The 69,548-nt window shown below is 45.8% G+C and overlaps 7 protein-coding genes across 9 annotated transcripts in view; 5 read left to right on the plus strand and 2 right to left on the minus strand.

Moving 5' to 3' along the window:
- Positions 1 to 2,119: 2,119 nt before the first annotated feature.
- On the plus strand, positions 2,120 to 3,052 carry LOC311322240 (uracil nucleotide/cysteinyl leukotriene receptor; the record flags this gene model as incomplete). Its single annotated transcript, XM_084454297.1, has 1 exon — positions 2,120 to 3,052. The coding sequence occupies one exon, from the start codon at positions 2,120 to 2,122 to the stop codon at positions 3,050 to 3,052; it is 933 nt and encodes a 310-aa protein (XP_084310423.1).
- A 1,597-nt stretch (positions 3,053 to 4,649) lies between these two features.
- On the plus strand, positions 4,650 to 25,990 carry nphp3 (nephronophthisis 3). 2 transcript variants are annotated; one of them, XM_084450266.1, is made up of 29 exons: positions 4,650 to 4,690; positions 5,276 to 5,685; positions 6,083 to 6,208; positions 6,303 to 6,453; positions 6,632 to 6,784; positions 7,278 to 7,411; positions 7,586 to 7,746; positions 8,078 to 8,234; positions 9,727 to 9,801; positions 9,920 to 10,087; positions 10,627 to 10,730; positions 10,926 to 11,040; positions 12,488 to 12,631; positions 13,089 to 13,186; positions 13,500 to 13,602; positions 14,844 to 14,926; positions 15,417 to 15,555; positions 16,321 to 16,485; positions 19,448 to 19,542; positions 19,745 to 19,867; positions 19,964 to 20,153; positions 20,818 to 21,059; positions 21,474 to 21,549; positions 21,675 to 21,802; positions 22,773 to 23,013; positions 23,788 to 23,913; positions 24,013 to 24,128; positions 24,294 to 24,458; positions 24,577 to 25,990. In XM_084450266.1, the coding sequence occupies exons 2-29, from the start codon at positions 5,362 to 5,364 to the stop codon at positions 24,719 to 24,721; spliced, it is 4,047 nt and encodes a 1,348-aa protein (XP_084306392.1). In that variant the 5' UTR covers positions 4,650 to 4,690; positions 5,276 to 5,361; the 3' UTR covers positions 24,722 to 25,990. The 2 variants fall into 2 exon arrangements, with proteins under 2 accessions (XP_084306392.1, XP_084306393.1); XM_084450267.1 differs by having other exon boundaries at positions 24,294 to 24,695.
- A 1,159-nt stretch (positions 25,991 to 27,149) lies between these two features.
- Positions 27,150 to 35,473, plus strand: LOC311324696 (uncharacterized protein). Its single transcript, XM_084457252.1, has 2 exons — positions 27,150 to 27,394; positions 32,840 to 35,473. Exons 1-2 carry the CDS (start codon positions 27,196 to 27,198, stop codon positions 34,048 to 34,050), a joined length of 1,410 nt encoding a protein of 469 aa, XP_084313378.1. The 5' UTR covers positions 27,150 to 27,195; the 3' UTR covers positions 34,051 to 35,473.
- Positions 35,474 to 36,282: 809 nt separating this feature from the next.
- Positions 36,283 to 42,206, minus strand: LOC311322248 (ubiquitin-like modifier-activating enzyme 5; the record flags this gene model as incomplete). Its single annotated transcript, XM_084454309.1, has 8 exons — positions 36,283 to 36,389; positions 36,586 to 36,692; positions 36,829 to 36,904; positions 38,175 to 38,310; positions 38,516 to 38,643; positions 41,670 to 41,774; positions 41,891 to 41,975; positions 42,097 to 42,206. The coding sequence occupies 8 exons, from the start codon at positions 42,204 to 42,206 to the stop codon at positions 36,312 to 36,314; spliced, it is 825 nt and encodes a 274-aa protein (XP_084310435.1). The 3' UTR covers positions 36,283 to 36,311.
- On the plus strand, positions 42,205 to 47,628 carry LOC311322257 (uncharacterized protein; the record flags this gene model as incomplete). The annotated part of the gene is made up of 7 exons (XM_084454321.1): positions 42,205 to 42,213; positions 43,672 to 43,863; positions 44,528 to 44,655; positions 45,636 to 45,876; positions 46,659 to 46,784; positions 46,890 to 47,005; positions 47,227 to 47,628. 7 exons carry the CDS (start codon positions 42,205 to 42,207, stop codon positions 47,393 to 47,395), a joined length of 981 nt encoding a protein of 326 aa, XP_084310447.1. The 3' UTR covers positions 47,396 to 47,628.
- Positions 47,629 to 54,226: 6,598 nt separating this feature from the next.
- On the minus strand, positions 54,227 to 62,371 carry uba5 (ubiquitin-like modifier activating enzyme 5). 2 transcript variants are annotated; one of them, XM_084461260.1, is made up of 12 exons: positions 62,087 to 62,371; positions 61,861 to 61,906; positions 61,672 to 61,761; positions 61,423 to 61,532; positions 60,347 to 60,433; positions 60,141 to 60,225; positions 59,920 to 60,024; positions 57,175 to 57,302; positions 56,774 to 56,909; positions 55,429 to 55,504; positions 55,144 to 55,250; positions 54,227 to 54,947 (listed from the first exon to the last, which is right to left on the minus strand). In XM_084461260.1, the coding sequence occupies exons 1-12, from the start codon at positions 62,245 to 62,247 to the stop codon at positions 54,870 to 54,872; spliced, it is 1,209 nt and encodes a 402-aa protein (XP_084317386.1). In that variant the 5' UTR covers positions 62,248 to 62,371; the 3' UTR covers positions 54,227 to 54,869. The 2 variants fall into 2 exon arrangements, with proteins under 2 accessions (XP_084317386.1, XP_084317387.1); XM_084461261.1 differs by lacking the exons at positions 61,861 to 61,906; positions 62,087 to 62,371 and having other exon boundaries at positions 61,677 to 61,699.
- Positions 62,372 to 62,749: 378 nt separating this feature from the next.
- The window catches only part of acad11 (acyl-CoA dehydrogenase family, member 11), a 23,757-nt gene continuing 16,958 nt past the window's right edge, over positions 62,750 to 69,548 (plus strand). The window contains exons 1-13 of the mRNA XM_084450859.1: positions 62,750 to 62,979; positions 63,069 to 63,168; positions 63,426 to 63,551; positions 63,742 to 63,903; positions 64,315 to 64,479; positions 64,682 to 64,823; positions 64,973 to 65,136; positions 65,445 to 65,551; positions 66,032 to 66,149; positions 66,872 to 66,949; positions 67,694 to 67,832; positions 68,298 to 68,405; positions 69,225 to 69,323. Coding sequence (XP_084306985.1) covers positions 62,843 to 62,979; positions 63,069 to 63,168; positions 63,426 to 63,551; positions 63,742 to 63,903; positions 64,315 to 64,479; positions 64,682 to 64,823; positions 64,973 to 65,136; positions 65,445 to 65,551; positions 66,032 to 66,149; positions 66,872 to 66,949; positions 67,694 to 67,832; positions 68,298 to 68,405; positions 69,225 to 69,323 — 1,645 coding nt within the window. The 5' untranslated portion in view covers positions 62,750 to 62,842. The remainder of the gene's footprint in view (positions 62,980 to 63,068; positions 63,169 to 63,425; positions 63,552 to 63,741; positions 63,904 to 64,314; positions 64,480 to 64,681; positions 64,824 to 64,972; positions 65,137 to 65,444; positions 65,552 to 66,031; positions 66,150 to 66,871; positions 66,950 to 67,693; positions 67,833 to 68,297; positions 68,406 to 69,224; positions 69,324 to 69,548) is intronic.

Genomic DNA, 69,548 nt, shown 5'->3' on the forward strand with positions numbered 1-69,548 from the left:
TTAAACAAAAAGCAGGACAAATAGAATACAGGAATAAAAGTTACAGTGCAGTATACTGATAAACATAGCTCCTCTTAGAAAGCAGTGGCAAAAAGAAAAGTCTTCAGGCTTGTTTTAAAAGAACCAAGAGTTGCAGCAGACCTGCAGTTTTCTGGAAGTTTGTTCCAGATATGTGGAGCATAAAAACTGAATGCTGCTTCTCCATGTTTTGTTTTAGCTCTGGGGACAGAAAGTAGACCTGTGCCAGACGACCTGAGGGGTCTGGATGGTTCATAGCAGTAGCCACATGGCCGGGCCCTTCTTATAAACGGACTCCCGGAAGGCCGAAATAAATGCATTTTTATTTGCATAATACAACTAGGTTCACTTCTTAATGTGGCCATCAGAAGCTGTTATGCCAACGTCATAGTGAAGCTAGCATGCTAGGCTATACAATACAAAAATAAATGATTGAATGTAAAATGCACAATGCCAGCCAATTTACTGACCCCTGTGGAATGGATTCATAGAAACACGATGCCCTTCTGGTACGAACATGGAACACAGTCCTGAGACTATTCTGGTTCACACCAGCTGACCATGCAAATCACACTCAACTACTTAACAGTAAACATCCCTTCTGGGTCCACACTTCCTGTGTGAAGCAGCAGTGAAAGCAGCAGGAGAAGAAGAAACAGGGGCGGGGGACCTCCATTTAAGTTTGCATTAAACGTTGCCAGTGGCTGCACTGGTTGGCCCTCCACACCCCTCAGCAGATGGGCTGGCTGTAGTGGACCGGCACCCCTCGCTCGCTCCTCTTAATCTCCTTCATTAGGGCGGCGGCGCACGCCGACGCCGTGACCTGCGGGAGGGGAGGGGGAGGGGGAGGGGGAGGGGGAGGGGGAGGGGGAGGAGGGGGGGCAAGGTCGGGGGGTTAAGCAGAGTGGGAGGGGACCAGGAGGTGCGGGAACTTTGACCCTGAACACTTTCAGGACTAGGAGGAGACAGAGAGAGGGTTAAGTAATGGAGATTCTCTGGAGTGCAGGTCATGGTGTAAAGGTCATGGTGTGAAGGTCATGGTGTGAAGGTCATGGTGTGAAGGTCATGGTGGTGCAGGAGAGTGTGAGTAGTTGCTCAGCCTACTACAGTCTGAAACCCTCACCCAAGCCCTCACCCTAACCCTATAACCCTAACCCTATAACCCTAACCCTAACCCTAACCCTAACCCTAACCCTATAACCCTAACCCTAGCCTACTACAGTCTGAAACCGTCACCCAAGCCCTAACCCTATAACCCTAACCCTAACCCTATAACCCTATAACCCTATAACCCTATAACCCTATAACCCTATAACCCTATAACCCTAACCCTAACCCTCACCCTAGCCTACTACAGTCTGAAACCCTCACCCAAGCCAAGGACAGAATGAAAACATTATCCAGTCACTAAACAGTGAAGGTCTGACAGGCCGCGTTTTGCTCTGTGCTCTGTGTCTGCGAGGGCCAGGCTGGCCGGCCCATTATACCAATACTAACACGAGAAATTGATAAATAACAACTTTATCAGAGATAGTCTTTTTTTTTTTCTTCCTCCCAAAGCAGGTCATACGGCCGGCCGCCCCCCCCCCCAAAAAATATTTTTTTTTATTTTTTTTCCCCCAGCCGGTTCGGCCTGGATGGGTCGGCCGTTCGGGAGTCGTCCCCAACCTCCCGATGGCCACCCCGCCCCTGAGGTAAAGTGTAACCCAAAGTGGAAAAATATGTAGGCTATTTGTAGTGAGGCAACTTTTGCACAAAGTAGTATTTTGCATAGGGATTTTATTTCATCCATAAGATGTCTGTCGTCATTCGTGACTGATGAAGTCAGTTCGGTATTTTAGTTCTTACTAACCATCACCATACGATGGAAATGTCTAGACTTATTTTGTCGTATTCATCCGTGCTGATCATAACACCAGCTGGAGGTTATAAAGAAACCACCTTGTTTAATGTTTATTGTACCTAGTGTATAATTGGTGTGGAAAGATTGAAGACACTTTACAGTATATTATGCACCTAAAGTGTGACAGTCTTCCACTGTTCTCTATCAAGAATGCATTTGTGTCTTCACTACAACCCAGGCTGATTCCACCAAAGGGCCATGAACTACACTGAAGAAGAGAGACAAGCCCTGTACGCCAGAGGCCCCCACCAGGAGAACATCCTCTTTGCTAGTTTCTACTTCCTGGTGTTCATCATGGCCGTACCCGGTAACGCATTGGCCCTGTGGGCCTTCTGTCGCCAAGGAAGTACATCCCCTTCCAACGTTTTCCTGAGCAACCTAACCATAGCTGATGTCTCCTATGTTCTGGTCCTCCCCGTGCGTATAGCCTACCACCTCTCCGACTGCCACTGGCCCTTTGGCCAGACCCTCTGTCGCCTGGTTGGGTTTCTCTTCTACCTCAACATGTACTGCAGCCTCTACTTCATGACCTGCATCAGCCTCGACCGCCTCCTCGCCCTGGTCTTCCCACTTAGGTCACGGTCGGTCAGGACAGCCCCATACGCCAAAGTGTTCGCTGCAATCCTATGGGTGGCGGTGATAGTGTCCATGTGCCCCCTGCTACTGGCCAATAAACCTGTGACTGTTGAGGTGGACAACTCGACCACGTGCAACCAGATCTACCTGGAAAATCCTTCTCCCAAAGCGTTTGTTTCAACTATAGTTGCTTTTGTTATACCTCTGGTCATCATAGTGGTCTGCTACATCTTGATTCTAATTAAACTGAGGAGCCTCACGCAACAAGAGGAGAGACCAGTGAGAGACAAGGCAATCAGGATGATCATTCTGATCATGGCCAACTTCCTGGTGGCCTTTATGCCCTACTGGGTGAGCCGGATCATCTACATTGAAAGACAAATTCACGGCCATGTGACAGAATCATCCATTGAGACCCTGGCAAAAGCCAATCGAATCACTTCTGCCATGACCTGTGTGAGTGGAGTACTCGATCCAGTTATGTACTTTTTTCTTGCTAGGGTTTATCAGAATATTCTGCTTAACCTCTTTTGCAAAGGCAGGGGAGATAAATAACAAACCACAACCTGAAGCAGTGTCTCTATGTTTCTACAAGCTTAAGCATCTACAAACTTTTACCATTATCATTTACAAACTACTGTAGAAATGGTGCTCAGAGAGCACAGACCTCCGCCCCTGAATACAGCTCTGTGCATGCCAAAATTGGATGGCTTCTAAATTGGCCCATGCTACACCCCTCCACCAAGTTTCATGAAAGGCAGTCTGGTAGTTTTTGTGTAATCCTAGTCCAAAAAATGAATGGAGGTGAATGGCCGTCGGGGCCGTGTTTGGGCGGCTCGTGATTCACTGGGGCGGAGGTAAAAATGACTGGAGGTGAATGGGTGGCTGTAGTTGGTCGGCTCTGTGGCGCCCCCCTGGGGACACAGCCAGCGGGGGGCAATGCAGTGCACTCCGGGCTCTCCCCCCTCACATCCCAGTCCAAACCCCGTGTCTCTAGCATCCCCACACTGAGCTGGAGCTGGCTTCGTTCTAAATTTTGTTTTCATTTGTGGATCCGGCCCGTGATTTGGATCTACTCCAAAATGGAAGGGGTTCTAAGGTGGCCCATGATGCACCCCTTCACCGAGTTTCATAAAAATCAGTTTGGTCGTTTTATGCGTAATCATAGTCCAAAAGATGAATGGAAATGAATGGCCAGTATAGCTGTGTTTGGGCGGCCCATGGACCAGACCCGTGATTCGGATCCGCTCCCAAATGTAATGGCTTCTAAGTTGGATCGTGCTACACCCTTCCACCAAGTTTCGTGAAAATTGGTTCAGTAGTTTTTGCATAATCCTACTAATAGATGCGCACACACACGCACGCCACTGAAAACATTACCTCTCGGCCTGCGCTGTTGCCGGGGTGGAGGTAATGAGAGAATAGAATAGGAAGGGCTGACTATCATCATCTACACTTTCCAGAAGAATAGGCTACTGTAGGTGTAGATGTTTTAAAAAGTTTTGAAAAATAAAGGTGTGAAAATTACGAGATCAACATGTGATCATGAAATTGTTTAGCCTAGAAGATTTGAGCATTAGATCATTTTTGGGCTTTCTTTCTTGGAATGCTTGAACTTTGCATTGACCTTTTTGCATTGACAAATAAATATGTTAAGAGGGTGTATAAAAATTCAAGATATATATTTTCTCAATGGAATAAAATATTTTTAAAAGATAGGAATTTTACCAACTTTGCAAGTACTGTAGGTCTCAAGTCGGTTTGCAAGTAGTAACTTACTCACTTGTAGAGAATACTGCCGCACTTATATTGTTTGTGTAAGTGCTCTACAACAGAAAATACATACTGTAGTGTTCATAACCCGAATAATGCTATACTGCCTGTCTGCATCTAAAGAAAATAAAGCTTAAGAGTTGCATATAATAAATCGGTTTAAAAAATCCATCTTAATTAATGATGTATCAATTCAAGAAGACAATCAACTGATCAATAGGAAACTCATATGAAGTCGTTCTATCAGAGCTGAGTTTCTGATTGAGTATTTTGGTATAGGCTATTGTGCATTTACAGTGTGACGGATTGACAAGAAGAGCATCCTTTTCGTTTTCGTGAGTCAACTACAGTACTTTGACTGCGGTGGGTATCCGTAGGGAGGAACCTTGTTACCAAGGCAGCAAGGAAGAAGCCGAGGAGGTAGGTGCTCAAAACGTTTTGCTTGTTTAGCTGAAGAAATACTTAATATGAAGTGTTACCAGTTCACAGGGAAACTATGAGCGACATGACTCTTAAGAAAATAACGGGTTTCCGTAGTGTTTTGTGTCTGCCATTAATGCAACCGTTCAATTGTATTTCTGCTGTAGCCAGATAGCAAGCTGGGAGGCTAACGGTAGCTAGCTAGCTAACGTTAGCTACAATGCTAGTTAGCCAACGTTAGCTAGCTACAAGTAATATTTAAAGTAACATTAGTGCCTGTTAACCATGCTAGCTAGATAGAACTGTAGTTAGGTGTAAACGAGACTGATACCGATATGTGCCAACCTTAGTCACCGATGCAGTTGAGCTGCTGACTGTAAAATCAAGGTGTGTCAAAAAAGCAGTCAAAGTCAACTATCTTTGAGTAACTGTAGCTAGCTAAGTTAGCTAGTGTTTTGAGTCTTTGAGAGTGTAGCTATTAACGTAAAATTCAAATTAGCTAAACGTTAACATTGCTCCACTATCTCGGGTGAGCGCAAAGATGAGTCTCAGATGGTAGAAAAACGATAGGCTCCTCCTCCTCAGGATACCAGGAGCAGCCATGGGCAGCCAAAGAGCTGAGTGAGGTCTCGTGCCCAAGGCCACTGAGGTGGCCGTCCACAACCACCGCCATGGGTACAGCCTCCTCTCTGGTCAGCCCAGGGGAGGTGATTGAGGACGCGTACGGAGGCGAGGGCGGGGAGGCCTGCGAGATCCCCGTGGAGGTCAAACCGAAAGCCCGCCTCCTGCGCAGCTCCTTCCGCCGGGGGCCCCGGGCGATCGGCGCCAGCTTCAAGTCCACGGGTTCCGTGGACCTGGAGTACACGGCAGAGTACGAGAGGCTCCGCAAGGAGTACGAGATCTTCCGGGTCAGCAAGAACAACGAGGTGGCCTCCATGCAGAAGAAAGAGGCCAAACTGGACGAGGAGAACAAGAGGCTGAGGACTGAGCTGCAGGTGAGCTCACCTGGGTCATCGTTAGATTCCCTCCGTAGCCTCGATGCCAGGATTCTATTTTAATTAGCTCTGATATAGTCAGAAGGATCGGAAGGAATGTTTCTGCTTGTCAATACATTGATTTGTTTCTCAAAATAATGTAAAGCGGTGTGCGCCACCAGTGGCTCATGGGGTTGGGGTGTGTGTCGTGTAAAGGCGAGTTCTTAGTTCCCCTTCTCTCTCCTGCCTCTCCTGTCTGTCTGTACACTGTACACCTATCCAAATAAAATAGACATCTTGATAAATATCTTTAAAAAATACATAGAAAAAAATATATTAGTGCGTCTACTTGGTGGAAGAAAGAGATGCCATCATCTCATAAGAATGACTGAAGACTGAAGCATGTTTTTTTCGACAGGCTCTGCAGAAGACTTACCAGAAGATCCTGAGGGAGAAGGAGAGCGCCCTGGAGGCAAAGTATCAAGCCATGGAGAGGGCTGCCACTTTTGAGCACGACAGAGACAAAGTCAAACGGCAGTTCAAGGTAAGGATCACAATAGGGCCTATATGTCCAGTTTCAAGTCAAGTACACTTCAACCACACTAGATCCTCCCCCCAACTGTCCATTTACATGGTAGATCTTCCGAGAGACCAAAGAGAAGGAGATCCAGGATCTGTTGAGAGCCAAGAGGGATCTGGAGGCCAAGCTTCAGCAGCTGCAGGCTCAGGGGATTTTAGTGTACGACCTGGATGACTCGGACTCTGATGAGAACCGGACCACTGTTACAGGTAGATCCGAATATGAATCCAAAGACCGGACAACTACACACCTATCATCCCACTCCTACGGAACAATGCGCACACACACACTCACATGCTCAACACGCGATCTCTGTACGATGTGATGTGTATAATGGGTTGGGCAGAAGGATGTGACACTGTTTTGTGTGATTGTGTTGTCTTGAAGCTGCGGGGACCCAGTGTGAGTACTGGGGTGGAGGAGTGCTGGGAAGTGAGCCCTCTATGGGCAGCATGATGCAACTGCAGCAGACGTTCAGGGGACCAGAGTTCGCCCACAGTTTGATTGACGTGGAGGGCCCGTTTGCCAATGTGAGCCGAGGTAAGATGAATACTCTTTGTGCCATTCCAATGTTTTGTTTTCTTGTCTTGTCAATTGCATTGGCAGGGTTTTTCCTGCATAGAGGTTTTTTTGGCACCCCCCAAAGAGATTTTAGCCAGAGCCAAAGGAAAATCACCAGTGCCAAAATGATAAAAATATAGAATAGAAATTGCAATTCAGATCCTCTCCCAATGTGTTCGATAGCTTATTTCAAGTGCAGCCCATCCCTCTTTCTTGCATTGTCCATGGTTTGGACCACTAGTAATATAGACAATTAATAGACAGGTTATCAGTATCTTAAACATTTTGTCTTCATATCCATTTTGTGTCATGTCGGGAGATTTCCCGCGATTGTGAAAAGCGAGCTCAGTCAGAACGACAGCGAAGAATATAGGCCTATATATGCTGGTAGTCTACTCGGCATAAAACTGAGGTTTCCCCCCAAAATAGTACCTACAGTCCAGTATAATAGTATATTCCTGTGTGTTCCCAGATGACTGGGATGCTGCCGTGGCCAGTCTGCTGCAGGTCTCCCCTCTCGTGTCCCAGGCCTTATGGAGCAACACGGTTCGCTGTTACCTTATCTGCACCCAGGAGACCGAGGCTGAGCTGGACATCTTCACCCAGGTGCTCCTGCGCCCCAACCCAGCCGGCCTCAACCCCGCCGGCCTCAACCCAGCCGGCCTCAACCCCCTGTGGATGCGCTTTCTCCATTCTGCCTGACTCTGTCTCTCTCCATGACTCTCTCTCTCTGCCTGACCCCCCGCCCCCCTCCGTATGTGTCTCCTCTCTCCTGCGCAGAAGTACACCCCCATGCTGCGGAGGCTGTGTGAGGGGCTGGGTCATTTCTACCTGGACGTCTGCTTCCCCGAGGAGAGCGCCGGCGCGTACGCCCTGGAGCGCAAGCAGGAGATCGAGCGGAGCTCCGTGTGCGTGCTCCTCCTCAAGTCTGCCATCACCAGGTCAGTCTCTCTCTCTCTTTCTCTCTCTCTCTCTCTCTCTTTCTCTCTCTTTCCCTCTCTCCCTCTCTCTCTCTTTCTCTCTCTCTCTCTCTCTCTCTCTGTCTCTCTCTATCTCTCTCTCTCTCTTTCTGTCTCTCTCTCTCCCTCTCTCTCTTTCCCTCTCTCTCTCTCTCTTTCCCTCTCTCTCACTCCCTCGCACCCAGAGAGACCCGGGTTGGAATCTCTCACGGCGATTCATATGTCGTTCCCCGCTCTCTCATTTGCCTTCTGATTCTTCTCATGTGATGTAACGCACACACAAAATAACAAGAGCGCTGGAACTCTCTTGCAGCTCAGCGGTGGAGGACGCGGAGGAGGCCTTCGTCAAGAACCCGGACGGTCGTCCCCTGGTGCTCTACCTCAGGACCCTGGAGGCCCACCCTCTCAGCGGGCCCACCCGACAGCTGCTGGAGAGGGTCAACGCCGTGGACAAGGCCGCCAAGGTCAAGGTAGGAACGGGGACAAGCAAAGGCTCGTCACAAACTCTTGGGCTCGTCGATGGGTAATGAGTATGAGTGGGTAATCCCGTGGTCGGGAGTGGCGTCGGGGTTGTACTAGTCTGGCTCAACGGATGTCGGTTTTTGACATAAGCCTCTAATCAGATCCAATACCCAAACACTATTCTGCAAGGGAACCGTTAACAAAAAGGAAAACAAGCTTGGCGCCGCCCAAGACGATTCTGAGATCGGTTTAACCCCCTGAGGTCGAAGGACGCGCTGGTACCACTATACCAGACTGTAAATTAGCCTGCACATAGCAGTAAAAAAAATGCAAGGCAATTCACAAGTCATTCACAAAAGTTTTGTCAAAACATTTCAACACTATTGTTTAGGGTGTGTTTTTACAGCATTTGTGAGGGCATAAAAATAGTCTTTATGACTTGTGTTTGTAGATGTATTTACAAGCTGAATATGGTACTGAAGAAACTATTGATGGCATATAAATGTAGCTGTGATTGTCCTTCAAATAAAAATATTAACCACTTTGGAGTAAGTTTGTGTTAAGTTGATGAAATTTAGTATCAGACAACTCCAAAATCACAAAGCGGAAATAAAATCAACACGGACCCCAGGGGTTTAAAGAAATCTCCCCATATCAGTGATGATCGGGCGCGGCCAGACCCCTCTCCAGCACTGGCCCCACGAGGGCCAGACCCCTCTCCAGCACTGGCCCCACGAGGGCCAGACCCCTCTCCAGCGCTGGCCCCACGAGGGCCAGACCCCTCTCCAGCACTGGCCCCGCGAGGGCCAGACCCCCTCCAGCACTGGCCCCGCGAGGGCTAGACCCCTCTCCAGCACTGGCCCCGCAAGGGCCAGACCCCTGACAGCACTGGCCCCACAAGGGCCAGACCCCTCTCCAGCAATGGCCCCGCAAGGGCTAGACCCCTCTCCAGCACTGGCCCCGCAAGGGCCAGACCCCTGACAGCACTGGCCCCGCAAGGGCCAGACCCCTCTCCAGCACTGGCCCCGCGAGGGCCAGACCCCTCTCCAGCACTGGCCCCGCGAGGGCCAGACCTCTCTCCAGCACTGGCCCCGCCAGTAACGAACAGGGTAGAAAGGTCTGGCCATGCGAGACTATGGTTATACCACTGTGTTATTGTCATGGGTAGTAGACCACAGAGTCTAGGGTTAAACCATTGTGTTATTGTCATGGGTAGTAGACCACAGAGTCTAGGGTTAAACCATTGTGTTATTGTCACAGGTAGTGGACCACAGAGTCTAGGGTTAAACCATTGTGTTATTGTCACAGGTAGTGGACCACAGAGTCTAGGGTTAAACCATTGTGTTATTGTCACAGGTAGTGGACCACAGAGTCTAGGGTTAAACCATTGTGTTATTGTCACAGGTAGTGGACCACAGAGTCTAGGGTTAAACCATTGTGTTATTGTCACAGGTAGTGGACCACAGAGTCTAGGGTTAAACCATTGTGTTATTGTCACAGGTAGTGGACCACAGTGGCTCTGCAGAGGAGGGAGCAGCGATGATTTATGCCCAACTTGAGAAGGTCATCAAACAGGTAGGGGCGCAGGACGTCCTCAATTTCACAGGGGATTGCTCTCCGATGGTCGATGAGATAATGTGTTTTTCTAGTATCTTTTCCATGGGGCTTCCCTCACCTTCTCTCTGTGTTTCAGGAGCTGCTGGGGCTGGAGGAGAGCGATGGGGACGGTAAGGACCCGGGGACGGAGGAGGGACGAGAGGAGGACTCCGGAGACGTCCTGTGGGACCTGCACGACGAGCAGGAGCAGACGGAGGCGTACCAGCGAGCCTGCAGCGCCGCCTCCCAGCTGGGCTTCCAGAAGGTACCGCCGCCCTCTACCTCTCCCCCTATCTCTCTCTTCTTCTCTACCTCTTCCTCTCTCTCTCTCTTCTCCTCTACCTCTCTCTCTCTCTCTCCCTTCTCCTCTACCTCTCCTTCTCTCTCCCTTCTCCTCTACCTCTCCCTCTCTCTCTCTCTTCTCCTCTACCTCTCCTTCTCTCTCTCCCTTCTCCTCTACCTCTCCCTCTCTCTCTCTTCTCCTCTACCTCTCCTCTCTCTCCCTTCTCCTCTACCTCTCCCTCTCTTTCTCTCTCTCTCTTCTCCTCTACCTCTCCTCTCTCTCCCTTCTCCTCTACCTCTCCTTCTCTCTCTCTCTTCTCCTCTAACTCTCCTTCTCTCTCTTCTCCTCTACCTCTCCTTCTCTCTCTCTCTCCCTTATCCTCTACCTTTCCTCACTGCAAACTCACATAACTTTTGGTGTTATCCTGCTATAACCTGTTATGTGGTGTGTGTGTGTGTGCGCGTGTGTGTGTCTGTGTCTGTGTGTGTGTGTGTGCGTGTGTGTGCGTGTGTGTTCGTCAGTACATAGAGCGTCTGAATGACATGGTGGCAGCCCCTCCTCCGACCCCGCCTCTGCTGGTGTCCGGGGGGCCGGGCTCCGGCAAATCTCTCCTCCTGTCCAAATGGTGAGAACACACAGCCTCTAGGCTTCATCTCTCCTTCTGTCCACATGGTGAGAACACACAGCCTCTAGGCTTCATCTCTCCTCCGTCACACACCGCACCTCATCACAGGGCGTAGATCAGTGACTTGGCGTCACAATGTTTGCGCGTCGCCACCTCCAGACCGCTCAGTGTGGCGCGGTCTTGTTTCCCGGTCAGGATCGAGCTGCAGCAGAGGCACTCCCCCAACACGCTGTTCCTCTACCACTTCGTGGGGCGACCTCTGTCTTCCAGCTCCGAGCCCGTCCTCATCATCAAACGCCTCACAGTCAAGGTAAGCTCCGCCCCGCCACTCTCCCCCACAGGCCGAAGCCCTGCCCCGCCCCTCTCCCCCCACAGGCCCAAGCCCAGACAGTTTTGTCGTGAGTTAGAAGTCGCGTTTCCATTACACCTAGAATTGCGCAAAACCTAAATATCGCAATAAAAAATTGGTAATGGAAACACCTACATTTCGATAAAACGTTTTTACGCTCTCATGAGGTGGTTTTTCAGAAGTTGATATAGAAGTATATCGCAAAAGCGTAATGGAAACACTTTTTTCAAATTTAAACAGGAGAAGAGGTAGGGGTCACGTGATTTGCTCGCTTCAAAAAATGACGCGATATGCCTCCGGAGCAAGTGGAAGACCCTAAAGCAACGATACGAGAAACGTGCGCTGTTTAAGAGCGGAGCCGAGGGGAAAGCTAAAATAAAGTTCAAATATTACAACGGTTTGTTTACTTAATACATCCATGGTTTACTTCCTGGTTGCGCTTTGCGTGAATTGTGTGGCGTCGTGAGACTAGACTACGAGAATTATGGCTCTTGCGCAAAACACCTTCCAATGGAAACACCTACAAGTCGCAATTGTACTTTGTCGAAACTTTAGAAATATCGCTTTTATTTTGCGAAAAAGTGTAATGAAGACGCAGCTAGAGATGTAACGATATGAAAATATAATCACAATTATAGCGATCAAAATTATCACGGTTATCGGTATTATCGTGATACTGTTAAAATGTCCTGAAAATGTTCCGAAACTACTGATACACACACTAAAACTGAAGTTTTATATTGAAAACCGCTAAGAAAATTAACCGCACTGCACTTTTTGTTTGTGCAAACATTAAAATAATGCGTCTGGGAGACTGTAGTTTTGGTTGATGCTGGAGAGTATCAAAGTTGATCAAAGCATGGTAATCAAACACGGTTTTAGTGATCATTTTATTTAGATAAATGTAATCACTAAACCGGTTATCGTTACATCCCTATCCTGAGTTTGTTTCTTTTATTTTTCAACTCAACTTAAACTTTATCTATAAAGCACGTTTAAAACGACTAAGGTCGACCAAAGTGCTGTACAGGTAGGTGAAAAATAAATTACAAAAATGACACTTCAAGACACAACCATACACGCACACACAACAATACCCACAAAGACAACAACACACACACTAGCCTGGGAGTCATGCTCAACTAGAATTGAAGGCCAGGGAGAAAAAGTGGGTCTTCAATAAAGATTTTAAAACATTGAGGGTCTGGGTGGGTCTGATGTGGAGGGGCGAGCTGTTCCAGAGCCTAGGGGCAGCCGGCGCAAAGGCTCGGTCACCTCTGGTCTTTAGCCTACTGTAGTCTTGGGCATGTCCAAGTGTGCTAGTCGTATTGGCTGCTGGATATTAGAGAGCCCGTTGAATGTCGGTACTGAGGCGTGTTTGGCGCGGGCCGCTGTGTTCTCCCGTCAGCTATTGCAGCACTTCTGGACCATCTCGGGTCTGTCCATGGACCCCAGCAAGATCCTGGAGGAGTTCCCTCGCTGGCTGGAGAGACTGTCCGCCCGCCACCAGGGCAACATCATCATCATCATCGACTCCATCGACCAGATACAGGTTCCAATCAGAGCGCACTCACATTCAATTATACAGGTTCCAATCAGCGCACACTCACATTCAATTTACTACGCCTGATGGTGTTATTGACCAGGGCTTTATCTCCGTGTTCCAGATCAAGACTTTTTGCAAAGCGTGTGTGTTTTAAATTCACAAAGGAGAGTTAGATAATGAGCTTGACCTTGCACTCGCCTTTGTGTTTGTGTGTGTGTGTGTGTGTGTGTGTGCGCGCGCGCGCGTGCGTGCGTGCGCATGCGTGTGTGTGTTTGTCTGGGTGTGTGCATGCATGCGCGTGTGTGTTTGTCTGTGTGCGTGTGTGTGTGTGTACGTGCGTGTGTGTGTGTGCGCATGCGTGTGTGTGTTTGTCTGGGTGTGTGCGTGCATGCGCGTGTGTGTGTTTGTGTGTGTGCGTGTGTGTGTGTACGTGCGTGTTTGTGTGTGTGTGTGTGCCCCTCAGCAAGCGGAGAGGCACATGAAGTGGCTGATCGACCCGCTGCCCGTCAACGTGAGGGTGGTGGTGTCTGTCAACGTGGAGACCTGTCCTCAGGCCTGGAGGTAGGGGAGGACTCCCATCACCACACACACACACACACACACACACACACACACACACACACACACAGGTAAACACCTCAGATCGGTCCGCCTGTGTACAGTCTGCATGGAATATCCACAGTGTTCTTTCCGTGTGTGTGTGTGTGTGTGTGTGTGTGTGTGTGTGTGTGTGTGTGTGTGTGTGTGTGTGTGTGTGTGTGTGTGTGTGTGTGTGTGTGTGTGTGTGTGTGTGTGTGTGTGTGTGTGTGTGTGTGTGTGTGTGTGTGTGCGTGCGTGCGTGCGTGCGTGCGTGCGTGCGTGCGTGTTTTCCCAGGCTGTGGCCCACCCTTCATCTGGACCCCCTGAACCCCAGAGAGGTGAAGAGTGTGATCGACACTGAGTGTCAGGCTATGGATGTGAAACTGACTAAAGACCAGGTGGGTTTGAGCCCTACTCCTGAACCCTGATATTTCATTTCATTTCAAACCTTTATTTCAACTCATTAGACACTGAGGTTTCCCTCATTTGCGGTGTCGACGAGCTAACACAATCATAAACAAACAATAATAATTGTTCATATATCATAATAATGATATAGTAGAAGTGTAACTGTATTATGGTGGAGAACAGTTCTCCTTGTGGATCAAGCTGAGATGAAGAAAGACTGGGCTTCTCAGAATCACAATTCAATTATTGCCATGTGTACTTACATACATAGGACTTTTTTCTGACCCGTGGTGCTTACAGCAATACAACAATGGACAAGTGCAAGGACAGGACAGGACAGGGCAGGACAGTGCAGGACAGTGCAGGACAGGACAGGACAGGACAGGACAGGACAGGACAGGACAGGACAGGACAGGACAGGACAGGACAGGACAGGACAGGACAGGACAGTGCATGACATGACTCATACAGTAAAGTGCAGCGATACAAACCTAGTGCAAAAAAAAAAACAGCAGTGCAATTCGGACTGCAAAAGAGTCAGTGCAGTGGTCAGTGGGTTTGGAGATTGCAAGGGGAGGGGCGGGGGAGAGAGTCAGAGTATCTGTGTGTTTCCCACAGAGGGGAGAGAGTCAGAGTATCTGTGTGTTTCCCACAGGGGGGTGAGGGGGAGAGAGTCAGAGTCTCTCTGTGTTTCCCACAGGGGGGTGAGGGGGGAGAGAGTCAGAGTCTCTCTGTGTTTCCCACAGGGGGGTGAGGGGGGAGAGAGGGAGAGAGTCAGAGTCTCTCTGTGTTTCCCACAGAGGGGAGAGAGTCAGAGTCTCTCTGTGTTTCCCACAGGGGGGTGAGGGGGGAGAGAGGGAGAGAGTCAGAGTCTCTCTGTGTTTCCCACAGGGGGGTGAGGGGGGAGAGAGGGAGAGAGTCAGAGTCTCTCTGTGTTTCCCACAGGGGGGTGAGGGGGGAGAGGGGGAGAGAGTCAGAGTCTCTCTGTGTTTCCCACAGGGGGGTGAGGGGGGAGAGAGGGAGAGAGTCAGAGTCTCTCTGTGTTTCCCACAGGGAGGAGAGGGGGGAGAGGGGGAGAGAGTCAGTCTCTCTGTGTTTCCCACAGGGGGGTGAGGGGGGAGAGAGGGGAGAGAGGGAGAGAGTCAGAGTCTCTCTGTGTTTCCCACAGGGGGGAGAGGGGGGAGAGAGGGGAGAGAGGGAGAGAGTCAGAGTCTCTCTGTGTTTCCCATAGGAGAAGAAGCTGGAGAGACACTGTCGGTCAGCGTCCACCTGCAACGCTCTGTACGTCACCCTCCTCGCCAGGATGACCACCAGGTGAGTGAGGGCCACGCCACTCATCCGCCATCATCGCCGATCTCAGCCAACGGAATAATCACGTTGAAAACCTTTTATCGTCACATTGTGTAATTCATCGAAAAGGAAATGACTTCAGAGCGGTCAACGGAAAACCAAAATCATTCACCCATTGAGGGCTGGATGTGGGGATTAAGTGTTCTCTTAATTTTTTGGGAGCTGTGTGTGTGTGTGTGTGTGTATAGTGTATAGTGTATAATATATATATATATATATATATATATATATATATATATATAAATATATATATATATGTATATTGCATTATTAAGATTAGATATACAAGTTATTTATTTTATTGAAAGTTCTCGGATGTGGGAGAAGAGGACCACTAGTTGGATTTCGTTTGTCGCCAAATTTGAGTTGATTTCATTGTTTGCAGCTATTAAATTCAACTTCAAAACATGCTGTATATGGATCTATATTCATAAAAGCAACACGTGTCTCATAGCACTAGGTCACCCTGGTCACTGGAGAGCACTCTGGAGCAGTGTCTGCAATGTCAGGACACCATGTCCCTTTACAGCCTGGGCCTCAAGGTGGCGCTAGACTCCCTCAGCACGGAGCGGGAGAGACACATCATGAGAGAGGTGAACACTTGACTGACTGCCCCTCACTCCTTGGGTTACATGGGACGCCGTGGCCGTTACTTAATGTCAGGGTGTTTGTTGGAATAGTTTTACATGCCTTTTATTTTCAAGACGCACAGGTATATCAAGTGTCAGAGCTCATTTTCTGTTCAGGTTTTCTTGGTTTGTTGGTGTGTGTGTGTTAAAAATAACATTAAAATTAACATTTTAGTTAACTGAAATAAAAACAAAAACTAGGCTTTATAAAAAAACGATAACTAACTAAAACGGTGTTGTGTGTTTACAAAACTAACTAAAATAAACTACAATTATAGAGAAAATGTCTTTTAGAGAAATAGTCTTTTTCATTTCACACATACCTAGTATTTTGGGTGGATATGAAATCTATCCTCCATTTTTTCTTTAGCTGTGCCCCTGCGCAGGAGTAACCTGACGTGCGCCAGATGGTTTGTTTCACACAGACTGAAACAACCTGAACTCACAAGATCATGATGGTCTCACGAGGCTAGCGCAGGAAAAAAAACTAAAAAAAAACTAATAAGAACTAAACTAAAACTAAGCATTTAAAAAAAAAAAAAAAGAAAGAAACTAAACTAGAAAACCTGCTTTAAAAACTAATTAAAACAAAAAGTTAAAATGATATAAAAATAAAAAATAATGAAAAAAGCATTATTAGCAACTATTAGAACCTTGGTGTGCGCACAGGCTTATTTACCTCTGCCTGCCTGTGTGTGTGTGTGCGTGCGTGCGTGCGTTCCGCCCCAGATGCTGTGTTTGGTGTGTGCCAGCCATAACGGGCTGAGTGAGTCGGAGGTTCTGGAGGTGTTCCCGGACCTGCGTCTGCCCGTGCTCTCCTCCCTGCTCCACGGCCTCCAGAGGCTGTGTGTGGTGGCCTTCGGCTGTGGACTCATCAGGTTCCAGCACCTGCAGGTATGCATGCTCTCTGGGCCCAGGAATACCAGATATACCAATATCACAAGCCTGGATACCTGAGTAAGCCTGATGTCTGCAACAGGTAAAACCCCGAAAGCTTTTTTTTTTTTTTTTTTTTTTTACTTCAATCCATGTTCCAGATTTGAGTTTCCAGGTTTTACTCATTGCAAAAATCAGGCTGACTCAGTTAGCCAGCTTTGTGAAACACCCCACAGGAGTAGGTGCTTGATGACATATCAGCAGATTCAGGAAATATAGACTTTTTTGGGGGTTGTGCATTTATTTAATGATCCTTCTTCATAACATGAGGACACAGCCACACCAGTCAGAAAACAATAGAAAATGTATGGAATTTGTAGAATGCTGAGCAAGGTTTTTTGAAAGCAAACAGACATTGTAGCTCTTAATTGTACTGATAATTACTGCATGTCTGTCCATTAAGCTTCTCTGAACCTCCGTCAAGGGGAGGGGAAGGAATCTGTAAAAGGTTGATGTGGGCGTGTCTGAGCAGGTACCAACAAGATCTCAGTGCCCGGCAGCAACAGGTGCTTATCGGCGAGTGCGGCGCCGCCTCCTCCCCAGGTACCGGTCCGATCTCTTCCTGGAGGAGCGGTCAAGGTGTGACCGGGTTTGAGCGACAGGGTCCCTTCGCATCTCTGCTCCTCTCTGTTCAGCTCCGCGACCTGCCGACCTCCGCAACCTCTAGAGAGCAGAGAAGGGGGTGTCCATTACTTATAGCGCCGGTCTTTCAAATCAGAGCAATGAATAAGCCTGTTCATCGATTGGATGAGAAAAATGGTGGGAAATTGTATTTGGCTCAACGGCTTCACGTCACATCATAAAATAAAATAATAATAAATAAGTAAGGAGCACGTACGAAAGTGGGTAAGGATCAGTACACGAAGACAAACATTGCCATTGTCACTCGGAGCACAAATATCACAGATCTTTTATCTGACCTCCCTACATCGCCAGTGGCCCTCAGTGATCCTCCAGCCTACCTGTAGGACTCTCATGGTGGTTCTTATTCCCAACAGAAGGCCCAGTCCAACCAAAAGCCAAGAGATTCCCTCCACGGTCTCGACGGAGAGATCCCCGGACTTGGAGGCCTTCACTTGGGCCTCCGCGGTCCAGACGCTGGTCCTGCAGAAAGGCTGGATCTGGATCGCCGGAGCTCTGTACAGACTCGTGATGTCAGTGTCCTGAGCCGGTCGTTGGCCAATCGTGCTCTCTGGTTCCACCAAGGCCTCCCTTCTCCCCAGGTGGACGTTGGGTGTGTCCAAGGTCATGACCTCAGTTTCCGGAGCCAGTGGCTGGTCAGTCACGTTCTCTGGCTCAATCAAGGCCTCCCTTGTCCCCAGGTGGACGTTAGGTGTGTCCAAGGTAATGACCTCAGTTTCCGGAGCCAGTGGCTGGTCAGTCATGTTCTCTGGCTCAATCAAGGCCTCCCTTGTCCACAGGTGGACGTTAGGTGTGTCCAAGGTAATGACCTCAGTTTCCGGAGCCAGTGGTTGGTCAGTCACGTTCTCTGGCTCAACCAGGGCCTCATTTGTCTCCAGGTGGACATTGGGGGTGTCAAAGGTCGTGATTACGTTAGTTTCCGGAGCCAGTGGTTGGTTAGGCACGTTCTCTGGTTCCACCAAGGCCTCATTTGTCCCCAGGTGGACATTGGTGGTGTCAAAGGTCCTGATGATCTCAGTTTCCCGAGCCAGTGGCTGGTCAGTCATGTTCTCTGGCTCAATCAAGGCCTCCCTTGTCCACAGGTGGACGTTAGGTGTGTCCAAGGTAATGACCTCAGTTTCCGGAGCCAGTGGTTGGTCAGTCACGTTCTCTGGCTCAACCAGGGCCTCATTTGTCCCCAGGTGGACATTGGTGGTGTCAAAGGTCCTGATGACCTCAGTTTCCCGAGCCAGTGGCTGGTCAGTCATGTTCTCTGGCTCAACCAGGGCCTCTCTTGTCCTGTGGTGGACGTTGGGTGTGCTGGCCTCAGTACCAGTCAGGTGGAGGGAGGCCGATGGGTTCAAGTCCAGAGTCTTAACGGTGCAGGTGACGGGTGGAGTGGCAGCCCACTGCCTCGGCTCCGTGGGGGGGGGCAGGGGGTCTCCGGGGGTCTCGACGTATGGAGGCTCAATCTTGACCCCTGCCATGAACAGAACTAACGTGATGAGTAAACTCACCCGTCCAAAAACCATGATGAAACTGGTATTCTTTATAAATATCCATAAACATCCAAATGCAATTCAAAAGCAGCTGCACTCAGCGGTGAAAGTTAATAAGTGTGAATCATCAGAATGTTAGAGTTTGTTTTGCCTATAGTTATGGTGAAGAAGTTTGTCACAAAATAACACATCACCTATTATGACATCATAATGCTTGGCTTATACTTTCACTCAGCATTCTATTGTAGTTCCTCAGCATTCTATTGTAGTTCATTTATTTGTTGGGTATTCCATGGAGAGCACAATGGTTTTAGGTACCCTAACCAGGTGTAGACCATCCACATACTTCCAGCTGTTGTCAATGTTGGACGCTGCACTGTCCACACACCTCCTGGAAGCTTCCGCCAGCCTGAGAAACTGTCCGGGTAACAGACCCTCTGCTTTTATTCATTTGATCTAGTCCTTGTATCTAGGCTTCATTTAGCCGGGAAAACCTTTATTTAAATGGACTGCTTCCGATGAGTCATAAAAGGACACAGCCACGTTATCAGAGCGGGCGTGTGACTCGGCTGGAAGAGCCTTTCCATTGCGATGGCGCGGCCGGTCTGCTCAAAGGAGATGTCGGTGGTTGAGCGTCGCCACTTATTTTTTTTATTTTTTTTTGAATGTCGCTACTGTAATGTAGATGGGATGTCAGCTTGTTTGTGTTATCTAGGAGATTAACAAGGTCATTGCCATTCATTTTGTGTGCGTGTGCGTGTGCGTGTGCGTGTGTGTGTGTGTGTGTGTGTGTGTTGCAGGCTTGGGAAGCTGTGAGGCTGGAGTTTATGAATGGAGGGACCAGCTCACCTACATACCGAGAGATTCTGATCCACTACTTCAGCCAGCAGCTAAGGTCCAGACAGCCAGACTGTATTGTACCGACTGTATTAGCTCCCTGGAAAGGCTCTGTACTCCAGCTAACGGCTACATTTAAAGGAAATCTGACTGGAGTGCTGTTTGCGTTTGCGTGTCTCTGTATGTTTGTGTGTGTGTGTGTGTGTGTCCGTGTGTGTGCGTGTGTGTGCGTGCGCGCGTGCGTGCGTGCGTCCGTGCAGTGACGACAGGGTGACGTGGCGAGTGGCGGACGAGCTTCCCTGGCTGCTGCAGCAGCAGGAGGACAGGAGCAAGCTGCAGCTGAGTCTGCTCAACCTGTTCGTCTCCCAGAACCTCTACAAGCGGTCAGTACCAGCGCCTGTCCAGTCCGTCTGGACCTCCTCATCTAAACCTAGCTTACTTTTTTTTTTGTATTTGCTCTCTGTCCTTTTTTCCTTCAGGGGTCATTTCTCTGAGCTGCTGGCCTACTGGCAGTACGTGGGCAAAGACAAAAGCTCCATGGCCACTGAGTACTTTGACTCCCTCAAGCAGTATGAGAAGAGCTGTGAGGGGGAAGACAGTATGACTCAGCTGGCCAACCTGTACGAGACCCTGGGCCGCTTCCTCAAAGACCTGGGGCTCCCAAGCCAGGTACGAGACCCTGCAGACAGCTAGACAGGTTTATACCACTAAAGGCTCATTTATACCTTGTGACATTGTTAGACAGGTTTATACCACTAAAGGCTCATTTATACCATTGTTAGACAGGTTTATACCACTAAAGGCTCATTTATACCTCGTGACATTGTTAGACAGGTTTATACCACTAAAGGCTCATTTATACCTCGTGACATAGCTGGACAGGTTTATACCACTAAAGGCTCATTTACTGTATACATCGTGAGACACGATTTTTGTCTCAGTTCCGTAATTTGGAACGTCTGTGAGCCACATGGCTCGTATCACAGCTTTGATTGGCTGACTGGCCTGACGACACCGAGCCGTATTAGGAAGTATATACTAGGCTTAACTTTGCATTGTTCAAATTCTCTCAATGTAGCGATAGTATGTCATGGTAGTAGGTTGTCTTACGTTCCTTTGCTGCATGTGTATTTGTGTGTGTGTATGTGTGTGTGTGCGTGTGTGTGCGTGTGTGTGCGCGCGTGTGTGTGTGTGTGCGTGTGTGTGCGTATTTGTGTGTATTTGTGTGTGTGTGTGTATTTGTGTGCGTGTGTGCGCATGTGTGTGTGTGTATTTGTGTGTGTGTGTGTGTGTGTGTGTGTGTGTGTGTGTGTGTGCGCGCTCTCCCCCCCAGGCGGTAGCCCCCCTGCAGCGCTCCCTGGAGATCCGTGAGACGGCGCTGGACCCGGACCACCCCAGCGTGGCGCGCTCGCTGCACCAGCTGGCCGGCGTCTACGTGCAGTGGAGGAAATACGGCAACGCCGAGCAGCTGTACAAGCAGGCGCTGGAGATCAGTGAGAACGCCTACGGCGCCGAGCACGCCTGCGTCGCCCGGGAGCTCGACTCCCTCGCCATGCTCTACCAGAAACAGAACAAGTGAGACACGGAGACCGGCGGGACTTAAGCCTAATTTATGCTTCTTGAAAAGTGTGGCTCGACAAAAAAAAGTGTCGCTCGACATGTAGCATTTACGCTTCGGGCGTCACTTCACGTCGTCTCTATGGCAACAATCAGCTGCGCGCTTTTCATTTTGTTGTGCTTCTCTCTATTTGGGAGAAGCGCCTTTTTTGCCCATGACCTCAAAAGTGTCGAGCGTTTGTGTCGGTTTTAAAAGTGTCGGTCGACGAAGCATAAATTGGGCTTTAGACTCACACCAAGACTTAGACCAGGACTTTAAGTCCAATCAGGAGGTCCTGGGACACAGCGTACAGTATATATGCACACAGACGAGCGCACAATTGTTTGTGCGCGAGCGACCAAAATAGGCAAACAAGCCATTTGTTTTCTCAGGTATGAACAAGCAGAGAAGCTGAGAAAGAGGTCACTGAGGATTCGCCAAAAGACAGCCCGTCAGAAGGGTCACATGGTGAGCGTACATGACAGCTCTTTGTGTGTGTGTGTGTGTGTGTATGTGTGTGTTGGGGTGATGGTGATGATGGAGGAGTGTGTATGCGTTTGTGAGACCGGTAACGCGTCTCTCTGTGTCCTCAGTACGGTTTCACCCTGCTGAGGAGGAGGGCCCTGCAGCTGGAAGAGCTCACCCTGGGGAAAGACACCACCGACTGCGCCAAGACCCTCAATGAGCTGGGGGTCCTCTACTACCTCCAGAACAACCTGGAGTACGCCACCACACACACACACACACACACACACACACTTACTGCCATGCTATTGTATGTCTACGACACATAGGATAATGCCATGGACGGTAGGGCTGGGTTTAAAAAATCGATTTATCGATTCTGAATCAAATGATTCAGAATCAATTCATGAATACCAAAATCGTTCTTTTATTTAATGGATGAATGAATAAATGAAGGAATGAATAGTTCATTAATTCATTCAATGATTCATTCATTCATTAATTTTTGGAAATTAGTATCGATACCCAGTCCTAGTACTGATGTGTTGCATAACTTGGTCATACAACAGTCATGTAATTAAGGTTACAGCTAAAAAAAAAAAACAGGTTTTAGTAACACTAACCGAATCGATATCGAATCGAATTGAATCGTGATAATCGATTCCGAACCTTGTGAATCGGAATCGAATCGATTCTTGAAATTCGACTCGATACCCAGCCCTAATGGACGGCTTTGACCATTTTGTACTACTGAACACACCACATGCCTGAATGCTACATGTTAGCATTAGCAACACTGGAGCGGTTATATCAATACGTTTAATCAGGTATTTCATGATATCATTTAGTATATCAGGGTTTTTCCTGACTCAGAATGGGTCTTTGGGGGGTGACGTGCACACAATTTTGTGGGGAAACCTCCGTTTTATGCCGAGTAGCCTACCAGCATATATAGGCCTGTATTCTTTGCTGTCGACAAGTCAAGAATGAGGGATGGGCTAGACTTGAAATAAGCTATCAAACTCATTTGGAGAGGATTTGAATTGCTATTTTTATTCCCAATTTTTAGCATTTTGTCACTGGTGATTTTCCTTTGGCTCTGGCTAAAATCTCTTTGGGAGGCGCCAGAAAATCCTCTATGCAGGAAAAACCCTGTATATGAAAACTCATTCCTGTTATTGCGCGTTCGTGACGTGTTCCTCGCCCCTCTTCCCCCCCCCCCCCAGGGCTGCCAAGGTCTTCCTATCTCGCTCGCTGGAGATGCGCCAGCGCGTGCTGGGGCCCCACCACCCGGACTGCGCCCAGTCGCTGAACAACCTGGCTGCGCTGCACACGGAGCGGCGGGAGTACGAGGCGGCGGAGGACATGTATGAGAGGGCCCTGGACATCCGCAAGAGGGCCCTGTCCCCAGACCACCCGTCCCTGGCCTACACCCTCAAGCACCTGGCCATGCTCTACAAGCGCAGGGTGAGGCCGGCCGGGGACCAGGGGAGGGCGCTGGCATAGAGACCGCTGGCACTAGCAGCGTGATGCTCTATCCTACATGGGGCGGCTGTATAGCTCAGGAGGTAGAGCGGGTCGTCCAATGATCGGAGGGTCAGCGGTTCGAATCCCGGCTCCTCCTGACGACATGTCGAGGTGTCCTTGGGCAAGACACTGAACCCCAAATTGCTCCAATTGAGCAGGGTGGCACATTGCATGGCAGCTGACACCATTGGTGTGTGAATGTGTGTGTGAATGGGTGAATGAGAGGCCTTCATTGTAAAGTGCTTTGGATAAAGGCGCTATATAAGTGAAGTCAGTTTACAATTTACATGCCTGGAGAACATTAGAATGTCTTGGTACCATGCATCACTATGCAGTGGTCACATTCTAATGCAGGTCAGATAAATACTTTATTGTCTGCTAAGGTAAATTTTGTTTTGCATCTTCAGGCTTCACTGTAGCTAGACAGACATATCATCTATTTTTCTGGAATGTTGCATTTAATATTTAATCCATAAGACCCTTTGAGACCTCTTGCTCAATTAAGCTAAGAGGTACCCTTGTCAAATTCCTAGTACGTGCAAACCATATTCATGTAGAATAAACTGATCTTGAATAAACTGATCTTGAATCTTTAGACTAGTAGCCTAGCCCAAGAAGACAAAGTTACATACAAACCTTAGTTAGTGCTACGGGCCTGTGGTTAAACTGTGTTTGTGTCCGCGTGTGTGTGCGTGCGCGTGTGTGTGTGTCCAGGGGAAGCTGGAGAAGGCGGTGCCCCTGTATGAGCTGGCCCTGGAGATTAGAGAGAAAAGTTTTGGTCCCAAACACCCAAGCGTGGCCACAGCACTGGTCAACCTGGCTGTACTCTACTGCCAACTGGTGAGCTGCCTGCAAATGTACTCACACACACACACACACACACACACACACACACACACACACTGTGTGACCCTGGCGTGTGTGATTGTGTGTTTCCAGAAGAAGCACGGTGACGCCCTGCCCCTGTACGAGCAGGCTCTGAGGGTGTACGAGGACAGTCTGGGCCGCTGCCACCCGCGCGTCGGAGAGACGCTGAAGAACCTGGCGGTGCTCAGGTGAGGGCCACACACACACACGCGCGCACACACACACAAACGCACACACACTGTGTGTGTTAATGATCAAGTGAATTAATGATGAGATATAATCAGTGTGATGACACTTAACCACCTTCCTTTGTTCATCATCATCATCATCATCATTCCCTCTCTCTTCCTCAGCTACGAGGAAGGTGACTTTGAGAAAGCCGCAGAGCTCTACAAGCGCGCCATGGAGATCAAGGAGGCCGAGCCCTCCCTGGTGTGCGGCAAGGCCCCGTCGCGCCATTCGTCCAGCGGGGACACGTTCAGCCTGCGAGGGCCCGCCCCCCTCCCGCACGCCCCCAGGTGACTCAACCCCACCGAGACACCCCCTTTATCTCTATAGGTGTGAACAAGAAAACGCCCTCAGACAGCCTGTTTGAATTCTCTAAAATGCACCCGTCCCTTTCCTCCTTCCCTTAAGGGGGATCTGTGGTCTAACAGGACTGGATAGGTCAAAGCATGTGCTCCCCGACACAGTTGGTGCCAATCCTGTCCTTTCATATCAGTGTTTTTCTGACATTAGAACGTTTCATTATTCAGATGAGTCCAGGAGATCAGTGTCCTGATCTCAAGGGAATGTACATCACACACTACATTCTGCTGCTTTGTGATGGAGATGCCGTGCTGTGGTCCGTTGTACTGCAATCACAGAGGTGGATTTCAGTCAAAAATGAGATGAAAGTATAATCCACAATTATTTTTAAGCGGTGAAACCGCTTCTATGCGTGTCCGTCCGTGTGTCCGTTCGTAGCATAAGATTTCAACCAATCAGGAGTCTCCGTTACAGTTGCACACCAGGAAAGAGAGCAGGCATGAGGAAAGCATGGCTGGTCTGGTAGTGGATCCTAGCCGCAAACGAGGGGCAGCTGAAAATGATCTCAATCAGTCAGCAACATAATGGCTAAGTCATAAATGAGGCTCTATGTCTATAAATGTGAACATTGGAAACATATCTGAAAATGTTATTTGCATTTGTGAATATAATTTTTGCACTCATTCAAATTATGATTCATGAAACACAAGTTGAGAGATGTTGGTGTGTGGATGGCAAACACATACTTGTGGATTATTTTTACGAAATACAAATTGAAAGGTGTGTGTGTGTCTGGATGGTAAAAATAACTGTGGATTATACTTTTGTTTATTTTTTATAGAAATCTACCTCCATATGCGATCGCCATTCTAGATAATGTACGCTTTGTTTAACGTCTGTGAAATATAATGTATTTGTCATATTTATACATGTCATATTTATAAATGTATTGTTAATGTCATCATGTATGTATCAAATTGTCAGTATCAAATAATGTGAAATGAAGGGAGTCAATGTCAGCCCTTACGAGGGCCTAAAACTCAGGTTGAGTTTCATATTTTTGTTAAATTTCAGACCCATTACTCTCAAATTCCTGTGGTTCCGGGATGACTTTCATGTACTTATATGTTCATAAAACATGATTAATTTGAGATTACAGGTAATGTAGACCTCAGGTAATTTTGATGTGCCAATTATGCAAACAATGCCAAGTCCACATTCCTGAGGTAACAAATGCAATTTTTATGTTTCACTTTTCCATCGTCATAGTGCAGAATTGTTCAAGATATTGACCTCACATACAGTATTTACAGTATACAAGTATAAGAAGAGCCATTTCTATGCCCAACCATGTAAGTACATGTGAAACTGTAACTACAGCATAACTGCCTGACTGAATGTACATGAAGCCAAAGGGGATACAACAAGTTACTAAACCCTTCCATTTGATTTGCCAAACAGTGCATTTTCTCACTGTGTACCCATGCAATTAATGATTTAAGAAATGTACTGACTATTAAAACTAAACTTATGTCATTACAACCATTGTCAAAGAAGTTTGTATGTCTAATAAATACTTTAGTCACAGTGAAACAAAGTCTGCTTGTCGGTACTGTTTCAGAAGACATATTGTTAAGTTCAACAGTTGAAAGAGTGACATAAGCAGATGCAGACAGTCGAAACATGGTAGATGCTGAGGCTAGAATCATTCACCAATCAAGTAAGCCAACCTTGGATTTCAGTCTCATTTTTATTAGAAAAGTATCTGAAAAAGTGGATTGGGGCTGGTATTCAAAGGTCATCACATCATATACTGTAGAAGTTGTCGCTGTGTTAGAAGTTACTAGAAGTTGTCACTATGAACCTGCATGGAAATCTATACCTTGGCTTGGGCTCCGTTTCTCAAAGTCAGCAATGTTTGTAGAAATGGGGCTGAGGGTCAAAGGTCATGAACGTCAAATATGTACTTGGACCACTGGGGGAGAGGAGGGAATTAAACAGTGTATTATTGAACCAATCATTTGTACTGTACCAAATATAGAAGTTGTGAAACCTACACTGAAATATATTCTTTAGGTTCCCCTCTCTCAGAATCTGGTTTCTCTGGATGTGGGCGACACCACATAGGGACCAGCGGTGTGGTAACTGGACAGTGTGCATCACCAGCCCTGGTTGGGTCTGTGAGCCGGGTTTCCGGCCCTGGTTGGGTCTGTGAGCCGCGGTTCCGGCCCTGGTTGGGTCTGTGAGCCGGGGTTCCGGCCCTGGTTGGGTCTGTGAGCCGCGGTTCCGGCCCTGGTTGGGTCTGTGAGCCGGGGTTCCGGCCCTGGTTGGGTCTGTGAGCCGGGGTTCCGGCCCTGGTTGGGTCTGTGAGCCGGGTTCCGGCCCTGGTTGGGTCTATGAGCCGGGGTTCCTTGTATATGGGGCAGATGTAGAGCTTGGGGTCCTGCAGTGCGGTGGAGTTGATGTATTTTTATTTTATATATAAACATATTTATAGAAATGTGTGTATATATATATATATATGTACCATGATCACAGAATTCATAGTGTACCCACCTCTTTTTACCACTACACTCCTCCTGGGGGCATGCATGGGTGAAAATCTGCTTCCCCAAGTCCATAAGATGGCGGTAATGCAATAACAAGGACGCCCGCTGCCGTTAAACCACAAAGAAGACGACGACTTTCATGTTTACACTGCTGAAGAGATCGTTTTAAACCGCAAACATGTCCAAACTTCAGCTATTCAGAGATTTTGTCAACGAGCGATTAGCAGCGGCAGCTTTGGAGATATTTGGTCAGTATGAAAAAACGCTTGCAGATTGCCAAGAAGAAATCTGTCGATCCGGGGAGAACAGCACACCACTACAAAGGATGTTGGACATGGACGTTGTTATTAAGCCCGAAATCAAGCTACATCGAACAGGTTCTGTATTTATATCGTATCTGCTGTGGTTAGAGTGACGTTCACAGTCTGATTTGGATTGACCCATTATTCTCCATACTAGCTCCACTTGTACCAAGCTCGTTAACGTTAGACTAGCTAATAACTGAAATAGGCTAAGGCTAAAGCTAGCGTTCTCCCTAGCTCTGGTCTACATTACGTTTTTGCGTTTCAGCTCTCATCTGAAATACATATACAAAAACCTACACCTGGACCTTTCATTCATACAAATAAATGCTGCATCTGAGTTTGGGCCTATAGGCTCTCTGGGTTTGAGTCAGCAGAGATTAGACAGTGCTGCTGTGACAACAAAAGCATAGACTACTCTCTGGTGATCACTGTTATCATTAGTTAGTTTGCAAAAAACGTTAGGGCGCTATATGTATAATAAATATATACCCTAAAGCTAAATCCCAGTAGCAGCCATAGCTAACGTTAGCAAAGCTAGCTATGTATACCTAATAATGAAAATGAGGTATGTTGTAGGGTCTGGAAGGCCGCAGCGGGTTGCTCCCATGGAGGTATAATATAACTGGAGACGGCATTGAAAATGGCTGCCTATTCATTTCAATGAAAGTTGCTCACCGGCGCATGAAGCCATTTGACGTAGTGGCCAAAGCCCGGTATTGCAAGTCACCTCACGGCATGCGGCCCAAGAACCTTATTTCCCATGTTAGTGGATGATGATAGATAGGGCTAGAAAAGGAAAACAAAATTTTTCTCGGTATCATTCAGCATCAGAGACCAATCTAATCAATATAAACTTTTAATTCAATGGGGTTTTGTTTGTTTTTGAAGCCACCAATACCTGTATCGAGCCATTTGAAACATGTGCTGTGCACGAGCCTCGGGGACGCTGGTCGCGCGTTCGTGAGTCCTGCGAGCTCGGCGGAAAACACGTCACCATAGGAAGACCCGCCCTACTCTGCCTCTGATTGGATAGGAAGTCATGTAATGACGTCGGCTAACATGCTAAGCTTTTAGCAATGAAGCTGCTACAATGATGCTAATCATAGATATGAACGTATGTCTATGATGCAAATGATCATGACATGTGGTTACTTTAGGACATCGTTGGAAAAGATCTAGAGGGTAAGTGGGTCAATGTTGAATAACTTAGCTAACATTATCTAATGTTACATTTCTTTATATTAACATCAACTATATTGATAGGCTAGCTATGCTAACGGTAGCTAATGCTAACGGCTTAGGGTTAACGTTAGTTAATGCTAACGTTACGTTCGGAGGTCTCATGTATTTCAATTTTAACATAATGTTGAGCATGATCAATGTGACATTGTTCATACATTGATTACAGTCTGTAATCTTGTCTGGCATTATTTAGCTATAATGGGCTGATGCTACTATAGCATTTGCCACATTATACATCAAATTAATCAAGCATAGTTAGTGTTATTACCTGAAGGCATTATTACCATTGCAAGTAAGCATGCCATGTATATGCCATGCCTGGAAATCAAATTAATAGTGTAATTCTTCCCCATCACAGCTCATTGTACACTGATATAATCATTCTCCTTGCCTTTGCTAATACTCATCTCTTTTATCAAACTTTGTGCTAGGAAAGAAATCTGGCTGTGATTCGGCGCTAGTGCTCATCCAGGCTGTTGTCATCTCCCGCCTGGACTCCTGCAACTCCCTACTTGCTGCCATCCTGCAACGTTGGCCATCAGACTCCTGGAGAAAGCTGCTGCTGACCTGGTGTTCAACAGCCCCATGCTCTTCCACAAAAATTCCCTACTCCGTTCTCTGCACTGGCTCCCTGCGCTGTCCCATCCAGTTTAGGACTTTGGTGCAAGCCTACAGGGCAAATGAACAGCTCCCTCCGACCTCCAGGCTGTGGTCAAGCTCTGCTGCCTTGAGGTGATTGGTTCCCCAGTTGCTCCAAGCCCCCCTACGGCAGATTGGCGTGGCCATGGCTTTTTTCTGTCCTGGCCTCACAGTGGTGGGAACTGTCCACTGATGTCAGTACAGCAGAGTCGCTGCCCATCTTTCGCCGCATGCTGAAAATTCACCTGTTCAAGATGTGCCCTGGACCCTTCCTTTTAACACCTATTTTATTTGTTCTTGTACTTTGTCTTTAGCAACAGGTTAAGCTCTTAGACGCTTGTTTAGAAAGGAGATGCACTTATGAGTTCTAGCGAGCAGTGGTACTGTAGTGAAGCTGCAGTGTCACTAATGAAAGACTAATGGGGTGCACCTGAACTGGGCCGCTGACAGAGGCTCTGATCACCCTCGGCTGGACTTGATTGCTGAGGGGTGGACTAAGAAAGCAGAGCCAGTCGGGCAGTCTGGGGAGCGGAGCTTCATTTCCGTCAGGGCAACTAGTCTGACGAAGCAATTGTTAACTTGCACTCACGGGAGAGGATAACATGCCTGTCTAGCCCAGCTTAAACTATGCGCCCATGTACCAGTGTGCCGACTCAGGGTGATATCTAGTGTGTTTGCAATTGAGTGTGCCTGCCTATACAGGGTGATCCAGTGTGGACTTGATTGATGTTGCACATGGGCGATTGGAACTAAACTAACCTTGCGTTGCATTTGTCTTTCTCTCTTTGGCTCTATCGTGTCCACTGCTGGCGCTGATGGATGGGTTGGACAGTCAAGGGGAGCCAGTGGTCCAGTTCCTGTTCATGCTTGGTTGTTGCCTACTCACCTTCCCATCTCCTGCATCACCTGCCACCTGTCTCCGCTCTGCCCAGCTGCACCTCATCCCTCATTACTCTTAGCATTAATACCAGTCAATTTCCCTTGGTTCTCTGTAAGATCATCCAGTCATCTACCAAGTCTGCTCAGCTCTTCTGTCTGCCATATTTTAAGTTGTTTATTGAAATTGAGTTAAAGTAGTTTGTATGGGTCAAGCATCCTCCAGTTTGTATGACTCAAGATCTGTTTACTGCCATGTATATGGTTCACACATACTAGAAATTTGACTAGGGTTAAGGCATACACTGGTGACATGTTTTTAATTGTTTTGTGATCACTGTCTTTGTGATATTTTCTGATGACCAAGCCTTTGATCTAAGCAGAGCCTTAGCACATTATGGAGGAACCATGTCCCTTTCTTTTACCGATCCCTGAAAGCAAGACCTGTGAATGTCCTGAACAGTGTGGTGGCCACATTTGTTGGGAATTTGGGTGGAAATAGTGTTGAACATCATTGCATAGTTTGACTGCCATTTCATACCAACAATAAGAGAAAGTGGAGAAGTAGGCTATACCTAGAAAATACTATAGGTGTGCAATTCGTTTGTACAGTCTGGTAGTTAAATGGTTAAAAATAGGCAAGCAATAACATTGGAGGGAAATGTATACTGACACTGATTGTTTCAGAAATGGTCTGAGACAAAATAATGAAATGTTATACATCAGTATTGTGAAACACTGAACATATTTTAATGACTGACAAGGAGAGAGGAAACAGTACAAGTTAATCAATAATAACTAGGCTCACTATGAACAGTGTGTATTATTGGCTCTGTTCTGACATCAGTGCACAGTTCATTCCACCACTGTGAGGCCAGGACAGAAAAGAGCCATGGCCGTTACAATCTGCCGTAGGGGGGCTTGGAGCAACTGGGGAACAAATCACCTCAAGGCAGCAGAGCTTGACCACAGCCTGGAGGTCGGAGGGAGCTGTTCATTTGCCCTGTAGGCTTGCACCAGTCCTAAACTGGATGGGACAGCGCAGGGAGCCAGTGCTGAGAACGGAGTAGGGAAGTTTTGTGGAAGAGCATGGGGCTGTTGAACACCAGGTCAGCAGCAGCTTTCTCCAGGAGTCTGATGGCCAACGCTGCAGGATGGCAGCAAGTAGGGAGTTGCAGGAGTCCAGGCGGGAGATGACAACAGCCTGGATGAGCACTAGCGACGAATCACAGCCAGATTTCTTTCCTAGCACAAAGTTTGATAAAAGAGATGAGTATTAGCAAAGGCAAGGAGAATGATTATATCAGTGTACAATGAGCTATGATGGGGAAGAATTACACTATTAATTTGATTTCCAGGCATGGCATATACATGGCATGCTTACTTGCAATGGTAATAATGCCTTCAGGTAATAACACTAACTATGCTTGATTAATTTGATGTATAATGTGGCAAATGCTATAGTAGCATCAGCCCACTATAGCTAAATAATGCCAGACAAGATTACAGACTGTAATCAATGTATGAACAATGTCACATTGATCATGCTCAACATTATGTTAAAATTGAAATACATGAGACCTCCGAACGTAACGTTAGCATTAACTAACGTTAACCATAAGCCGTTAGCATTAGCTACCGTTAGCATAGCTCCCTAGCCTATCAATATAGTTGATGTTAATATAAAGAAATGTAACATTAGATAATGTTAGCTAAGTTATTCAACATTGGCCCACTTACCCTCTAGATCTTTTCCAACGATGTCCTAAAGTAACCACATGTCATGATCATTTGCATCATAGACATACGTTCATATCTATGATTAGCATCATCGTAGCAGCTTCATTGCTAAAAGCTTAGCATGTTAGCCGACGTCATTACATGACTTCCTATCCAATCAGAGGCAGAGTAGGGCGGGTCTTCCTATGGTGACGTGTTTTCCGCCGAGCTCGCAGGACTCACGAACGCGCGACCAGCGTCCCCGAGGCTCGTGCACAGCACATGTTTCAAATGGGCTCGTTACAGGTATTGGTGGCTTCAAAAACAAACAAAACCCCATTGAATTAAAAGTTTATATTGATTAGATTGGTCTCTGATGCTGAATGATACCGAGAAAAATTTTGTTTTCCTTTTCTAGCCCTATCTATCATCATCCACTAACATGGGAAATAAGGTTCTTGGGCCGCATGCCGTGACGTGCCTTGCAATACCGGGCTTGGCCTGAAAGCCCATGGTGGCTTCAATGCGCCAAGCTGATCCTGGGGGCTTGGTTGCTCCTCAAAGGAGGCAGAACACAGGAGGAAGCATGGAGTCGACGTAACTTCCCGCATAAAAGGAAAACGACGCGCAAAGATTGTGGGAAATGTAGGCCTTGGGTATGCGTTGGTGCGACTGGACTATGAAAAGGCAAACGGCAGCGCACAGTCTCGAACAATCACCAAGTGTCTACTGTGATTGTCACATTTCAAGGCTTGACTCCAAATTCACTGTGTTGGAAATTTCCAGTAAAAACGTTTTTGTTCATATGACTGTTGTGAGTTCTCATCTTATTGTGCTTGTTAAAATTACTGTCAGCTAGCTATAGCTCATCCAAATTAAGGGGAAGTGTTGATAGCAAGTTAGCACTGTTAAATTAGCTCAGAGAAATCCAATTATCCAATTCTCTGAGTTGGATGTCCCTGATTTTCATTCTCAGACATGTTATGTTGTAGAATAATGAAGCAGGCTTTATCCTAATATGTATCTTCCCTTTTCCCTCAGATGCCCAGCAGCTCTCTCTCCCAGAAAATCCACAGATTAAAGAGGAACAGGAGCTGTGGACCAGTCAGGGGGGAGAGCAGCTTCAAGAGCTGCAGTCTGATACTGCTGACTCCATATTCACTTCTCCAACAGTGAAAATCCACTATGATCCAGAGGACTTGTATCAACTCCCGCCTCTTGACCAAACTCCAACTGTGGAGAACAGATCCACCAACACAACTGAGGAACAAATCAAAGCAGAGTCCGATGCATACATCATGTATGACTATGGAGCAGCAGAACCAGCCAGTGACTCTCAGCCCCCTTCTGTAACTCCAGACCGTCCTGCAGCTCAGAGTTTAGAAGAGGTGGAGGAGGAGAGAGGAGGACTGCTGCCTGAACTAACGTCCGGCTGCCTCAGGCTACCTACCGGTGTGCTGATATCGCCTTTCAAATCAAGAACACAGGCTAAGTGTTCTAGGCCTGTTCCCAGCCCTTGTTCCCGCCCTGGCCCGTGCCTCAGCATCAAGACCAGCCCCTGGACCAGGCCTATTCCCAGTTACCACTCTGGAAGTCAGAGTGAAGATGTTTCTTCTGGGGAAGCTGAGAGCAAGACAGTAGAGAAACCGTATCAGTGTGAGGAATGTGATAAAGCATTTAGTCGAAAGGGTAGTTTAGTTAGACATGGAAAAATCCACACAGGAGAGAAACCATATCAGAGTGAGAAATGTGTCAAAGGTTTAGGTCAAAAGTGTAGTTTAGTTAAACATATAGGAATCCACACTGGAAAGAAACCATATCAGTGCCAGGAATGTGACAAAGCTTTTAGTCATAAGGGTACTTTCATTAGGCATATAAGAATCCACACAGCAGAGAAACGATATCAGTGCCAGGAATGTGACAAAGCGTTTAGTAAAAAAGGTAATTTAATTATACATGGAAGAATCCATACAGCAGAGAAACCATATCAGTGCCAGGAATGTGATAGAGCTTTTAATCAAAAGTGTAATTTAATTAGACATAGAAGAATCCACACTGGAGAGAAACCATATCAGTGTGAGGAATGTGACAAAACGTTTAGTGAAAAGGGTAATTTAATTATACATAGAAGAATCCACACAGGAGAGAAACCATATCAGTGTTGGGTATGTGACAAATTGTTTAATGATCATAGTAATTTCATTAAACATAGAAGAATCCACACAGGAGAGAAATCATTTAAATATGAGTGACGTGACAAAGCCTTCAGTTGCAAGGGTGGCACAGGACATAAAGTGCTAGGAATGTGACAAAGCTTATGGTGAGTAGAAGAGTTTAGTTTGCCATAGAAGTAGCCACAACAGAGAGAAACTGAATCAGTGTCAGGAACTTGGCAAAAAGACTGATTAGCCGTTTGAGGAGCTGTGAATGAGTAAAATACTGTAGCATTACAGCAAAGTGTATCTTAGGTTTTAGTGATAAAAATCAAATCAAACTATAAATGCAGGAATCTCTATGCATGTCTGTCTCGATCACGATTATCTTGAGAACTGGGCACTGTATGAAGTTGACATTTGGCAGGTGTATTGCTCAGGACCCAAGGCAACTATGAAGTTGTTTGGATCAGTGTTTCTCGAGAAAGCTGCAAAGAATCCGCCCATTTCATATTAACTTAGTATGAATTTTTTTCATGAATAGGCTCAGAATGTGTGAGTATACTAATAGCAAATTGTGTTTATGCTAAGCTAATGAAACTAACCCACTGTCTAACATCCCACGAGGCCTGGTAGTGTTTCCATGACAACGCAAGGTGTAGTTTGTTCGCACTAAAAACAGAAGCTGTCTTTACTTAGAGACATACTGTAGGTACAGTACAGTAGCCAACATGTACATTATATTACATAATATTAGTCATTTAGCAGACGCTTTTATCCAAAGCAAGTAAGTTAGTTAGCAAATTAGTGTTTATGTAATATGAATGGGAAAAGGAAATGATGTACATTGTAATGTGTTGTGTTTACATTTTCTTCATAAAAGCACATTTTGAACGGGCACCGTCCCCGGACGGTCGGGCACTGCAATAAAGACATAAAGAAAGACCCGATGCAATAAAGACATAAAGACCCAACGCAATAAAGACACAATAAAGACATAAAGACGCAATGCAATAAAGACACTAAAGCATAAAGACGTTATATTGGGTTCGTGCATCAATCCTCTAAAGCAAGTTAAGCAACAACACTTTTTTGTGACGTAGCAACGAGAGTTCCAAGCCAGAAGACATGGCAGCCAAGAAGATAGACTGGACTGGACTGAGCTGCTTTGCATGACTCAAGAATCAATTCAAATCAATTTCTGTCTGAAATGCATACCGATACAGATGTAATTTGGAGCCTCCTTCAAACTAAAATCCAAGCTGTAGTCGGTGTAGCACTGTCACATACTGGTGCCAAACGGTGTCGTTTTTATTTGATTCAACAGTTATAAATTGCCCTCCATTCATTAAAGAAAATGTGTGAACCTCATGTAGTAGACTACATAGAATTTAAAGTGTTGCGCTGGGAAAACCTTGTTAGTAGATTTAAGGTTATTTGATTTTCTGTATTTTGAGGCTATTTTTTTAGTTTTTGAAATTACGAGTTTAACAAAGTACATAAGCCTACATACAGCATACTGTGAAAGGGGACATTACAAAGTACCAAATCCTGCCAATTGATTTGTCGAATATATTTATCCTACGTGCATCGTCTCACTGTGTACCAGTGCAATTAATGAAGAAAAACTAAAGACCAACCAGTATCAAAGGATTTTGTATTTCACACTAATAAATACTTTATTGAAACAAAGTTTGTACAGAATGCTTCTGTTGGTACTGTGTTTCAACATACGCTTGTCAAGTTGAACAGCTGTTAGTGTGACATGAAAGCAGATACAGTCTAGATATGGTACAGTTCATGCTGAGGGAACAACCATTCACCAAGCAGGTAAGCCAACCGTTGGGCTTCAGTCACAATCCAACACTGAAGACAGCGGAGATAAGCGTTAACAACTCAACATCGGACACAAGACACAAGAATAGTTTAGTCAGTTATTAACTACAATTCAATTTAATGTGCGACAAAAAGTCCTTCAAGTCCTCAAGGGACACGATGCTCAGGTATTGTTTTACACTGAGCATTAGAATTTCATCCCTATTCATTATTCGAGTTACGACCAGTAACATTAGTCAAGTACTTAACTGTTGTTTTGTATTTGCTTGCCTTTAATGCAACACTGGCCTATACTGATAAATCATTCTCCTTGTGTTATTTGGACAGTGTCTGTTCATGCATAATTCCCTCTGTCAATTGTGTAGATGCTTGAGCAGTATTCATTCCAGGGCGAGGTAGCTCCCCCCCACCACAATGCTTGTTTATCAAAGAGATGTGGTACAGCAGTTCCAATGCAATGCTTGATGATGTCAGCAATGCAGCTGATGATGATGATGATGATGGTGGTGCTGTCCTGGTCTCGTCTACATCTTCCTCATCTGAGCCATCAGCTCTTCAAGACTCTGCTCCGTCTCCTCCACGGTCTCCCCTGATGCCGTGTCCTGGTGAGACAATTCATGAACATTTCAAGTGAAAGGTGGATGACGAAAAGATGATTTAGCCTGAAGACAGATGTGTTTTGGCTACAGCCAAACCCAATGAATCAGAGAGGGCCCATATAGACTTGTTCAAGTGAGTCCTGGCAGATTTACAGTAAGGCTTGTTTTTCTGCCCCATGCTTATTAAGCTCGTACCCACCTTCTCTGGGATGGTGTAGGCCACAGTGATGCCTTCTGGGAGGTCAGGGACAGGTCCTGAGGCAGCCTGGAGCTCCTCCTCCGTCACTTCGGACACCAGCTCTATACCTGCTCACACACACACACACACACACACACACACACACACACACACACACAAGCTGTCCTAGTTACACTTGTACTGTATATTATTTACATTTTTGTCATTTAGAAGAGAAAAATGTCACCGTAACCCTATACTCACCCCACTCGTTCTCCTCATGCACCACTTCCTCCTCCACCTCGACCACTTCCTGTTTGGGCCTCTCTGCCTCTTTTCTCTGAATGAGATAAAGTGCACAGATGAAATGTTTTCAAATGTTTCTAGAAACCTAGGTTAGGTTAAGTACATTGCTTCACGGTCACTGTGTTACAGTATAGTCTTTCTCTTTTGCGAATGTCGCCGCACGGCGAATCCTGGCCACCGCGCTGCCGCGACCTGCGATTCGCGCCGCCTGCCGCCCAGTTTGCGCGAATTGTATTGACTTTCTATGTAAACTCGCCGCGCCTCAGGAAAAATTTGCGCCCGGTGTGCTGTACATACACTGGGTTTCATTTACTAAATGAACATATGACAGAAAACTGTAGAAGAGACCAGGATACGAAAGGGCGTGGCATTTAAATGGTGATTGTTTTCAGTCGCCACATTTATCAACGCCCGATCGTTTGTACGATGGGATTGGTGGGATAGGAATGTTGGAGGAATCACATGAGAACGCTGTCGTACCGGACCCCTGTCTCACACAAAGTCTCATGACACACACTGGCCCTCATTTACTATGCCCATCCTCCCACAGCTCTCTGTAAAGCACATTGTGTTGCCTCTGTGTATGAAATGTGCTATATAAATAAAGTTTGATTTGATTTGATTTACTAATGGAACGTAGAAACCAGCGCAGATCCGAGCGCAGACAGGATGAATCATGAAACCTTCGTATCTCGCCAATCACAGCATACGAAGGACTCATCCAACAGCCACTTGTCACTCTCCATGAAAAACCCTCTCGCTTCTTACTTCAATTTCATCCCGTAAAAAAATTGACTCTTTCAACCAAAGACGCAGAACTGGATGAAATTCACATGTAAACTCCCACATAGGACAGCGTGCGAGCAGGGCACCACCTGTGTTTAATTGTGTAGCCTATATAAAAACCACTGCACATGAATAGCTGTTCATTTGAGGATTTATTGTGACAAACGAAGAAACAAAATCTCAAATTGGAGCTAAAACCTGTGCAAATTTCATCCCATAAGCCTCTTTCAATTAGCATACTGTAGGCCAGGCACAGAGGTCACTGCCACTGCCTAGATTTGATGACTGTCCAAGCTCATTTAAATAAGTGACTGAATAAGCATCTAACTTATCACACTGCAAATCCATTAGCCTACCCATTGCTTTTAATTTGTAAATATTGATTTCTTGTAATTTTGTCACCTCTCGCCATAACCTAAGTACACGAGGTGAGACTTTGATGGTAGCCTCCGCTCACGTCCAGATGGATAAATACTGGGCTTTGTGTAAACGAGGGCCCGTGTCTGGCGCACGCATACCTTGTACTCCTCCTGCTGTCTCCTGCAGTAGCGGTTGTCACATTGGGGGTTGGGCTTCATCGACATGGTGGGGAAGAAATCCTGCATGGCGTTGTAGCCCAGGTAGTGACTGACGGTCCCAAAACCTAGCAGGTACCTGTAGGGACGGACACACGCACGCACACAAACACGCACGCACGCACACACACACACGCGCACACACACACGCGCACACACACATGCACACACACGCACACACACACACACACTTAATTAGGTATATTACAGACATGCTTTTCCTGTCTAAAATGCCTAATACTGTAGGTGTCATATTGAATTGACCATCCACAGTGCAGTCTTACTTGAGGACGTTTTGGACCAGGATGCCCGCCACCACGCCCATGGTGGTCGGTAGGCTGGCTGCACACACCCCCTCCCTCTTAAGGGTTTTCTCGTCGATATTGGCTGCCACCACAAGGGGAGGGGCACACTGTCACATGGGGAACATGGTTAGTAAGTATAGCACAATCAGTATTTGTGTTTTTCGGGCCATTTGGATGCATACTGTATCATCTAAATAAGGTGTGTGTGTGTGTGTGTGTGTGTGTGTGTGTGTGTGTGTGTGTGTGTGTGTGTGTGTGTGTGAGAGGACGGGTGGGAGAGAGAACTGCCAGTGTTATTCTTTATTGTCTTGAGAAATAATTTACTGTAACCTCTGGCGCCTAATCCTGTAAATAATATGTGTATTGCTTGCATCAATTGTGCTTTGGTAGATGACATTCTGTAGAATCTAATAATCTGTGATTTGACAATGCCTTTAAATGTTTGTCTGTTGGTTTGAAATAAACTTCGGTCCGTAATGTTTTGTGTGTGGTGCTTATTGAATGAAAGTAAACTGTGGTGTCTAAAACGTTGACTTCATCTGAGTTTATGCTGTATTTGGTAAATGGACTGCACTTATATAGCGCTTTTATCCAAAGGGCTTTACAATGAAGGCCTCTCATTCACCCATTCACACACCAGTGGCGGCAGCTGCCATGCAAGGTGCTAGCCTGCTCACTGGGAGCAATCTGGGGTTCAGTGTCTTGCCCAAGGACACTTCGACATGTCATCAGGAGGAGCCGGGATTCGAACCGCCGACCCTACGGTCATTGGATGACCCGCTCTACCTCCTGAGCTACACAGCCGCTCATTATTCCATATTTATATTCCATATTTAAGCATTATGGAAGGGTGATGAGAACTGAGTGTGTCTATGACATCAGTAAACCGCTCTACGGAGTGAGGCCATGCTCCTATCATGTCATCTAAGAATCTGTAATAAAAACTGGGTTGAAGTTCACATTTGGCGAGAGCTTCTCTCTCCCATTCCGCCATGTACTGTAGATGTTGGCATATGACGGCACGTATCTTTGGCCCATGGCTGTAAGTATTCCTTATCACTGAAGGTGAAGTTATTGCATGTGAGACTGATTTCTAAAAGTTGTAGAAGTTCTATATCGGGTCTATTTCTGTCTGGATACCGTGAGAATATGTTTCAAACTGCCTCTATACCCGCTTGTGTGTTGATGTTAGTATACAAACTATCTACTATAATGAATATGTACTGTAGGCTTGGGAGGGAACAAGCATGGGCTTGAGGTTGTGTATGAAGTCAGAAGTATCTTTCAGAAAGATGGGATGCTTGCTAGGAAGAGGATTCCGATAGTAGTCTATATGCTAGGGAGAGGATTCAGATAGTCTATATGCTAGGGAGAGGATTCAGATAGTAGTTTATATGCTGATATTCAGATAGTAGTCTATATGCTAGGGAGAGGATTCAGATAGTAGTCTATATGCTGATATTCAGATAGTAGTCTATATGCTAGGGAGAGGATTCAGATAGTAGTCTATATGCTAGGAAGAGGATTCCGATAGTAGTCTATATGCTAGGGAGAGGATTCAGATAGTAGTCTATATGCTGATATTCAGATAGTAGTCTATATGCTAGGGAGAGGATTCAGATAGTAGTCTATATGCTGATATTCAGATAGTAGTCTATATGCTAGGGAGAGGATTCAGATAGTAGTCTATATGTTGATATTCAGATAGTAGTCTATATGCTAGGGAGAGGATTCAGATAGTAGTCTATATGCTGATATTCAGATAGTAGTCTATATGCTAGGGAGAGGATTCAGATAGTAGTCTATATGCTGATATTCAGATAGTAGTCTATATGCTAGGGAGAGGATTCAGATAGTAGTCTATATGTTGATATTCAGATAGTAGTCTATATGCTAGGGAGAGGATTCAGATAGTAGTCTATATGTTGATATTCAGATAGTAGTCTATATGCTAGGGAGAGGATTCATATAGTAGTCTATATGCTGATATTCAGATAGTAGTCTATATGCTAGGGAGAGGATTCAGATAGTAGTCTATATGTTGATATTCAGATAGTAGTCTATATGCTAGGGAGAGGATTCAGATAGTAGTCTATATGTTGATATTCATATAGTAGTCTATATGCTAGGGAGAGGATTCATATAGTAGTCTATATGCTGATATTCAGATAGTAGTCTATATGCTAGGGAGAGGATTGAGATAGTATATAGATATAGATAGTCTATATGCTGAGCTATGTTGTATGATTCACTACTGCAATCCAATACTAGTGGTCTTCCGGAAGGAGCTTCAAAGGGCGCGGTCCGCGTGTCTGGATCCGCGTGTATTTTGGGTAGTAAGTACTAATGTCTTGCTCTAGGTTCGTCTGGTCCAAATAAGAAGTGGCTTTGTTTTGTTTTGTGTTGATGTAGTCCTTGTCATATACTCTGGATAAGTATCCTCAGTTTTGTTTGTGTCCGTTTCTGTAGGTTACAGTCTATGTGTTTGTAATATTTGGTGTTAGAGAGTCATCTGTTTGCTTCTAATAAATATTGATGTGTATCCATGATGACTATCTTTGAACCTTCATCAGCCCGTTTAGTTACTATGTGTTTATTGTCTTTTAGTTCCTGAATGGCTTTTCTTTCAGTTATAGTGATGTTGTCAGGTAAGTGTGGAAGTCTGTGGCATGTGTGTAGTGTGTGCTGGCTGTGTTCGATTAGTCATCTGACCCTTCCATTCACCTGGGAAGGTTTAGGTTCCCAAGTGGATGGGAGGGTGGATGGAATGTGTGTTGGGTTGATTTTCGTAGTCTAAATAGTCAATCAATGTAAGGGCATCTGTGAAATGTGTGCAAGTCCCTTTGAAGTTCCTCCCGGTCAATGTTGGTTATCCCTCATCCCTGTTGGGGTGAAGGATAACCCTCTCTCCAGCAGCTGTGCCTGTGGTGCCGTCAATTTAGATCTGGAGAGATTTAGGGTTAAGGTCAGAGTTGGAGGTCAAAGGTTATGTTTAGGATTAGGTTTACATTTTATGGTTTCCGTTAGGTTTAGGGGGCCCCACAGGGATATGAATGAAAAATTGTGTGTGTGCGCATGTGTGCGCATGTGTGCGCGTGTGTGTGTGTGTGCGTGCGCGCGCCGCGGGACATACAGCGAAGCAGGCCAATTCCCCGGGAATGATGAGCTGGATGTGTCCAGACACGGCGTTCTCACTCACACCGGACTCCATCCAGATCTGGCCCAGCTCATTACAGGCCTAGGAGACAAAGAGGCATCGGACCTGAACATCCTCCAGCATCTGGCCACCATAGAGTATGGCACAACATAAGACCATGTGTGTGTGTGTGCGCGCGTGTGTGTGTGTGTACTGACTGTGTTGATAGCCATCCGGGCCTCAAAATTGTCAACACAGCTGAGGACCAGGTCCACAGGTTTCCTCTCGTCCAGCCCTCCGTGACTGAGAAAAGAACGAGAGAGGATGAAAAGATGAGGTTCAGGGTGGATTCATAGAGGACGAGGACCACGTCCGCATGGAAGCTCAGCGCATGGCAGATGAGATCCGAGGGTCGTCCGCTCACCTGACGCGGTCCATGAAATGTGCGAAGCTATCCATGGTGGTGATGTTGTAGTTGTGGGTCTCAAATGTAACGTCTGGGTTGATATTTCTGTGAAGAGGGTTGAAAAGCATGGGTCCAGTTGGAAACGGGTGTCTTTTGTAGGGATGCACCGATATCAACATTTTGGCCGAAACCGATAACAGATATTAACATTGCTGTCATGGCCGATAACCGATGTTTACCGATGTCGATATGATCTGTATAAAAACGAAATGAACGAAATGTTTCTATGATAATCAAATGTTATACATACTGAAAAACACATGTAAGTACACTGTCTCTATCTCCAAAACATTTGGAAAAGCCGATAAATCATAGATTTACCACATTGTTTCCTCTCAAAAACAACACACACAACAGCAGCTAGCTAGAAATAATTATCGGCTGTTCACATCTGCCCTGTTTTGCACATCAGACCGATACCGATATATAAAAAAAATGACTAACATCGTTCGATACCGATATGATTGCCGATATATCGTGCATCACTAGTCTTTTGTACACAATTACTGGACCGAGACATCCTGCTAGGAACAACAAATGGACGCCTCTGATATATCACACGTGGCTCACGACAGCACGGAGACACTTCCATGGAATTGATTCTTCATTTAGCCCTTAGTGTAGCAGTAGTTACGGATTAGGGCTTGGTTTAAAAAATTGATTCATCGATTCTGAATCGATTCTGAATCCCAATGAAGGAATGAATAGTTCATTAATTCATTCAATGATTCATTCATTCATTTTTGGAAATCAGTATCGATACCCAGCCGTAGTAGGCCTGTTGATGTGTTGCATATTTTGGCAGTCATGTAATTAAGGTTACAGCTAAAAATAAATAAATCAGGTTTTAGTAACACTAACCGAATCGATATTGAATCGAATCGAGATAATCGATTCTGAACCTTGTGAATCGGAATCGAATAGATTCATGAAATTCGAAGCGATACCCAGCCCTATTCCGGATAGAATGTGAATTTATCACTAAAGGCTCATTTATACCTCGTGACATTGTTAGACAGGTTTATACCACTAAAGGCTCATTTATACCTTGTGACATTGTTAGACAGGTTTATACCACTAAAGGCTCATTTATACCTCGTGACATAGCTGGACAGGTTTATACCACTAAAGGCTCATTTACTGTAGCCTATACATCGTGAGACACGATTTTTGTCTCAGTTCCGTAATTTGGAACGTCTGTGAGCCACATGGCTCGTATCACAGCTTTGATTGGCTGACTGGCCTGACGACACCGAGCCGTATTAGGAAGTATATACTAGGCTTAACTTTGCATTGTTCAAATTCTCTTAATGTAGCGATAGTATGTCATGGTAGTAGGTTGTCTTACGTTCCTTTGCTGCATGTGTATTTGTGTGTGTGTGTGTGCGTGTGTGTGCGTGTGTGTGCGCGTGTGTGCGTGTGTGTGCGCGTGTGTGCGCGTGTGTGTGCGTATTTGTGTGTATTTGTGTGTGTGTGTGTGTGTGTGTATTTGTGTGTGTGTGTGTGTGTGTGTGTGCGCGCTCTCCCCCCCAGGCGGTAGCCCCCCTGCAGCGCTCCCTGGAGATCCGTGAGACGGCGCTGGACCCGGACCACCCCAGCGTGGCGCGCTCGCTGCACCAGCTGGCCGGCGTCTACGTGCAGTGGAGGAAATACGGCAACGCCGAGCAGCTGTACAAGCAGGCGCTGGAGATCAGTGAGAACGCCTACGGCGCCGAGCACGCCTGCGTCGCCCGGAGCTCGACTCCCTCGCCATGCTCTACCAGAAACAGAACAAGTGAGACACGGAGACCGGCGGGACTTAAGCCTAATTTATGCTTCTTGAAAAGTGTGGCTCGACAAAAAAAAGTGTCGCTCAACATGTAGCATTTACGCTTCGGGCGTCACTTCACGTCGTCTCTATGGCAACAATCAGCTGCGCGCTTTTCATTTTGTTGTGCTTCTCTCTATTTAGGAGAAGCGGCTTTTTTGCCCACGACGTCAAAAGTGTCGAGCGTTTGTGTCGGTTTTAAAAGTGTCGGTCGACGAAGCATAAATTGGGCTTTAGACTCACACCAAGACATAGACCAGGACTTTAAGTCCAATCAGGAGGTTCTGGGACACAGCGTACAGTATATATGCACACAGACGAGCGCACAATTGTTTGTGCGCGAGCGACCAAAATAGGCAAGCAAGCCATTTGTTTTCTCAGGTATGAACAAGCAGAGAAGCTGAGAAAGAGGTCACTGAGGATTCGCCAAAAGACAGCACGTCAGAAGGGTCACATGGTGAGCGTACATGACAGCTCTTTGTGTGTGTGTGTGTGTGTGTATGTGTGTGTTGGGGTGATGGTGATGATGGAGGAGTGTGTATGCGTTTGTGAGACCGGTAACGCGTCTCTCTGTGTCCTCAGTACGGTTTCACCCTGCTGAGGAGGAGGGCCCTGCAGCTGGAAGAGCTCACCCTGGGGAAAGACACCACCGACTGCGCCAAGACCCTCAATGAGCTGGGGGTCCTCTACTACCTCCAGAACAACCTGGAGTACGCCACCACACACACACACACACACACACACACACACACTTACTGCCATGCTATTGTATGTCTACGACACATAGGATAATGCCATGGACGGTAGGGCTGGGTTTAAAAAATCGATTTATCGATTCTGAATCAAATGATTCAGAATCAATTCATGAATACCAAAATCGATCTTTTATTTAATGGATGAATGAATAAATGAAGGAATGAATAGTTCATTAATTCATTCAATGATTCATTCATTCATTCATTTTTGGAAATTAGTATCGATACCCAGTCCTAGTACTGATGTGTTGCATAACTTGGTCATACAACAGTCATGTAATTAAGGTTACAGCTAAAAAAAACAACAGGTTTTAGTAACACTAACCGAATCGATATCGAATCGAATTGAATCGTGATAATCGATTCCGAACCTTGTGAATCGGAATCGATTCTTGAAATTCGACTCGATACCCAGCCCTAATGGACGGCTTTGACCATTTTGTACTACTGAACACACCACATGCCTGAATGCTACATGTTAGCATTAGCAACACTGGAGCGGTTATATCAATACGTTTAATCAGGTATTTCATGATATCATTTAGTATATCAGGGTTTTTCCTGACTCAGAATGGGTCTTTGGGGGGTGACGTGCACACAATTTTGTGGGGAAACCTCCGTTTTATGCCGAGTAGCATACCAGCATATATAGGCCTGTATTCTTTGCTGTCGACAATGCAAGAAAGAGGGATGGGCTAGACTTGAAATAAGCTATCAAACTCATTTGGAGAGGATTTGAATTGCTATTTTTATTCCCAATTTTTAGCATTTTGTCACTGGTGATTTTCCTTTGGCTCTGGCTAAAATCTCTTTGGGAGGCGCCAGAAAATCCTCTATGCAGGAAAAACCCTGTATATGAAAACTCATTCCTGTTATTGCGCGTTCGTGACGTGTTCCTCGCCCCTCTTCCCCCCCCCCCACCCCCCCCCCCCCAGGGCTGCCAAGGTCTTCCTATCTCGCTCGCTGGAGATGCGCCAGCGCGTGCTGGGGCCCCACCACCCGGACTGCGCCCAGTCGCTGAACAACCTGGCTGCGCTGCACACGGAGCGGCGGGAGTACGAGGCGGCGGAGGACATGTATGAGAGGGCCCTGGACATCCGCAAGAGGGCCCTGTCCCCAGACCACCCGTCCCTGGCCTACACCCTCAAGCACCTGGCCATGCTCTACAAGCGCAGGGTGAGGCCGGCCGGGGACCAGGGGAGGGCGCTGGCATAGAGACCGCTGGCACTAGCAGCGTGATGCTCTATCCTACATGGGGCGGCTGTATAGCTCAGGAGGTAGAGCGGGTCGTCCAATGATCGGAGGGTCAGCGGTTCGAATCCCGGCTCCTCCTGACGACATGTCGAAGTGTCCTTGGGCAAGACACTGAACCCCAAATTGCTCCCAATGAGCAGGGTGGCACATTGCATGGCAGCTGACACCATTGGTGTGTGAATGTGTGTGTGAATGGGTGAATGAGAGGCCTTCATTGTAAAGTGCTTTGGATAAAGGCGCTATATAAGTGCAGTCAGTTTACAATTTACATGCCTGGAGAACATTAGAATGTCCTGGTACCATGCATCACTATGCAGTGGTCACATTCTAATGCTGGTCAGATAAATACTTTATTGTCTGCTAAGGTAAATTTTGTTTTGCATCTTCAGGCTTCACTGTAGCTAGACAGACATATCATCTATTTTTCTGGAATGTTGCATTTAATATTTAATCCATAAAACCACTTTGAGACCTCTTGCTCAATAAAGCTAAGCTAAGAGGTACCCTTGTCAAATTCCTAGTACGTGCAAACCATATTCATGTAGAATAAACTGATCTTGAATAAACTGATCTTGAATCTTTAGACTAGTAGCCTAGCCCAAGAAGACAAAGTTACATACAAACCTTAGTTAGTGCTACGGGCCTGTGGTTAAACTGTGTGTGTGTCCGCGTGTGTGTGTGCGCGCGCGTGTGTGTGTGTCCAGGGGAAGCTGGAGAAGGCGGTGCCCCTGTATGAGCTGGCCCTGGAGATTAGAGAGAAAAGTTTTGGTCCCAAACACCCAAGCGTGGCCACAGCACTAGTCAACCTGGCTGTACTCTACTGCCAACTGGTGAGCTGCCTGCAAATGTACTCACACACACACACACACACACACACACACACACACACACACACACACTGTGTGACCCTGGCGTGTGTGATTGTGTGTTTCCAGAAGAAGCACGGTGACGCCCTGCCCCTGTACGAGCAGGCTCTGAGGGTGTACGAGGACAGTCTGGGCCGCTGCCACCCGCGCGTCGGAGAGACGCTGAAGAACCTGGCGGTGCTCAGGTGAGGGCCACACACACACACGCGCGCACACACACACACACACACACACACACACACACACACACACACACACACACACACACACACACACACACACACACACACACTGTGTGTGTTAATGATCAAGTGAATTAATGATGAGATATAGTCAGTGTGATGACACTTAACCACCTTCCTTTGTTCATCATCATCATCATCATCATTCCCTCTCTCTTCCTCAGCTACGAGGAAGGTGACTTTGAGAAAGCCGCAGAGCTCTACAAGCGCGCCATGGAGATCAAGGAGGCCGAGCCCTCCCTGGTGTGCGGCAAGGCCCCGTCGCGCCATTCGTCCAGCGGGGACACGTTCAGCCTGCGAGGGCCCGCCCCCCTCCCGCACGCCCCCAGGTGACTCAACCCCACCGAGACACCCCCTTTATCTCTATAGGTGTGAACAAGAAAACGCCCTCAGACAGCCTGTTTGAATTCTCTAAAATGCACCCGTCCCTTTCCTCCTTCCCTTAAGGGGGATCTGTGGTCTAACAGGACTGGATAGGTCAAAGCATGTGCTCCCCGACACAGTTGGTGCCAATCCTGTCCTTTCATATCAGTGTTTTTCTGACATTAGAACGTTTCATTATTCAGATGAGTCCAGGAGATCAGTGTCCTGATCTCAAGGGAATGTACATCACACACTACATTCTGCTGCTTTGTGATGGAGGTGCCGTGCTGTGGTCCGTTGTACTGCAATCACAGAGGTGGATTTCAGTCAAAAATGAGATGAAAGTATAATCCACAATTATTTTTAAGCGGTGAAACCGCTTCTATGCGTGTCCGTCCGTGTGTCCGTTCGTAGCATAAGATTTCAACCAATCAGGAGTCTCCGTTACAGTTGCACACCAGGAAAGAGAGCAGGCATGAGGAAAGCATGGCTGGTCTGGTAGTGGATCCTAGCCTCAAACGAGGGGCAGCTGAAAATGATCTCAATCAATCAGCAACATAATGGCTAAGTCATAAATGAGGCTCTATGTCTATAAATGTGAACATTGGAAACATATCTGAAAATGTTATTTGCATTTGTGAATATAATTTTTGCACTCATTCAAATTATGATTCATGAAACACAAGTTGAGAGATGTTGGTGTGTGGATGGCAAACACATACTTGTGGATTATTTTTACGAAATACAAATTGAAAGGTGTGTGTGTGTCTGGATGGTAAAAATAACTGTGGATTATACTTTTGTTTATTTTTTATAGAAATCTACCTCCATATGCGATCGCCATTCTAGATATTAAGTACGCTTTGTTTAACGTCTGTGAAATATAATGTATTTGTCATATTTATACATGTCATATTTATAAATGTATTGTTAATGTCATCATGTATGTATCAAATTGTCAGTATCAAATAATGTGAAATGAAGGGAGTCAATGTCAGCCCTTACGAGGGCCTAAAACTCAGGTTGAGTTTCATATTTTTGTTAAATTTCAGACCCATTACTCTCAAATTCCTGTGGTTCCGGGATGACTTTCATGTACTTATATGTTCATAAAACATGATTAATTTGAGATTACAGGTAATGTAGACCTCAGGTAATTTTGATGTGCCAATTATGCAAACAATGCCAAGTCCACATTCCTGAGGTAACAAATGCAATTTTTATGTTTCACTTTTCCATCGTCATAGTGCAGAATTGTTCAAGATATTGACCTCACATACAGTATTTACAGTATACAAGTATAAGAAGAGCCATTTCTATGCCCAACCATGTAAGTACATGTGAAACTGTAACTACAGCATAACTGCCTGACTGAATGTACATGAAGCCAAAGGGGATACAACAAGTTACTAAACCCTTCCATTTGATTTGCCAAACAGTGCATTTCTCACTGTGTACCCATGCAATTAATGATTTAAGAAATGTACTGACTATTAAAACTAAACTAATGTCATTACAACCATTGTCAAAGAAGTTTGTATGTCTAATAAATACTTTAGTCACAGTGAAACAAAGTCTGCTTGTCGGTACTGTTTCAGAAGACATATTGTTAAGTTCAACAGTTGAAAGAGTGACATAAGCAGATGCAGACAGTCGAAACATGGTAGATGCTGAGGCTAGAATCATTCACCAATCAAGTAAGCCAACCTTGGATTTCAGTCTCATTTTTATTAGAAAAGTATCTGAAAAAGTGGATTGGGGCTGGTATTCAAAGGTCATCACATCATATACTGTAGAAGTTGTCGCTGTGTTAGAAGTTACTAGACGTTGTCACTATGAACCTGCATGGAAATCTATACCTTGGCTTGGGCTCCGTTTCTCAAAGTCAGCAATGTTTGTAGAAATGGGGCTGAGGGTCAAAGGTCATGAACGTCAAATATGTACTTGGACCACTGGGGGAGAGGAGGGAATTAAACAGTGTATTATTGAACCAATCATTTGTACTGTACCAAATATAGAAGTTGTGAAACCTACACTGAAATATATTCTTTAGGTTCCCCTCTCTCAGAATCTGGTTTCTCTGGATGTGGGCGACACCACATAGGGACCAGCGGTGTGGTAACTGGACAGTGTGCATCACCAGCCCTGGTTGGGTCTGTGAGCCGGGGTTCCGGCCCTGGTTGGGTCTGTGAGCCGGGGTTCCGGCCCTGGTTGGGTCTGTGAGCCGGGGTTCCGGCCCTGGTTGGGTCTGTGAGCCGGGGTTCCGGCCCTGGTTGGGTCTGTGAGCCGGGGTTCCGGCCCTGGTTGGGTCTGTGAGCCGGGGTTCTGGCCCTGGTTGGGTCTGTGAGCCGGGGTTCCGGCCCTGGTTGGGTCTGTGAGCCGGGGTTCCGGCCCTGGTTGGGTCTATGAGCCGGGGTTCCTTGTATATGGGGCAGATGTAGAGCTTGGGGTCCTGCAGTGCGGTGGAGTTGATGTATTTTTATTTTATATATAAACATATTTATAGAAATGTGTGTGTATATATATATATATATATGTACCATGATCACAGAATTCATAGTGTACCCACCTCTTTTTACCACTACACTCCTCCTGGGGGCATGCATGGGTGAAAATCTGCTTCCCCAAGTCCATAAGATGGCGGTAATGCAATAACAAGGACGCCAGCTGCCGTTAAACCACAAAGACGACGACGACTTTCATGTTTACACTGCTGAAGAGATCGTTTTAAACCGCAAACATGTCCAAACTTCAGCTATTCAGAGATTTTGTCAACGAGCGATTAGCAGCGGCAGCTTTGGAGATATTTGGTCAGTATGAAAAAACGCTTGCAGATTGCCAAGAAGAAATCTGTCGATCCGGGGAGAACAGCACACCACTACAAAGGATGTTGGACATGGACGTTGTTATTAAGCCCGAAATCAAGCTACATCGAACAGGTTCTGTATTTATATCGTATCTGCTGTGGTTAGAGTGACGTTCACGGTCTGATTTGGATTGACCCATTATTCTCCATACTAGCTCCACTTGTACCAAGCTCGTTAACGTTAGACTAGCTAATAACTGAAATAGGCTAAGGCTAAAGCTAGCGTTCTCCCTAGCTCTGGTCTACATTACGTTTTTGCGTTTCAGCTCTCATCTGAAATACATATACAAAAACCTACACCTGGACCTTTCATTCATACAAATAAATGCTGCATCTGAGTTTGGGCCTATAGGCTCTCTGGGTTTGAGTCAGCAGAGATTAGACAGTGCTGCTGTGACAACAAAAGCATAGACTACTCTCTGGTGATCACTGTTATCATTAGTTAGTTTGCAAAAAAACGTTAGGGCGCTATATGTATAATAAATATATACCCTAAAGCTAAATCCCAGTAGCAGCCATAGCTAACGTTAGCAAAGCTAGCTATGTATACCTAATAATGAAAAGGAGGTATGTTGTAGGTTCTGGAAGGCCGCAGCGGGTTGCTCCTCAAAGGAGGCAGAACCATGGCGCAGAACACAGGAGGAAGCATGGAGTCGACGTAACTTCCCGCATAAAAGGAAAACGACGCGCAAAGATTGTGGGAAATGTAGGCCTTGGGTATGCGTTGGTGCGACTGGACTATGAAAAGGCAAACGGCAGCGCACAGTCTCGAACAATCACCAAGTGTCTACTGTGATTGTCACATTTCAAGGCTTGACTCCAAATTCACTGTGTTGGAAATTTCCAGTAAAAACGTTTTTGTTCATATGACTCTTGTGAGTTCTCATCTTATTGTGTTTGTAAAATTACTGTCAGCTAAGATATAGCTCATCCAAATTAAGGGGAAGTGTTGATAGCAAGTTAGCACTGTTAAATTAGCTCAGAGAAATCCAATTATCCAATTCTCTGAGTTGGATGTCCCTGATTTTCATTCTCAGACATGTTATGTTGTAGAATAATGAAGCAGGCTTTATCCTAATATGTATCTTCCCTTTTCCCTCAGATGCCCAGCAGCTCTCTCTCCCAGAAAATCCACAGATTAAAGAGGAACAGGAGCTGTGGACCAGTCAGGGGGGAGAGCAGCTTCAAGAGCTGCAGTCTGATACTGCTGACTCCATATTCACTTCTCCAACAGTGAAAATCCACTATGATCCAGAGGACTTGTATCAACTCCCACCTCTTGACCAAACTCCAACTGTGGAGAACAGATCCACCAACACAACTGAGGAACAAATCAAAGCAGAGTCCGATGCATACATCATGTATGACTATGGAGCAGCAGAACCAGCCAGTGACTCTCAGCCCCCTTCTGTAACTCCAGACCGTCCTGCAGCTCAGAGTTTAGAAGAGGTGGAGGAGGAGAGAGGAGGACTGCTGCCTGAACTAACGTCCGGCTGCCTCAGGCTACCTACCGGTGTGCTGATATCGCCTTTCAAATCAAGAACACAGGCTAAGTGTTCTAGGCCTGTTCCCAGCCCTTGTTCCCGCCCTGGCCCGTGCCTCAGCACCAAGACCAGCCCCTGGACCAGGCCTATTCCCAGTTACCACTCTGGAAGTCAGAGTGAAGATGTTTCTTCTGGGGAAGCTGAGAGCAAGACAGTAGAGAAACCGTATCAGTGTGAGGAATGTGATAAAGCATTTAGTCGAAAGGGTAGTTTAGTTAGACATGGAAAAATCCACACAGGAGAGAAACCATATCAGAGTGAGAAATGTGTCAAAGGTTTAGGTCAAAAGTGTAGTTTAGTTAAACATATAGGAATCCACACTGGAAAGAAACCATATCAGTGCCAGGAATGTGACAAAGCTTTTAGTCATAAGGGTACTTTCATTAGGCATATAAGAATCCACACAGCAGAGAAACCATATCAGTGCCAGGAATGTGACAAAGCGTTTAGTCAAAAAGGTAATTTAATTATACATGGAAGAATCCATACAGCAGAGGAACCATATCAGTGCCAGGAATGTGATAGAGCTTTTAATCATAAGTGTAATTTAATTAGACATAGAAGAATCCACACTGGAGAGAAACCATATCAGTGTGAGGAATGTGACAAAACGTTTAGTGATCAGAGTAATTTAATTATTCATAGAAGAATCCACACAGGAGAGAAACCATATCAGTGTTGGGTATGTGACAAAATGTTTAATAATCATAGTAATTTCATTAAACATAGAAGAATCCACACAGGAGAGAAATCATATCAATATGAGTGATGTGACAAAGCCTTCAGTTGAAAGGGTGGCACAGGACATAAAGTGCTAGGAATGTGACAAAGCTTATGGTGAGTAGAAGAGTTTAGTTTGCCATAGAAGTAGCCACAACAGAGAGAAACTGAATCAGTGTCAGGAACTTGGCAAAAAGACTGATTAGCCGTTTGAGGAGCTGTGAATGAGTAAAATACTGTAGCATTACAGCAAAGTGTATCTTAGGTTTTAGTGATAAAAATCAAATCAAACTATAAATGCAGGAATCTCTATGCATGTCTGTCTCGATCACGATTATCTTGAGAACCGGGCACTGTATGAAGTTGACATTTGGCAGGTGTATTGCTCAGGACCCAAGGCAACTATGAAGTTGTTTGGATCAGTGTTTCTCGAGAAAGCTGCAAAGAATCCGCCCATTTCATATTAACTTAGTATGAATTCTTTTCATGAATAGGCTCAGATTGTGTGAGTATACTAATAGCAAATTGTGTTTATGCTAAGCTAATGAAACTAACCCACTGTCTAACATCCCACGAGGCCTGGTAGTGTTTCCATGACAACGCAAGGTGTAGTTTGTTCGCACTAAAAACAGAAGCTGTCTTTACTTAGAGACATACTGTAGGTACAGTACAGTAGCCAACATGTACATTATATTACATAATATTAGTCATTTAGCAGACGCTTTTATCCAAAGCAAGTAAGTTAGTTAGCAAATTAGTGTTTATGTAATATGAATGGGAAAAGGAAATGATGTACATTGTAATGTGTTGTGTTTACATTTTGTCTCTTCATAAAAGCACATTTTGAACGGGCACCGTCCCCGGACGGTCGGGCACTGCAATAAAGACATAAAGAAAGACCCGATGCAATAAAGACATAAAGACCCAATGCAATAAAGACACAATAAAGACATAAAGACGCAATGCAATAAAGACACTAAAGCATAAAGACGTTATATTGGGTTCGTGCATCAATCCTCTAAAGCAAGTTAAGCAACAACACTTTTTTGTGACGTAGCAACGAGAGTTCCAAGCCAGAAGACATGGCAGCCAAGAAGATAGACTGGACTGTGAGCTGCTTTGCATGACTCAAGAATCAATTCAAATCAATTTCTGTCTGAAATGCATACCGATACAGATGTAATTTGGAGCCTCCTTCAAACTAAAATCCAAGCTGTAGTCGGTGTAGCACTGTCACATACTGGTGCCAAACGGTGTCGTTTTTATTTGATTCAACAGTTATAAATTGCCCTCCATTCATTAAAGAAAATGTGTGAACCTCATGTAGTAGACTACATAGAATTTAAAGTGTTGCGCTGGGAAAACCTAAAATCTACTAACAAGGTTATTTGATTTTCTGTATTTTGAGGCTATTTTTTTAGTTTTTGAAATTACGAGTTTAACAAAGTACATAAGCCTACATACAGCATACTGTGAAAGGGGACATTACAAGGTACCAAATCCTGCCAATTGATTTGTCGAATATATTTATCCTACGTGCATCGTCTCACTGTGTACCAGTGCAATTAATGAAGAAAAACTAAAGACCAACCAGTATCAAAGGATTTTGTATTTCACACTAATAAATACTTTATTGAAACAAAGTTTGTACAGAATGCTTCTGTTGGTACTGTGTTTCAACAGACGCTTGTCAAGTTGAACAGCTGTTAGTGTGACATGAAAGCAGATACAGTCTAGATATGGTACAGTTCATGCTGAGGGAACAACCATTCACCAAGCAGGTAAGCCAACCGTTGGGCTTCAGTCACAATCCAACACTGAAGACAGCGGAGATAAGCGTTAACAACTCAACATCGGACACAAGACACAAGAATAGTTTAGTCAGTTATTAACTACAATTCAATTTAATGTGCGACAAAAAGTCCTTCAAGTCCTCAAGGGACACGATGCTCAGGTATTGTTTTACACTGAGCATTAGAATTTCATCCCTATTCATTATTCGAGTTAAGACCAGTAACATTAGTCAAGTACTTAACTGTTGTTTTGTATTTGCTTGCCTTTAATGCAACACTGGCCTATACTGATAAATCATTCTCCTTGTGTCATTTGGACAGTGTCTGTTCATGCATAATTCCCTCTGTCAATTGTGTAGATGCTTGAGCAGTATTCATTCCAGGGCGAGGTAGCTCCCCCCCACCCCAATGCTTGTTTATCAAAGAGATGTGGTACAGCAGTTCCAATGCAATGCTTGATGATGTCAGCAATGCAGCTGATGATGATGATGATGATGATGGTGGTGCTGTCCTGGTCTCGTCTACATCTTCCTCATCTGAGCCATCAGCTCTTCAAGACTCTGCTCCGTCTCCTCCACGGTCTCCCCTGATGCCGTGTCCTGGTGAGACAATTCATGAACATTTCAAGTGAAAGGTGGATGACGAAAAGATGATTTAGCCTGAAGACAGATGTGTTTTGGCTACAGCCAAACCCAATGAATCAGAGAGGGCCCATATAGACTTGTTCAAGTGAGTCCTGGCAGATTTACAGTAAGGCTTGTTTTTCTGCCCCATGCTTATTAAGCTCGTACCCACCTTCTCTGGGATGGTGTAGGCCACAGTGATGCCTTCTGGGAGGTCAGGGACAGGTCCTGAGGCAGCCTGGAGCTCCTCCTCCGTCACTTCGGACACCAGCTCTATACCTGCTCTCACACACACACACACACACACACACACACACACACACACACACACACACACACACACACACACACACACACACACACACACACACACACAGTCCTAGTTACACTTGTACTGTATATTATTTACATTTTTGTCATTTAGAAGAGAAAAATGTCACCGTAACCCTATACTCACCCCACTCGTTCTCCTCATGCACCACTTCCTCCTCCACTTCGACCACTTCCTGTTTGGGCCTCTCTGCCTCTTTTCTCTGAATGAGATAAAGTGCACAGATGAAATGTTTTCAAATGTTTCTAGAAACCTAGGTTAGGTTAAGTACATTGCTTCACGGTCACTGTGTTACAGTATAGTTTTTCTCTTTTGCGAATGTCGCCGCATGGCGAATCCTGGCCACCGCGCTGCCACGACCTGCGATTCGCGCCGCCCGCCGCCCAGTTTGCGCGAATTGTATTGACTTTCTATGTAAACTCGCCGCGCCTCAGGAAAAATTTGCGCCCGGTGTGCTGTACATACACTGGGTTTCATTTACTAAATGAACATATGACAGAAAACTGTAGAAGAGACCAGGATACGAAAGGGCGTGGCATTTAAATGGTGATTGTTTTCAGTCGCCACATTTATCAACGCCCGATCGTTTGTACGATGGGATTGGTGGGATAGGAATGTTGGAGGAATCACATGAGAACGCTGTCGTACCGGACCCTGTCTCACACAAAGTCTCATGACACACACTGGCCCTCATTTACTATGCCCATCCTCCCATAGCTCTCTGTAAAGCACATTGTGTTGCCTCTGTGTATGAAATGTGCTATATAAATAAAGTTTGATTTGATTTGATTTACTAATGGAACGTAGAAACCAGCGCAGATCCGAGCGCAGACAGGATGAATCATGAAACCTTCGTATCTCGCCAATCACAGCATACGAAGGACTCATCCAACAGCCACTTGTCACTCTCCATGAAAAACCCTCTCGCTTCTTACTTCAATTTCATCCCGTAAAAAATTTGACTCTTTCAACCAAAGACGCAGAACTGGATGAAATTCACATGTAAACTCCCACATAGGACAGCGTGCGAGCAGGGCACCACCTGTGTTTAATTGTGTAGCCTATATAAAAACCACTGCACATGAATAGCTGTTCATTTGAGGATTTATTGTGACAAACGAAGAAACAAAATCTCAAATTGGAGCTAAAACCTGTGCAAATTTCATCCCATAAGCCTCTTTCAATTAGCATACTGTAGGCCAGGCACAGAGGTCACTGCCACTGCCTAGATTTGATGACTGTCCAAGCTCATTTAAATAAGTGACTGAATAAGCATCTAACTTATCACACTGCAAATCCATTAGCCTACCCATTGCTTTTAATTTGGTAATATTGATTTCTTGTAATTTTGTCACCTCTCGCCATAACCTAAGTACACGAGGTGAGACTTTGATGGTAGCCTCCGCTCCCGTCCAGATGGATAAATACTGGGCTTTGTGTAAACGAGGGCCCGTGTCTGGCGCACGCATACCTTGTACTCCTCCTGCTGTCTCCTGCAGTAGCGGTTGTCACATTGGGGGTTGGGCTTCATCGACATGGTGGGGAAGAAATCCTGCATGGCGTTGTAGCCCAGGTAGTGACTGACGGTCCCAAAACCTAGCAGGTACCTGTAGGGACGGACACACGCACGCACACAAACACGCACGCACGCACACACACACACGCACACGCGCACACACACACGCGCACACACACACGCACGCACACACACATGCACACACACGCACACACACACGCACACACACACGCACACACACACGCACACACACACACACACACTTAATTAGGTATATTACAGACATGCTTTTCCTGTCTAAAATGCCTAATACTGTAGGTGTCATATTGAATTGACCATCCACAGTGCAGTCTTACTTGAGGACGTTTTGGACCAGGATGCCCGCCACCACGCCCATGGTGGTCGGTAGGCTGGCTGCACACACCCCCTCCCTCTTAAGGGTTTTCTCGTCGATATTGGCTGCCACCACAAGGGGAGGGGCACACTGTCACATGGGGAACATGGTTAGTAAGTACAGCACAATCAGTATTTGTGTTTTTCGGGCCATTTGGATGCATACTGTATCATCTAAATAAGGTGTGTGTGTGTGTGTGTGTGTGTGTGTGTGTGTGTGAGAGGACGGGTGGGAGAGAGAACTGCCAGTGTTATTCTTTATTGTCTTGAGAAATAATTTACTGTAACCTCTGGCGCCTAATCCTGTAAATAATATGTGTATTGCTTGCATCAATTGTGCTTTGGTAGATGACATTCTGTAGAATCTAATAATCTGTGATTTGACAATGCCTTTAAATGTTTGTCTGTTGGTTTGAAATAAACTTCGGTCCGTAATGTTTTGTGTGTGGTGCTTATTGAATGAAAGTAAACTGTGGTGTCTAAAAGTTGACTTCATCTGAGTTTATGCTGTATTTGGTAAATGGACTGCACTTATATAGCGCTTTTATCCAAAGTACTTTACAATGAAGGCCTCTCATTCACCCATTCACACACCAGTGGCGGCAGCTGCCATGCAAGGTGCTAGCCTGCTCACTGGGAGCAATCTGGGGTTCAGTGTCTTGCCCAAGGACACTTCGACATGTCATCAGGAGGAGCCGGGATTCGAACCGCCGACCCTACGGTCATTGGATGACCCGCTCTACCTCCTGAGCTACACAGCCGCTCATTATTCCATATTTATATTCCATATTTAAGCATTATGGAAGGGTGATGAGAACTGAGTGTGTCTATGACATCAGTAAACCGCTCTACGGAGTGAGGCCATGCTCCTATCATGTCATCTAAGAATCTGTAATAAAAACTGGGTTGAAGTTCACATTTGGCGAGAGCTTCTCTCTCCCATTCCGCCATGTACTGTAGATGTTGGCATATGACGGCACGTATCTTTGGCCCATGGCTGTAAGTATTCCTTATCACTGAAGGTGAAGTTATTGCATGTGAGACTGATTTCTAAAAGTTGTAGAAGTTCTATATCGGGTCTATTTCTGTCTGGATACCGTGAGAATATGTTTCAAACTGCCTCTATACCCGCTTGTGTGTTGATGTTAGTATAGAAACTATCTACTATAATGAATATGTACTGTAGGCTTGGGAGGGAACAAGCATGGGCTTGAGGTTGTGTATGAAGTCAGAAGTATCTTTCAGAAAGATGGGATGCTTGCTAGGAAGAGGATTCCGATAGTAGTCTATATGCTAGGGAGAGGATTCAGATAGTCTATATGCTAGGGAGAGGATTCAGATAGTAGTCTATATGCTAGGGAGAGGATTCAGATAGTAGTCTATATGCTGATATTCCGATAGTAGTCTATATGCTAGGAAGAGGATTCCGATAGTAGTCTATATGCTAGGGAGAGGATTCAGATAGTAGTCTATATGCTGATATTCAGATAGTAGTCTATATGCTAGGGAGAGGATTCAGATAGTAGTCTATATGTTGATATTCAGATAGTAGTCTATATGCTAGGGAGAGGATTCAGATAGTAGTCTATATGCTGATATTCAGATAGTAGGCTATATGCTAGGGAGAGGATTCAGATAGTAGTCTATATGTTGATATTCAGATAGTAGTCTATATGCTAGGGAGAGGATTCAGATAGTAGTCTATATGTTGATATTCAGATAGTAGTATATATGCTAGGGAGAGGATTCAGATAGTAGTCTATATGTTGATATTCAGATAGTAGTCTATATGCTAGGGAGAGGATTCATATAGTAGTCTATATGCTGATATTCAGATAGTAGTCTATATGCTAGGGAGAGGATTGAGATAGTATATAGATAGTCTATATGCTGAGCTATGTTGTATGATTCACTACTGCAATCCAATACTAGTGGTCTTCCGGAAGGAGCTTCAAAGGGCGCGGTCCGCGTGTCTGGATCCGCGTAGTCCTTGTCATATACTCTGGATAAGTATCCTCAGTTTTGTTTGTGTCCGTTTCTGTAGGTTACAGTCTATGTGTTTGTAATATTTGGTGTTAGAGAGTCATCTGTTTGCTTCTAATAAATATTGATGTGTATCCATGATGACTATCTTTGAACCTTCATCAGCCCGTTTAGTTACTATGTGTTTATTGTCTTTTAGTTCCTGAATGGCTTTTCTTTCAGTTATAGTGATGTTGTCAGGTAAGTGTGGAAGTCTGTGGCATGTGTGTAGTGTGTGCTGGCTGTGTTCGATTAGTCATCTGACCCTTCCATTCACCTGGGAAGGTTTAGGTTCCCAAGTGGATGGGAGGGTGGATGGTATGTGTGTTGGGTTGATTTTCGTAGTCTAAATAGTCAATCAATGTAAGGGCATCTGTGAAATGTGTGCAAGTCCCTTTGAAGTTCCTCCCGGTCAATGTTGGTTATCCCTCATCCCTGTTGGGGTGAAGGATAACCCTCTCTCCAGCACCTGTGCCTGTGGTGCCGTCAATTTAGATCTGGAGAGATTTAGGGTTAAGGTCAGAGTTGGAGGTCAAAGGTTATGTTTAGGATTAGGTTTACATTTTATGGTTTCCGTTAGGTTTAGGGGGCCCCACAGGGATATGAATGAAAAATTGTGTGTGTGCGCATGTGTGCGCATGTGTGCGCGTGTGTGCGCGTGTGCGTGCGCGCGCCGCGGGACATACAGCGAAGCAGGCCAATTCCCCGGGAATGATGAGCTGGATGTGTCCAGACACGGCGTTCTCACTCACACCGGACTCCATCCAGATCTGGCCCAGCTCATTACAGGCCTAGGAGACAAAGAGGCATCGGACCTGAACATCCTCCAGCATCTGGCCACCATAGAGTATGGCACAACATAAGACCATGTGTGTGTGTGTGCGCGCGTGTGTGTGTGTGTACTGACTGTGTTGATAGCCATCCGGGCCTCAAAATTGTCAACACAGCTGAGGACCAGGTCCACAGGTTTCCTCTCGTCCAGCCCTCCGTGACTGAGAAAAGAACGAGAGAGGATGAAAAGATGAGGTTCAGGGTGGATTCATAGAGGACGAGGACCACGTCCGCATGGAAGCTCAGCGCATGGCAGATGAGATCCGAGGGTCGTCCGCTCACCTGACGCGGTCCATGAAATGTGCGAAGCTATCCATGGTGGTGATGTTGTAGTTGTGGGTCTCAAATGTAACGTCTGGGTTGATATTTCTGTGAAGAGGGTTGAAAAGCATGGGTCCAGTTGGAAACGGGTGTCTTTTGTAGGGATGCACCGATATCAACATTTTGGCCGAAACCGATAACAGATATTAACATTGCTGTCATGGCCGATAACCGATGTTTACCGATGTCGATATGATCTGTATAAAAACGAAATGAACGAAATGTTTCTATGATAATCAAATGTTATACATACTGAAAAACACATGTAAGTACACTGTCTCTATCTCCAAAACATTTGGAAAAGCCGATAAATCATAGATTTACCACATTGTTTCCTCTCAAAAACAACACACACAACAGCAGCTAGCTAGAAATAATTATCGGCTGTTCACATCTGCCCTGTTTTGCACATCAGACCGATACCGATATATAAAAAAATGACATATCGTGCATCACTAGTCTTTTGTACACAATTACTGGACCGAGACATCCTGCTAGGAACAACAAATGGACGCCTGTGATATATCACACGTGGCTCACGACAGCACGGAGACACTTCCATGGAATTGATTCTTCATTTAGCCCTTAGTGTAGCAGTAGTTACGGATTAGGGCTTGGTTTAAAAAATCGATTCATCGATTCTGAATCGATTCTGAATCCCAATGAAGGAATGAATAGTTCATTAATTCATTCAATGATTCATTCATTCATTTTTGGAAATCAGTATCGATACCCAGCCGTAATAGGCCTGTTGATGTGTTGCATATTTTGGCAGTCATGTAATTAAGGTTACAGCAAAAAATAAATAAATCAGGTTTTAGTAACACTAACCGAATCGATATTGAATCGAATCGAGATAATCGATTCTGAACCTTGTGAATCGGAATCGAATAGATTCATGAAATTCGAAGCGATACCCAGCCCTATTCCGGATAGAATGTGAATTTATGACTCAGACAATTCCTTCTTTTAATGTTCCTCTGTGTAGTCCTATATGCTTTAGGGTGAATGCTGGGTAACATTTGGGGTCCAGGTACCTGAGAGTGTGTTCTGCTGCTTCCACTTTACTGAGGCCAGCCTGGTGTGGCTGGAAGAATAGCCTGTTCATATTGGCCAGCTCCACTTTGTCATAATCAAAGAGGAGCAACTGTGGAAAGAGAAAAAAACACAGGATATTCATTCAATGTTCTGAGGCGGGATTGGGCAAGGCAAGGTAAGGTACAACACTTACTGTTTGTCATAGTTAAGATGGACATGTTGATGGAGTAATGCGAAGTTTGTATTACCTTACCAATGCCACATCTTGTGAGCATTTCTGCAGTCACGCTCCCCACTCCTCCGACCCCAACCACAGCTACAGTGAAGCTCCGGATTTTCTGTTGTCACGAAATTAAGACGGGTACAGAAGGCAATATATCATTTATTATCTATCGAAATACACGTGATAAAAATAAATTGAATATCAGCTGGTGTACCTCGTAATCTTCCACGATGCCCATTCGTTTCAAAGCCATGAGACGACTACAAGAGAAACACATTAGAAAATTAGCCAACTTCACATTTTGGAAGGACCATATGGGTACCTTGAGGCCAAATTCATGATCCGAGGCCTGGAAAATGTTTTTTTTTAAGCAAACGTGGTATTTAATAATATGCCCAGCTAGTTAAACAACACAGACAAGTTTGAGAAGACTGGCATACCTGTAAGGATTTGAATCCACTACCTCGGCACTCATTTTGTTAATCCTTGGTCTGTGATACTGGTTGTCAGCATCTTCCACGGCGCACCGCTTCTGCTTACACTTGATCAACTCGTTCTCTAGCTCTCTGACGCGCAGCTTCAACTCTTCGACAGTGGCCATTGTCTTTTGTTCAAATGTACGAACAATTGACAGACAGTGTTCAGATAATTTTCAAGAGCGGCGTGACAATAAATGCAAAGTGCTAAACGAACGATTGACGAAGTACACGTCTACACAACCTGCCATCCGCTGTCACACCCGGGGTTACTGTAAACACAGTCCGGGGCGGAAATGCGAGCGAATCATACGGAAGTTCCTATTTGTCGGGGCGATTTCTATGGCATCTGCACCTGTACATGCCCTCACCAAACTGTGGCAGGCAGCTAATCCATATGTTATTTACATCTAAAAAAAACTACTCTGAACGCGTGATTTTTTTTACCAACCAACTTCTGCCATAACCACGCCCCCGCGAGTTTTAATTGGGTTAGGGTTAGGGTTAGGGTTAGGGATAGGGTTAGGGTTAGGATGTCCAATGAAAACACGCGGGGGCGTGGTTATGGCAGAAGTTTGTTGGTAAAAAAAAGCACGCACTCTGAACACGTCGGAAACCAAAGTGCGTTGTCCGAGTTGCAGTTCCTTAGTTGCAGCTTATTTAGCTTGCCATATATTGTGTTAGCTAGAACAGTGTACATGTATTAGCTTACTTTAAAAAATGACCAACGCTCAGATGGAAGACCAAACAACTCCTGTCCGAGAGCAGCACAAATTCGATGTTGGAAGTCTGCAACGATATCTGGCTATCAACGCAATAATATCAAACAATGACACGCTGACTGTCAGGCAGTACAGGTAAACTAAAAACTGGCATTTATCAAAAACGGTTCCATTGCCAGTATAATACCACATATGCAATAAACTGGTTTTGTGCCTCTTTCCAGTTCTGGACAATCCAACCCCACCTTCCTTATAAACACACCTTCTGAAAGCTATGTGCTCAGAAAGAAACCCACCGGTATGCTGCTGCAAGGAGCCCACAAGGTAAATGTACTATAGGCTAAAACACATCATTGAACATGATCATTATTGTTTTGTTTAGAGTTGTACCACTGGTGTCCAGCCAGGGAGCTGGTGAGATCAGGATGGTCTCACGAGGCTAGAGTCAAATAGGATGAGTTCATCACTTCACATAAACCATGTTGAAAGTGACACCATGACAGTCAAACCAAAAGCATTTGTCAGACACAGTTGATAATCTGGGGTGGAAAGGTTGACTGTGCTATGTTGACTGCCTTTAGGTGGACAGGGAGTATCGGGTGCAGAAAGCCCTGTTCTCCATTGGGTTCCCAGTGCCCCAGCCCATAGTGCACTGCACTGACCCTGGGGTGATCGGGACAGAGTTCTACCTCATGGAGCATGTAAAGGTACAGATAATGAGCATGTGTCTTCCAATCTACAAATATGTCATCATTCAAAGAGATTCAACTACTGTATCTCTTGGTGCTCCTAACCTCCAGTAGTTATTTTGGGATTACTTAACAGGACGCAATATGAGTAGGCTATGCTGCTTCAGAACAACTCCGCTATGACGCTGTGCCGTTTTGTGTGGTTCAGGGGCGTATTTTTCACGACCTTCGCCTGCCAGGAGTCAGCGCGGCGGAGAGAACGGCCCTGTATGTGGCAGCCGTGGAGGTGTTAGCGCTTCTACACTCTGTGGACCAGGACAGTTTAGACCTGGAGGGCTTCGGGAGGGGTCCAGGCTACTGCAAGAGACAGGTATCTAATGTCCCCCACTTACACCTTTTTCTCAAGTGATTGATTGTTATTTATTTTTAAGACAGGGACAATGTACAATTAACCCTATAAAACAGGGAGAAATACACTGTACAAGGTTATTGCTAAACAGCTAATTTCCACCCGCAGTCCACCCAACTGAAGTATTTTGATCTGAGGAGTATTTTTATGTTCCTGGGAACCTATCAGGCAGCCTGGAAGCCAGACTTCCCTGCAAAAAAAATGATAATTTTTCGCGAAAACATTTTTGCAAGGAAGCCTGGCTTCCAGGCTGCCTGACAGGTAAAGAGCAGTAAGTTTGCACCTCTTCAGTGTGCTGAGAGGAAATAGTTCAATAATTTAAATATTTAAATTATGGTTTATGGATCAATGAATGTATCTTTGCCCAAACAGGTTTCTGCCTGGACGAAGCAGTACAGAGCATCCGCCCACAAAGACATTCCGGCCATGGATAAGCTCTCCGATTGGCTGATGGGCAACCTGCCAGCCGGCGACAACGAAGCCACACTGGTTCACGGGGACTTCCGAGTGGACAACCTGATCTTCCATCCCATAGAGGTGGACTTGCTTGTCTCACTCCAATACCTGTCACACAGTTGGGGGGGGGGGGGGGTGAAATGAAACAACAGCAAACAGAACAACACATTCCTTGTCACACGCACACAAGTACTCTGTAAAACGTGAACACCTGTCAGTCCTCACATTTGGATACGTTGCAGCATACCTGCTGTTTATCCCTGGTTTTGTCTCTGCCCTCTAGGCGCGTGTGATAGCAGTGCTCGACTGGGAGCTGTCCACCACAGGCCAGCCCCTGGCAGACCTGGCGTACCTCCTGATGCCCCAATACTGCCCCAGCGCCCTCAACCTCCTCAGCCTCATGGGCAGCTTCGGGGGCGTGGAGGGTAGGACCGATGGAGCTCTTGGATATTTGACCTGGGCCCATATTGATGGATGGGTTAGCTTCAGCGTCTGTCTCATGGAAACGATCGAAGTTCTGCTCGTTCTAACGCTGTTAATGTTGTTCTCTCTCTCCCTCCCATCTCTTGGGAAGGTATCCCCAGTCCTGAGGACATGGTTTTCATCTCTTCGGAAGGTATCCCCAGTCCCGAGGACATGATCTCCATCTACTGTCGCTGCCGGGGGATCCCAGCCTCGGTGCCTCAGTTAAGCTTCTACCTGGCCCTGTCTGTCTTCAAGATGGCAGGGATCTGTCAGGTCAGAAAAACTGCCCCCCCCCCCCCCCCATCCTCGCTGTTCCTTTCTTTATCTTGCTGTCACACACACACACACACTCACATACACACACACACACACACACACACACACAAACAAGCACACGCACACACACGCACACACACACATACACACACATACACACACACACACATACACACACACATACACACACACAAACACACACACACACACACAAACACACACACACACACACACACACACACACACACACACACACAGGATGAAGGGGTATAATCTCTCTCTCTCTCACTCTTTGCCTCCATCAGGGAATCTACGCACGCCATCTTTTGGGCAATGCCAGTGCGCCCAGCGCTTCCCAGTTTGGCCACTTTGTGGAGCCGTTGGCCCAGGATGGCATGCAGTTGGCAACGAGGTCAGTCCTGATAATGATACTGTCCCACCACTAGAGCCAGCGACGTAGAGTTTAGGTTCATATTTCACCACATATCATTCATAATGGGCAGCATACTGCGTAGCATTCCTCCAGGTCCGGTTGGGGGGTGAAGTTAAAAGGTTTTGCAGTACTATTTTTCTGCGCTTAGCTTGCTGTTGTCTTTCAATTGATATGCCAAATGTGGGCAATAAAAATGGGTATACTGTATTCATGTGGAGCTAGCTGAAGTCTTCTGTACCTCTCTTACTTGACGAGCGGTTTTCAGCGGTGGATCTGTAAATGGTAAATGGACTGCACTTATATAGCGCTTTTCCACCTTAGCGGCACTCAAAGCGCTTTACAATGGCCTCTCATTCACCCATTCACACACACATTCACACACCAATGGCGGTAGCTGCCATGCAAGCCTGCTCATTGGGAGCAATTTTGTACGTAAATCTGTACGTTGTGTGTCTACAGTAGTCCCTCCAGGTCCCTTCCTGCCCATGCCAGCCTTTTTCTCCAGACAGCCAAAGGCCAGGATGTCCTCCAGAAGGTCAAGGACTTCATGACGCAGCATGTGCTTCCTGCTCAGGAAGTGAGTGTCCCCTCTTCACAGGCCTACAGGCCCTGTCAGTCACAGAGTCACGGTCTCAGTCAGTCTAAGCGCTGTCATCGTCACCTGGAACAGGAAGGAGAGCCAGATGGCGCAGGTGGCTCCAGTCGCTGTCACGTTAGCTACGCTAAGCTAAACTTTATAATTTATATTTATACTTGGTAAAATATACATGTCCACATTCTGTAAATATACATGTCATTATACATATTTTAATATATTCTATAGACCTATACTTCCTTCAGATCCACTTTTTGCACACATACAGGTATCTATTTAACTGCATTCTTTTTATGTATATATGTATATACATTCTATCTTATATTTAGCTACAGTATATATTGCACTATTTCTGTCTTTTAATCTGTTTTGCTTTGTTTTACCTCTGTACAACATTGTACACATTGCACTGTACATATCTACTGTACATTGCTTAGTGCGTGCAAAATCTAGGAGCTAATGGTTACTGCAGATCACTGCTCTTTGCACTTGTATGATGTAGCATCTGACTAATAAAGTTGATTTTGCAGAAGGAGGAATAAAGATTAAAAAACGAAATCGAATGCATCTCTAGTTGACGGGGAAGTGTTTGTGCTGCGCACCCCTACACAGAGCAGATGTGATCTGCAGAAGCCCCGTTAGAGAAGGTTGGTTCCCCGTCAGCGGAGCGGTAACACCACCATCATGTCCTGTGTTCCCCGCAGGAAGTGGCGCAGTACTACGCCAGACACGCCCACTCGCCACAGAGGTGGACCACGCCCCAGGTGATAGAGGATTTGAAGGTAAGGAATGCTATTCGCCTTATGCTGACGTAATTGTGGGTGCGGATGCGGAAGTGCCCGTTGACTTCAATGTTAAACGTTCAATGTAAAAACACCACTTCAAGAATCCAAATAGTCAAAATAACAGACTGAATACACTATCGGGGTTACAAACTCATCATTACCAGACTCTGATTGTTTTTCACTGCCGTTGTTTTCGCGTTTGGAAATACATGGAGGTGAATGCAGCTGACGGCTAAATATGGCTCATTCACCTCCATGTATTTCCAAACGCGAAAACAACGGCAGTGAAAAACAATCAGAGTCTGGTAATGATGAGTTTGTAACCCTGATAGTGTATTCAGCCTGTTATTTTGACTATTTTGGTTCTTGAAGTGGTGTTTTTACAGTGAACTTTTAACATTGAAGTCAACAGGCACTTCAGCATCCGCACCCCCAATTACGTCAGACTGACCTGAAGTAAATAAGGCGAATGGGGTGTCATGCCATGTTGGCAATGCCCTGTCTACAGTCAACTGGTATGAATAGAGTATGCACTTCATACTGGCTCTGGGATTTGATATGATACCCCCAACCAGACCTGGGTCAAATTCTGACAAAATACTTGATGTCCATTTGATTTACCAACTACACTACCAATGGAACAATCGCAAAATACGAAGTATCTATATATGTGTCTGCTCACAACAACAAAATACACACTAGGGTCAAAGGTTAATGTGAGGCTGTGTCTCCTCCCCCCAGACGAAGGCCAGGGAGGCGGGGCTGTGGAACCTCTTCCTGCCGGCGTCCAGCGGGCTCAGTCAGCTGGATTACGCCCACATCGCCGAGGAAACGGGCCGGTGTCTCTACGCTCCTGATGTCTTCAACTGCCAGGCCCCTGGTGAGGCTCCATGACTATTCTGGGATGGCTGGGATACTAGTACTCAGTATCTAGTAATACTCAGTATCTCTCAGCTTGAGACATAAAACATTTATGAACTGGTACTAAAATGATGTGCTCACGTTGCATGAACTTAAGATGGTTCTGATAATCCCTCTGTAACACAGATGGAAGCGTGTGCAGCTGTGTCTGATGATAATGTGTGATGTTTTCCCTCTAAGACACTGGTGACATGGATGGATGATGTGTGATAGTGATGTTTTCTCTGTAAGACTGGAAACATGGAGGGATGATGTGTGATAGTGATGTTTTCTCTGTAAGACTGGAAACATGGAGGGTTGATGTGTGATAGTGATGTTTTCTCTGTAAGACTGGAAACATGGAGGGTTGATGTGTGATAGTGATGTTTTCTCTGTAAGACTGGAAACATGGAGGGTTGATGTGTGATAGTGATGCTTTCTCCAGACACAGGAAACATGGAGGTGCTCCACATGTTTGGTACGGAGGAGCAGAAGAGAGACTGGCTGCAGCCGCTGCTCCAGGGAGAGATCCGCTCCTGCTTCTGCATGACGGGTAGGTGGGGCCTCGGACCGCGGGCGGTAGGTCAGCAGTCTCCTCAGCTCAGTCTGTGGTCAGTAAGAGCTCCAGCCTCCCCAGTCTTCTTCAGCGTAGCGGTTGCTAGGCTGTTGTTGTTGTTTCATGTAGTCTGGGAGAAGCTCCCATCGCCACTGACAGGCCGACCAAATGAAAATAATAAACGAATGACAAGGTTTATCCTTAAAACCTACATCCGTTGAGTCAGACTAAACTGGAAATGAGCCAGGAAGCGCTGAGTCACAATGAGAACGACTCCCGTCTGCTGCTCCCTGTTGGAGTGGGAAGGGTAATGTTGTCATAGGACATTCTGGTGGGCGTTGAAGTTTCCCATGTCTCTATGGACACAGGCTAGTGCTTAATGTTTCTGTTGTTCTGCTGGGTTTGGGGGATTTATTGGCTTGGCGGAGAAGGGACCAGCACCTCTCCACAACTCCTCGTTTTTAAACATCGCTCGAAATGTACCGTGTGAAGAGTCATGTGCTTGTCCTCCATATTCGCAGAACAGAACTGTGTGGGCATGATTGTATGTGAGCCTTTGCTCTGTGTGTATATGGGCATGCATGCGTGCAGTTGCGTGTGAGCCTCCTATTGTGTGATTGTGTTAAAAGTATACAGTATTCCCAGATAGCAAGTGGATGTGTAATGATTCTGGGCCATATATGGGCCGGAACTAAGCCACAAGGGCCAGATCTGGCCTGTATATGGCCCAGATCCGCTTGCTATCTGGGTTGTGTATAAAAGTGGAGCCTGTCCTGTACGGGTGTGTGACGCCTGTCACGTCCCCTCTGTCCCCAGAGCCTGACGTGGCCTCTAGTGACGCTACCAACATGGAGTGTACCCTCCAGGGAGATGGTGACCACGTCCTCGTCCACGGCAGGAAGTGGTGGAGCAGCGGTACGTGCAATTAACCCCCGACTTGACTTAAAGGTGCAGTAGGCGGTTTGTCATTTCCTGTTAGACTTAGGAACATTTTTGAAAGATTTTGAAAAATTCAACCGACAAAGTCCCTTCCCTTCAGACGCACTTATTACAGACCTGAGACGTCCACAGATTACAGATTTATTTCATTTTAGTGTGACAACACTTAATTTATTTTTTTTGTGATCCAAATTTTTTATT

This window comes from Borostomias antarcticus (assembly GCF_949987555.1).
Source record: "Borostomias antarcticus genome assembly, chromosome: 2".
NCBI classification, from domain to species: Eukaryota; Metazoa; Chordata; class Actinopteri; order Stomiiformes; family Stomiidae; genus Borostomias; species Borostomias antarcticus.

Bases quoted from the DNA above. Each gene is read 5' to 3' on its own strand.
- nphp3 (XM_084450266.1), top strand. From the start codon at position 5,362: ATGGGTACAGCCTCCTCTCTGGTCAGCCCAGGGGAGGTGATTGAGGAC. The intron at 6,785-7,277 runs GTAAGATGAATA...GTGTGTTCCCAG, and splicing joins GTTTGCCAATGTGAGCCGAG to ATGACTGGGATGCTGCCGTG. The intron at 23,914-24,012 runs GTGAGCTGCCTG...GTGTGTTTCCAG, and splicing joins CTGTACTCTACTGCCAACTG to AAGAAGCACGGTGACGCCCT.
- LOC311324696 (XM_084457252.1), top strand. From the start codon at position 27,196: ATGTCCAAACTTCAGCTATTCAGAGATTTTGTCAACGAGCGATTAGCA. The intron at 27,395-32,839 runs GTTCTGTATTTA...CTTTTCCCTCAG, and splicing joins AATCAAGCTACATCGAACAG to ATGCCCAGCAGCTCTCTCTC.
- uba5 (XM_084461260.1), bottom strand. From the start codon at position 62,247: ATGGCCACTGTCGAAGAGTTGAAGCTGCGCGTCAGAGAGCTAGAGAAC. The intron at 61,762-61,860 runs GTACACCAGCTG...TCGTGACAACAG, and splicing joins GCATCGTGGAAGATTACGAG to AAAATCCGGAGCTTCACTGT. The intron at 55,251-55,428 runs GTGAGTATAGGG...GTGTGAGAGCAG, and splicing joins GCATGAGGAGAACGAGTGGG to GTATAGAGCTGGTGTCCGAA.